Genomic DNA, 51779 nt, shown 5'->3' with positions numbered 1-51779 from the left:
CGTGGTTCTATAGCAACCACGAAAACCACGAATGTTTATACACAACAAACATTTCATGTTATACAGTACGTATATTAACTGTTCCCCAATGAGGATTTTTAAATCCCCCTTTTCGGTTAATTATATCATACAGCGTTAAGAGTTAAAATTTGCTTTGCTACATCTTTCTCCTGTAATCTCTCTCACATATTTTATGAATTTCATTCCTTGTCAAGCTTCATATCTTTCTTGGAAATCCATTCTAAGTTACCTGAATTCTAGTGTAAAACACCATTTAATGTTTTAGTCTTCTAACTCTGTTTGTACAGGTTCAATGTGGATTCCTAAATGGGAATTTGAATACATGTATCTATTTTCCAAAAATGTTCATTCGAAATTCACTTTTAACTTTGTTATATGCACCCCTTATAAATTATGATCAATTTGTAATTGATTTGCTCTATATCACTGCCAACTTTTTATTCTTTTCATGTTCTATAAGGTATTGTCTTTTAAGCCATGTTGTTATGTACAATGTTTAGAATTGCTGTCAAGAAAAAGCAAAGTGTGTTTGTGCATTTTAAAACATGCTTAATAATAATAAAGATAATTAAAATATCAAGTTCAGCTGTAGAGAACTGAAAGTAAAACTATGTGGATTTAGGTTTGTTAACTTTGGTTTGTGTTCAGTGTTGTGGTCACAATGGCTTCATCAGATACTTTATAACGTGAAATATCTGTGGTAACGCCTATTCATGGTACAACATTTTATACCAACTATATTTTGTTGACAAACATTTCAATGGTCTGATGGTATGTTTGAGTTGGTGAAATTGTTTATATTTTTGCTTACCAAAACATACAATACAATGGCAACCATGGAAACTGAGAAAGTAAATACACAGCCAAAGTTTCATGTTAAACCTACACAATTACCAGGCATAATAGCATCCTTAAGCTTGACACCGAGTGGTGTGTTTTGTCTTTTGTACTTTTGTTTTAGGCAGCCTACTGTTTTAGTAAGCCTCTAGGTATAAACAGAAAACACCGTTTGAATAATACCCAGGATCTGAAAGAATTATTTGCGACTATTATATGTTGTACCCCTCATGTAGTTTGGGAGGGTGGATATTTGGTAAGTACGTTGGTCCACCCGTAGTCAAAAGCTTATGTTCAAGATATCTCTGGGTGCTGGAGGTGAATAACTGTGTAAGCCCCTGTTCTCTTTATATTTTTTTAACTTTAAACTGCAATAATGAAATATTTTAAACTGGTGAAATAAAATGGCAATTTTTAAAACTGTTTCTCGAGAGTCTTTTAGCAGAGTTAGTTTTGTCATCGGCTTATCAGGTGTTTTTAATTCCACTGATTTTGGCTAGAAGTTGTCCACAAAAAGAAGTTTGCAAATTATTTTAATCTTCTTTCCCCTCGGATTACTGCTGGATAATACTAGTGGGATCTGCTAGAAAAAACTTCCCGATAACATATCAGGTCCATAGCAATTCCTGCTTTACCAGCTGCTGTTTTGAAATCTTTTATACCTTATACTTTTTCTTTTATATTTTAGATACTACACAATTTGTAAGAATAAAATGCTAGCTGAGGAACATAGTCACCTGTGCATTAAAGTACATGATTGACAGTTTGTCTTTAGAGCTATTACCATATAAAATGCTTATGATTTCTATAATGGAAGGACATTCATAATAATTACACGAAATAACAAAGTATGATTATTAATATTTTAAAATGAAAATAAAGAGTTGATTCATAATTTAATTTTAATTATCCGACATTTGAAATGACATGGGAAATGATTTATTTTTGGAATGAAATAGGAGAAAATTTGTGACTTAAATGAGCATATTAAGTGATTTTTATTGTTGTACACTTTAATCATTGTGTACCTGATCTAGGGAGGCTCACAAAATGGCTACCTGATCCAAGGAGTGTTCACAAGATGGCTACCTGATCTAGGGAGTGTTCACGAGATGGCTACCTTATCTAGGGAGTGCTCACGAGATGGTACCTGATCTAGGGAGTCTCACAAAATGGCTACCTGATCCAAGGAGTGTTCATAAGTTGGCTACCTTATCTAGGGAGTGTTCACACGATGGCTACCTGATCTAGGAAGTGCTCACGAGATAGCAACCTGATCTAGGGAGTGTTTACGAGATGGCTACCTGATCTGGGGAGTGCTCACGAGATAGCAACCTGATCTAGGGAGTGTTCACACGATGGCTACCTGATCTAGGAAGTGCTCACGAGATAGCTATCTGATCTAGGGAGTGCTCACGAGATAGCTACCTGATCTAGGGAGGCTCACAAAATGGCTACCTGATCTAGGGAGTGTTCACAAGATGGCTACCTGATCTAGGGAGTGCTCACGAGATGGCTACCTGATCTAGGGAGTGCTCACGAGATGGTACCTGATCTAGGGAGGGTTCACGAGATGGATACCTGATCTAGGGAGTGCTCACGAGATAGCTATCTGATCTAGGGAGAGCTCACGAGATAGCTACCTGATCTAGGGAGGCTCACAAAATGGCTACCTGATCTAGGGAGTGTGCACGAGATGGCTACCTGATCTAGGGAGTGCTCACGAGATGGTACCTGATCTAGGGAGTGTTAACGAGATGGCTACCTGATCTAGGGAGTGCTCACGAGATGGGACCTGATCTAGGGAGTGTTCACGAGATGGCTACTTGATCTAGGGAGTGCTCACGAGATGGCTACCTGATTTAGGGAGTGCTCACGAGATGGCTTCCTGATCTAGGGAGGGCTCACGAGATGGCTACCTGATCTAGGGAGTGTTCACGAGATGGCTACTTGATCTAGGGAGTGCTCACGAGATGGCTACCTGATTTAGGGAGTGCTCACGAGATGGCTTCCTGATCTAGGGAGTGCTCCCGAGATGGCTACCTGATCTAGGGAGTGCTCACGAGATGGTACCTGATCTAGGGAGTGTTAACGAGATGGCTACCTGATCTAGGGAGTGCTCACGAGATGGGACCTGATCTAGGGAGTGTTCACGAGATGGCTACTTGATCTAGGGAGTGCTCACGAGATGGCTACCTGATTTAGGGAGTGCTCACGAGATGGCTTCCTGATCTAGGGAGGGCTCACGAGATGGCTACCTGATCTAGGGAGTGTTCACGAGATGGCTACTTGATCTAGGGAGTGCTCACGAGATGGCTACCTGATTTAGGGAGTGCTCACGAGATGGCTTCCTGATCTAGGGAGTGCTCCCGAGATGGCTACCTGATCTAGGGAGTGCTCACGAGATGGTACCTGATCTAGGGAGTGTTCACGAGATGTCTACCTGATCTAGGGAGTGCTCACGAGATAGCTACCTGATCTAGGGAGGCTCACAAAATGGCTACCTGATCTAGGGAGGGGTCACAAGATGGCTACCTGATCTAGGGAGTGCTCACGAGATGGTACCTGATCTAGGGAGCGTTCACGAGATGGCTACCTGATCTAGGGAGTGCTCACGAGATGGTACCTGATCTAGGGAGCGTTCACGAGATGGCTACCTGATCTAGGGAGTGTTCACGAGATAGCTATCTGATCTAGGGAGTGCTCACGAGATGGCTAGCTATCTGCCTTTATCAGCTTCATTGTCTCAATTGGCATCAAAGTGATGATCAATAAAAAGCTAGCTGAGGTGGTAAATAAATAGATGAGAAATTGAAGACTGCATCAATATAAAGTAATTATGAAAATGGTCAAATGAATCATGAACATATTGGTAAGGTGGTTAAAATATTTTATTTATGACAAATGGTATATTATGGTAATAATTCAATGATAAGTTTTGAGTTCCCTAACCATTTTGGTGTTTCTATCTTAAATATGAAAATTGACACCTACTTATTATACTTATGACTTATAATGATTTTTATATTATAATCAGATTATACTGTAATACATGTCAACAGAAATATTTAGATGTTGTTGATTTTACATGGGGTTGTTTACACTGCTATCGACACAGGAATGTTTACAGACATTTTGTACCAATGTACCTATATGGCATTATACAAACAGGTCTCTTCAATTCTGTTAACTTAGTTCAATCTTTTTATAAGTGCCAGCTAACGGTTTTAATATAACAGGTCCTGAATGTTTGTACAAATGAGAACAGGGTACTACAGTTTGAAGAACGGAATTTTATGAAGTTTTAATTGTACTGTACAAAAAATGTACAATGTTTGAAAACGGAACAATTACAAAAGTGATGAATAACAGAACTAAACATTGTGATTACCCAAGAAGTGTAGAGGCATGATAATTACAATTTAAGATGAAGTCGTACCTAGTTTGTACCATTGTAGTGTCCAGCAGTGATTTGTTCCCGTATACACATGGCATATGTTTTTGGTCAAATTTTTAGGTATTAGGGTTGGAGTTAGATTTAAAAAAAACTTGTGGCTTATATGACATATATATTACACACATGATTAACTCCCCCTGTTCCATTCAAATTGATGATACTTCTGTTTATTGGGGAATTTGAGTGGCATTAGCATAGAAATCATGCAATATAAATTAGTTTCTTTTTTCTTGATAAGGAAAATGGTTTAATTAAATTTGGAGATTTAGCCCGAATTAAGGTTTTTTTACAGAAGGAAATGTTTTAGATAATTGTTTTATGAAGAGCTAAACTTAGCTACCTGCGTGTTATTGTTGTTTAGTGATGTTTTTGATTGTCTAGTGATGTTTTTGATTGTTTAGTGAATGCAGCTGTCAACCTGATTTTCACCTGTAAATATAACCATAGAATAACCATACGCAACAGGTTTTCTATATGTGTGTACAATTGTGTCGCTGTACAGGACCGATTTTCCTGTCAATATACACTTGTATAGGGATCTTGTGTCCACCCCCGACCCTTGTGTATGTTCCTACCCTGGCCTTGTTCATGTATGTCCTGCAGTGTCACTACTGTCATGGTGAAAGTCTTGAGGAGGTGCAGTTTTTTGCTCCTCCAATTATTACATCCAACTTCCTTACAAATGAGTTGTCCATCAAGGGTCGGGTGGTGGTGGAGACAGGACCTTATAATATTGGGAGAGTTTATGTTCATATTTATATCATGGAAAAAGTCTTTTCATGTTTTATTGTAAAATATGTGAGCAGTTATTTATCACGTGTGGAAGAAACCATTGATTATATTATTATAAATAAATATATAAAATATATATATATATAAACAAGTCTTCACTTGTAGCGTAAGATTTTAAAGTTGCTGTACATAACGCACATACCAAAAGATGTTGATTTTTGTAAATAATATATATGTAAACTAGGATTGTCATAGTGTTTATAATGAAGTGTAGGGTCTATTGTGAGATATGTATGTATGTACGTATGTATGTAGCAACTCATTGTGATGGGCGGGCAGCCACGCTCCTCACTGTCAAACTGAAAAAAAAATGTTTCCCATGTCAAAAATAAATGACACTATGAATCAAATCAGATTTTTGTTTTGGTGTAGATGTGTTTAATGACTTGATAACGCATTTGAAAGGTACACAAGAATTGACGACACGTTTGAAAGGTTCCAAAAAATTAATGACGCATTTGAAAGGTACACAAGTTTTGATGACACATTTGAAAGCTTCACAAGAATATATGCATTGATAACCATGCAGCTGGTCTGCTTTTTTAAGGGAGATCACTCTATTTTCTGGGTTGGATAAACTCAAGTCATGAAGGTGTTGCTCGACTTCAATAAGTGCAACTGCTTGATTTTGACATAATTTTAATATATTTGATATAATCATGGAGGCTGGAACACAGACATGTCAGCAAGGGCCCCCCAATATATCTGACCATATACATCCCTCATATTTGCCTAGCAGAAGCCACTGATTATGTATTGGTAATAAAGCATGACATGTTTGTCTGAACAAAATCATACCAGAAGAACATTAATTTTAATCTAAGAGGTCTTGGCCAATCAGAAGTCATTTAGTTTTATGGGACCAGGTGAAGTCCCACTCTCTGTTGGTTTTATTCGCTCACCTGGCACTAAGTGGTGTGTTGTCCATAGCTGTCAACTTTTTCTTTGAACAACTTCAATAACTGGAGGACCTAGGGTCATGATATTTGGCCAGTAGGTGACGGGGACAAAGTGCTATAAAGTTCTTCACATGCATGACCTCCACCTACTTTCAAAGTCACAGGGGTCAACTATGAAAATATTTTTAAAACAACTTGTGAATGACCAGGAGGCCTAGAGTGATGATACTTGGCCAGTAGCATGCTGGGATAGAGTAAATAACCTTGACATACTTTTAAGGTCGCAGATTTATATATGTAAAAACTTGTAAACATCTTCTGAATAATCAAAAGGCCTTGGTTAATGATATCTGGCCAGACGGTACCCGAGACAGAGGGCTATAAAGTTTCCTCAAATAAATGAACTTGACCTACTTTCAAGGCCACAGTGGTCAAATATATAAAAAAAAAAAAATCAAAAAAAATCTGAATAACCATGAGGCCCATGTTGATGATATTGACCACTAAGTACCTGGGATGTGGTGCTATGGACTTTTCTAAAATAGATGACCTTGTCCTTCATTGAAGGTCACATGGTTCAAATGTGTTAAAACCTTTGAACAATCTCTTCTGAATAACTAAGACACATATGGTGATATCTGGCTTTTTCCAAGGTCACATGCATCAAAATATGTAAAACCTTTAAACAGCTTCTGCATAGATAGCAGAATAGCCAGAAGGCCCTGGGTGATGATATTTGATCAGTACCATGCTGGGATAGAGTAGTATAAAGTTTCCTCAATAACATGACTTTCACCTACTTTAAAGGTCACAAGGGTCAAATGTGTAAACATCTTTAAAACAACTTCTTCCTTATAACAACGAGTACCAGGGTGATGATAGTTGGCAAATAGCATGCTGGGATAAAGTAGTACAAAGTTTCATTAAAGAAATGACCTTGCCCTACTTGACCACACTTTGTATGAAATATCCTTGGACCAAGAGGTCTGGACAATAAATAAACAGGTCTGGCTACCAAAAGGTATAGAAAGTACAGACTAAGTGATCTCAATCATTTAGTCTGCAACATTCTTCAGCCAAGGAGACTCAATAGGTGGAAATATATGCAAGATTGCTTTTACTGAGAACATTTTCCCATGATTACTTAAATATCAAGCCGAGCGATACAGGCCCTTTTGTTTTTATATACAGAAACCTCCCCATAATTTCATTTAGGATTTAACTGTAGAACAGTTCGGTGGGACTGCTCCTGTTGACCAGGTAGCTCAAGTCAAAATGATAGTATAATAATCTTATTGCAGAATTTGCCAAATATCAACTCTGAGTGAAGGCTAGGGTAAGTAGTATACGAGACGATGTTTATCAATATCCGATTATTCCCTCATAAGGTAAAGATGTTGTGCAGAAAGCAATCAGGCACTCGGAATGAAGCAGTCTATTAAATATTCATGGAATTTCCTTAAACATCAAACCTGAGCATGAAACTAAGGTTATAAATACATCAAGCAAGGTTAATCAAACGTTTGATAATTCTGTCAATAAGATATTGCAAGGAAAGCATTCAGCCTTTCAGAACATAGCATCCTCATTAAATATACCCGGCAAGTGGAACTTACTTAATATCAACTTCAGTGAGAAACTTGGAAAAGTATACCTGGCAAGTTTGATCTTTCCTTCATTTGATAACAAGAGATCCCAGAGGGATCTTGGTGCCCTCCATTGTACCATCTTCATTAGTTCTATGTCAGTTCAATCTTTTCTCTTCTTTGTTTGTTTGTTTGTATGTTTATGTTTAACGGCCCATCGACGGCTGTGGTCTTTTAGGGCCATGGTGATTTTTTTTTTTAACAAACATGTGAGTAGCGAAGATAAAATCAGATAAAATGGTTCATTTTAAAAGCATTCGCATTGTATGTGTAGATAATAAAAAATAAAAAGGGGGTTAAAATAATAAAAGAGATAACGAATAGATTATATGGAATATGCGATATATATATAACGTCAAAAATGGTAAGGTGGGTTTAAAGACATCGGAGTCTATAAAATAGACCGATGTCTTTCAAATGCCTTCGAATCCACGGAACTGAAAAGTGTTTTCATATCCGGAACTCGAAAGTAGTTATCACGAATGTGTTTAAAATCGGAACATTCTATTAAAAAATGTTCCACTGTAAATGTAGTGTCACATGCGTGGCATGAAGGTATATCTTCTCGTTTTAAACGGTACGAATGAGTAGGATATGTGTGCCCAGTGCGGAGCCGAGCGAGGACAACTTCCTCTCTACGATCTTTCCGACTGGGAATAGATGTTTTAAGTTTCGGTTGTATCTTAAAAAGTTTGTTGGTGGTCTCCAGAGACCAGCGTTTCTGCCATTCATTTTGAATGGCTGTACGAATAGTAGGTTTAAAATCTGTGTATGGTAGTTTGATATTTGTTTGTTCGAGATTCAATGCATTTTTTGCTTCCCTGTCAGCAAATTCGTTGCCTTTTATTCCGACATGGCTCGGAATCCATAGTAAAGTTATTTTAGACTTTTTTAATATACGAGATATTCGATGAGCAAGGTTTTGTACGATTGTGTTTTTAGGATCTCGTAACTGTAAACTCTGTAGGACAGATAGAGAGTCTGAACAAATAATTGCCTTTTTAATGCGGTGTTCATCGATATGGTCGAGGGCCAAACCAATGGCGCATGCTTCAGCAGAAAAGATGGAGGCGCCGTCTGGTAGTCGGACTGAAGTGCAAGTATTGGCAGTACAGCAGGCTGCTGCCACTTTCTCACCTTCTTTGGAGCCATCGGTGTAAAGTTGTGTATGAGAAGGGTAATTCGAAATGCATTCCCGAAAGGAGGATTTGTGTTCTTCGGGCATAACACTTGATTTCCCTCGCTCATGTAATGTAAAGTTAAAATCGGGGGTTTGAATGGTCCACGGAGGAACATCAGATATGTTAAATTCAGCTATGTCCGTCAATTTTATGTTGAGTTCTTGCAGGAAATTCAAAATTCGGATACCAAATGTTGGCAGAAGTTTTTGGTTTTGCGTAAATATGTTTTGGTATTTGGGGTTGAATACTTGGTTGAAAGCAGGATTTTTAGGGTTTGATTTTAATTGAGTTGCAAATTGTAATGAAAGTTTTATTCTTCTGTCATAAAGGGATGGTTCATTTGCTTCCACGTACAGGCTTTTTACAGGTGTTGTTCGAAAAGCTCCCAGGGCAAGACGTAGCCCTTGGTTATGGATTGGATCTAGCATCTGAAGGTACGAACTGCGCGCTGACCCGTATACCATAGAACCATAATCCAGTTTTGTTCGAATAAGTGATCTGTATAGGCGCAAAAGCATTTCACGATCCGCTCCCCAATCAGTATGAGAAAGGACTCGTATAATGTTTAACGCCTTGGAACACTTATCCTTCAGATACTTTATATGTGGTATGAAAGAGAGTTTCGAATCAAAAATGAGGCCGAGAAATTTAGTCTGTTCAACAACAGGAATTCTAGTGCCATCGAGTGTTAGATTTGGGTCATTGTGTGCTTTTCGTTTTTGACAGAAATGCATGCACACAGTTTTGGATTTAGAGAATTAGAAGCCGTTTTCGTCTGCCCAATTTTGTAGTTTGTTTAAACTCTGTTGAAGTTGTCGTTCTATCGTGTGCATGTTCGTTCTTAGATTTGTAACAGATCAAGAAGTCATACACAAATAACGACCCTTCTGTTGTTTGACAAGACATTTGACTATATCATTGATTTTAAGACCAAACAGTCGGACTGATAGGATTCCACCCTGTGGGACTCCCATTTCCTGTTTAGACGTTTCAGAAAAAGTTGAACCAACACGGACTTTGAAGTGTCTATCTGATAGGTAATTAGATATAAAATTGGGAAGGTTTCCACGTACGCCAAGGTCGTGAAGATCTTTCATGATGCCATACTGCCATGTAGTATCATAGGCCTTCTCAAGATCGAAGAACACAGCGACAAGGTGTTCTTTCTTGGCGAAAGCCTCTCGAATGAACGTCTCTAATCTGATGAGATGGTCATTTGTCCCTCTTCTATTTCTAAAGCCACTTTGAAGAGGGGATATTATATCGTTGGCCTCAAGAAACCAAACCAGTCTAGTGTTTATCATTCGTTCCAAAGTTTTACATACACAACTAGTCAGAGAGATAGGACGATAGTTGTTTGGGTCAGTAGCATCTTTTCCCGGTTTTGGGATAGGTATAATTGTGGAGTTCTTCCACGAATCGGGAATCTTTCCGGAAGCGTAAACTTGGTTGAATATGTAAAGAAGGCATGTTAGTGAAGAGTCCGGTAAGTGCTTTAGAAATTGATATGGAATATCATCAGGACCTGAAGCAGTGTCCTGTGATTTTCTAAGCGAATCAACAAGTTCTGGTAGGGTAAATTGTTCATTATAACTTTCTTTGTTTGATGATTTGAAATTGAGCCGTTTCTTTTCTCTCTTTTTTTTCAAAGACTGGAATTTTTGGGAGTGGTTTAAAGGGGATGAGTTTTTAGCTATGTTTTTTGCAAATGCATCAGCAATTTCAGTTATAGACGAGAAAATTTTGTTTTTATTAATGAGGTGGGAGGATGTTGCCTTTTTCTTTTTCCCACTTATTTTCCGAATCATATCCCATACTTTTTTGGAGGACGTGTTTGATGATATCTTGGATACATATTCTCTCCAGCTGTTTCTTTTGTCAATTTTAATTGATCGCCGAGCCTTTGCCCGCCAAATTTTAAATTCACTGTAGTTTGAAGCAGTTGGGCAATTGAAGTAGCGTCTTAGAGCAGCTGCCCGATTACTGCGTGTTTCAAAAGATTCTTCAGATAAAAGGAACTTCGTAGGTTTTGGAGCGGATTTTGGAATTGTCTTTTGGGCAATTGAAGTGAGTGTTTCAGTAAAAGTTTTGATAGGGTCGTCGAGGTTAGTAAAATTGTCTATGGTTAGTTTTTCAATGCACATGTGTTGGAATTGGGCCCAATCTGCTTTGTGCATATTCCATCGAGGTAGAGGATCATCAAGAGGAGTCCCAATATTCTGAAGAAAAATTGGGAAGTGGTCACTCCCACAAAGATCATCATTTACCCTCCAGTCATAGTCAAGTAAAATGGATGGATGGCATAATGATAGATCAATGTGGGTACGAGAGCCTGTAGCAGGGTGTAAATAAGTAGGGGTATTGTTGTTAAAAAGGCACAAGTTGTTTTTATCTATAAATTCCTCAATACGTCTTCCTCTCTCGTCTGTGTTGGGAGAGCCCCACAGGCTATTATGACCATTAAAATCACCGAGGATTATGAATGGTGTTGGGAGCTGGGAGACGAGATTATTGAGTTGCTCACAAGTGAAAACAATACTCGGAGGGAGATAAATTGAACAGACGGTTATTTGTCTGTGTAATGTTGCACAGACAGCAACAGCCTGTAAATTTGTGTTTAACTTGATCATTCTGTGAGGAATATTTTTATGGACAGCTACCGCTGCGCCACCTGCTGCTCTGCTAACTACAGTTGGAATGTTAGTGTAGAGTGAGAAATTTCTAAGCGTGATTGGGTTTTTGAGCATGATTTCTTGTAGACAAAAAATGGCGGGTCTAAATTCTTTTGATAGATTCTGAAATTCTTCTATATTTGCCTTTAATCCGCGGATGTTCCATTGGATAATTGTATTATTTATCTTTTGCTATTTTGGCTGGATTTCGATGGAGTCGAAGCACGAAGCGCTGAGGCATTCGTCTCCATCTCATCATCGAAATCTAGTAGGACATTGAACCGGTTTGTCGGGTCCTCTGATCCTTTGCCAAAGGTGACATTCAGATCCGGTCCTTCAGATTTGCCCCTCGCTATTCTAATTTTTTTCCTAGGTCTGTTGGTAGGTGATGTTGCCTCTGGTCTCAGTTGGGATCGAGGAACAGATGTGAGTGAGCGAGATCGCTGCGAACGCACATGTGCCCTAGATGGGCCAACCTTTGAAGGGTTTTCTCCTGAAGTGGAAGGTGTTTTTGATGGTGGTGCTGGTTTTGATTGTGGTGCTGGTTTTGATTGTGGTGCAGGTTTTGATGAAGATGCTGGTTTTGATGAAGATGCTGGTTTTGATGGTGATGCTGCTTTTGACTGTTTGTTGTTTTTGGTTGGTTTTCGTATAGACGTGAAACGAGATGGGTCTCCCGTGAGGATTTTCAAGTTATCTTGGCCAGACATGTCTGGGACTTGTGAGCCCCAGGCAGGTATGTCTGCAGATACTTGAACTGAAGCATCCTTGACTGCGACACTGTCAACCGGCGACCGGACTTTCGTCACTTGTGCATATGAGGGAGCAGCCACGTCCGTGCTCTCCACTATCCTCCTAGCCTCGGGGAAGGAGACATTTCGGGTAAATTTGACCCGCAATATCTCTCTCTCGCGATTCCAGGCAGGACAGTCTCGAGACGAAGCAGCATGCTTTCCCTCACAATTAACACAACGCAGGTTGGCAATATCACAGTCGCTTTGGTCCTCATGACCTTCACGACCACAGTACTGGCAAACGGTCTTCCGCCTACATCTTTTTTCATGATGTCCGTACTTCTGGCAGTTACGGCATCTTAATGGATTAGGGATGTAGACGGAGACACTGCACCTTTGGTAACCAATCACTACGGCCGAAGGTAGTGATGGGGTAGCAAAGGTCAGTACAAATGTGTCTGTTGGAACCAACTTGTTGTTCTTCTTGGACAAAATCCGTCGCACCTCAGAGACTGGGATCTCCTCCTCCTGGAAGTACTCCAGTATGGCGGCATCAGCGTCATTACGCAGGGCGGGGCATCTGATTACCCCCTTGCTGCTGTTTAGTGATGGATGTGCTTTCACTATAACACTGATACCTCCAAAACTGGTGGTACCCAGTAGGTTAATCGCCTGTTGTTTGCGAAAAACTTCGATTAGGAGATCGCCAGATCCCAAAGGTTTGACGGACTTTACGTCCCCAGCTATTCCTTTTATACCCTTCCTCAACAGAAGAGGAGACAATGTTGCTGCAGTTTTTCCACTAGTGGTTGACGACATGATGATGAATTGTGGGAATGTGGTAGTTGTAGGGTGTTTTTCTGTGTTTTTTTCATTACCCATGTATGTTTATTAATTAGTTCACTGTCTGTGTCCCCGCCCGCCCCGGAGCCCAACAAGGGGACACTAATATCAGCGCGGATATCCAGCGCCAAAGTGTCAGGGATACACAAAGTAGTATACTCGTAAAAGTATACATAACGAGTATATATATTACCCGGAAGAGCATACTCTCGCGATTGACCCTAAGCCACCGCCTTCTTGGAAGTATGTAAACCAAGGGCTCGGCGTGACCAGCCGATTGGTGATAGAGGGCCCATATCACCTCTCGTCTACCCAGAGTCCGAAGCCAAAGCAGTATGTTGCAGAATATCGGATCATGTCTCCTTCCTATCAAGAGTTTGACAGTGATTCCGACTCTGCTCAGCTACCAGGATCTTCTTCCCCCAGGAATACGAGATGCAACCCACGGCAAACAGGTTGGCTCAAATTGGAGCTACTGTGAAAGCCTTCTGCTACGATGACGCCCAGCGCGCCACAATCATACCCCCGAAATGATCACATACGCACTGAGCACCAACGTACCCAGCCTCGGGACGTGGACCCAGCTTTCTTGGAGGCCCAAATTGGAGCTACTGTGAAAGCCTTCTGCTACGATGACGCCCAGCGCGCCACAATCATACCCCCGAAATGATCACATACGCACTAAGCACCAACGTACCCAGCCTCGGGACGTGGACCCAGCTTTCTTGGAGGCCTCTTCTTTGAATTTGATCGATTCATGAGTAAATGCACCTTGAGGTAACTTTTGATCAAAACTAAATACTGCTGTGTATCAAAGATAGTCTTCAAAGCGAGTTTGTCATTTCACATATTTACTACAAGTAATTAAAGTGAAAGAAATAGAACAAGTTATTACAATATGAGAATGAGAAAACTACTCCTGCAGCAATCTTGTATGACCACTCTCAAAATAAAACATGCACAACTCGGGATCAAGGGGAACATACTTATAAAATTTGAGAAAGATCCCTCAAGTGCTTCCTGAGAAATAGCAATAAAAAACCCTCATTGTCAAAATCCAAGATTGCTGCCTGTCGGGCATTTTGTTTGTATCTGATCAGTCTCAAAATTAAAGATGAACAACAGACCAAGGGGAACCTATACGTTCATATAAAATTTGAGAAAGATCCCCAAGTACTTCATGAGAAATAGCGAGAACAAGAATTGTTTTAGGACAGACCACTGACCACAGGTAATTTGAATAGCCCACAATCAGATGAAGGTGGGCTAAAAATCCAATAATTTTTCATTAGATACTGCATAGGAAGTAATCAACCTCTATCGCAACAAAGATTTTCATAAAAAGGGGCATAACTCTCTGTATAAAGGAAAAAAATATCAGTGCAGAACTTCATATTTGGACAGTTTCATTGAAATCGTAAATGAACTATTGAATACTTCCTGAAAATAAGTTAGACAGAGGAATTTCTACAGAGCACATATCTTGATGCATGAATCAAATAAATAGAAAACTGAAGGTTAATTGTTTTAAGAAATCTTTATTGCTGATCCATCCAATATAGGAAGGTTCAAGTTGCATGTATACATAACTGGCATATAGCCATGTATTCGTAACATTTGTTGTTCTACCGTTGGAATTGATGATAAATTAAAAATGATGTATTTGTAATTAATTTGTAAAGAAAATATCCCATTTATTTAAAAAACAAGGAGTATGATTCAAGGAGATTTGGGAACTTGCATTTATCTTGAAATTATACACTATTTTTGTTTAACATACCAGCATAGATTTGGGTATAAAGCACAGAGACAATTATTCTGAAGAATTTCATCATGTATTCACTACCACAATGTGATGTTTTTGACGATTCATCCCTATAAAACAAGCACATAACATAAAGTGGCTGACTTTTGATCATTTTGTGTGACCCTGACCCCAGGGGTATAGAAATGAGTATGAAATGCTGTTCTTGATACAATGTACATCTAAAAATTATTCATCCTTTCAAAGTTATTCTCATGACAATCATATACAATGTCTTTTTGTTATCTTTGACCTTGTTTTAATACCTATAAATATTTTTGAAAAATATTACACAATGAAGAAAGTTTTGCCCAAACAAGCGCTACATTTCACCACTTGTCATTTGAGCTCTTGTTGAGACCATGACCTTGGGACTATGGATAATGACTGTTATATGTGCACAGAATGAGAAGAAACAAAAACCCGATAGTTATGGTCTGGACATCATTGGTAACAATAGTGAGACAGACTTTTGACCTTCTGGCGTGACCTTGACCCAGAGTAGTTATACACCAGACTGTCTAATTGTGATATATGCATGTATAAAGTAAAATATAGTTTGCTCCTAATATTTCTAGAAACTGCAAAAAACATCAGACAAATTCTGTGACATGCTGAGAATCACACATTTCAGTTCAAATAATTGTTTTTGAATACATGTACAAGCAAATATACAGAAAGATGGTACAATGTAAATGTTACCCATTTATCAAATTTTACTATGGACCAAAAATCTCTAACATTTCCAGAGTTAACTCCCTTTTTCAGCCTTGATTTAATCTTGTATCTTGTATTCTTATTCAAATCACACTACCAAATTAAACAAACTCGACTTGCTGATTTTGGTAAATATTTTTTCATTCCAAGAACTATCATTCTTTATCAGCCTTTACCGTACTTAAAATTATTTTGTAATCTTACTTCAAACTCACATCATATCATTAATTATTATTCTATAAATTACAAACACAAAAGATGCAACAGGTACATGATACGCCCCACATATCATCGTTAGACTGATAGCATAATGCACATCATGGTATGTCGTAGTGATCATGAAGGTTAGATTGCTAGTGCATGTGCACTCAAAAAGTGCAGGCTATGGTGTTGAGAAATATGCAGTGAATTGAATGAAACTGTTGAAACTTTTAATAATCAACTAGCTGTGACCATGAGCTGAAATGTATGATCTTCAACTGATCTTTGGTGTCAGGAATAATTAGTTATAATTGTGTGAAATATCTTGAAATTGTGTGAAATATTATGAAATTGTATGAAATATTATGAAATTTTGATGAAAGTTTTTGTCAGGAACCTGCTGACAAGCCAAGTATGTAATTATCGAACATCATGTTAAAGTTCTGTAGCCGTTACCTTAATCCCAAACAAATAACTGTGACTGGTGTCGAGAACACTTGTGAGAAGTTTTATGAAATTGTTGAAAAACTGTAGTCTGGAACCTGTGGACAAGCTAACTACTGATGACCAGGACGACTCCTAGGAATGCTTTGCCTAAGGTGGGCATATAGAAATGTTTACACTACCACAAATTTTCTCTAAAATGACTTGTCTTGCTGCTGTCATATACTGACTACTTGTACTGTTAGACCCGATTTTATATTTCATTGTCATACATATTGAACACAACGTCGTGTCAAGATATAACATGGAGATCGAATGACAAAACAACTGATGCAATATCAAATATAAAATAATCTGATGTGATACCGGTAAATGTGAGGTAAAAATTCTAAAATATCTGGTTATGCTTTTGGTACAGGATACACTTTTTTTCTGTATTTACATTTGTACAGATGATATGTACATGTGACTATCTACAGCTATGTACAGACAGATACTCAACAATGGTATATACACTCTCATACTGTTTAGCTTTTTTATTTCACACCGTTTCAAATTACGCTTTACTCCAGGCATAGATAAAATATGTGAATTCTGAACTGCCGTAAACTATTAATCAATGTGAACAATTAAGATTACATGTCATGAGTGGTTAAGTTCGAAAGAAAAACTGCAAATTTAGACTCCATTAAAATAAAGCACTGTTTTGCTAACACTCTGAAATAGACAAAAAGTTGCTGTAACCGACATATGCTCCCTCAATAAGCTCTTGGTTTTGCGCAAATAACTCTGGAATTTTCCCCCCTTTAGATTCCAGAAACAAAACATTATCACAGAAATAAGTTTATTTATAACCACCTTGACCTTATTTTATCACCTTGGAACCTGAAGTCAATAGATATTCATCTTCCAAAGGGGCAATATCCATATAAATTTGGTTAAGATGTGATGTTCTGTCCAGAAACTAACAAATTCCCAAAATATTACATCTATTTATAGACTGACCTTTACCTTTGACCTAATGGCCAATAAATCAATAGACTTCATTCACTCTAAAACTTTGTTTACATAAGATGAGTTGTGGAGTGATTGGAAATGTGGTCCCTGAAGAGTGACCTTGATGATGGAGGAATTCAATTATTCTGAGTGACCCTAACCAATGTCAGTGATCATTTTTAAATTGGTATGGAAAAAGAGTTTGGATAAATGAAATGTAGCTATATGGTCATATCACATGCTAACCCTGCCTTTCTTAGGACAATCGATTCTACAGAGAACAAATTGCATGTACATTACAGTACACATGCACCCAATCTTTCTTTGGACAAGTCTCCTTTTATGAAGAACTACCACTCGGCACATCCCTTTCATACATCTCTTTCGGTTACTCGGGGAAAAAAAATCATCTGAAGGTACTTCCATCTTTTAGAATATAAAATCCACCTTCTTATGGCAAATGTTCCTGTAGGGAACTGCATCCCTTTTTTTACACTAAAAATCCCTACAGTAAGTTCTTATCATATTACCCCCCCCCCCCTCCTTCTTTCCCCATAGCTTTCTATTTTGTGGGTACCAGTTAATACACAATAATATATTCAACACTTTCATAAAATTAAAGTTCCATTGCTTATGTCAGTAACATATAAGGTATGTTACCCGACAGTAGTTGTTTTATACCAACTGCTGTCAAATAAACGCAAAATATATATATATAAAAATAAATTCTGTAATTACGATCAGTAAACAAAAACAGAAATTTCAGATTTAAATGAAAACAATCAGATTACATCACTCTCACATACCAAACTGATGTACAAAGTATTCCATCAGATTATGTCCAAACACATTTAAGACATCAAACCACAATTGTAAATATCAGTGAGTGACAACAGAAAGTAGCTTTAGAGTTACTCTAGCCCGAGATGCTTCTGGCCTTGACACCAAATGTTTGACAGATAGATGTCTGGTGTGGGTTCTCTGGCCCAGACACTAGACTTTGACATTTTGACAGATAGATGTCAGGTGTGGGTTCTCTGGCCCAGACACTAGACTTAGACATTTTGACAGATAGATGTCTGGTGTGGGTTCTCTGGCCCAGACACTAGACTTTGACATTTTGACAGATAGATGTCAGGTGTGGGTTCTCTGGCCCAGACACTAGACTTAGTCATTTTGACAGATAGATGTCTGGTGTGGGTTCTCTGGCCCAGACACTAGGCTTTGACATTTTGACAGATAGATGTCAGGGGTGGGTTCTCTGGCCCAGACACTAGACTTAGACATTTTGACAGATAGATGTCTGGAGTGGGTTCTCTGCCCCAGACACTAGACTTAGACATTTTGACAGATATCTATGTCTAAGTCTGGTGTCAGGGCCAGAGGAATCTCGGGCTAGAGTAACTCCTGCTGTATGATTTAGACTATCTATAAATGTTTCACCCCCATCCATTTAATTCAAAAGTGATCATAATGATGTCAATTGACCTTCATACATGCAACATGCCTAGTCTACAACACCTATGCATCTTATGGAGTATGACAAAAATAGTCTTAAACAATAACATACGAGTACCTCAGGGTTATGAAAGAGACCATATTGAAATTCAACTTTTCATGTTCTTATATTAATGCCTTTAATATGTCAACACAGAATTCAGTTTGAACTTAAACAGTGAAAATTTTGACTCAAGTCTGAATCTTTTTCATGACCCTGTGGCTTGTTTTATCCCTTAACTTATACAACCTGAACAGCATGTATGAATCGAAATGAAATAATGATGTATGAATCGAAATGAAATAATGATGTATTGAATGGAGAGCTGCCTAGTGAAATATCTCAATGCCATGATGTAGTGGTTTAACAAGAGTAAATTTGCATACTTGACAAAATATGATGTCCGTAATACACTTTCTCAACTTAGGAACTGTCCAGATATAAATATCGGGGATGTTTTGTATACCAGGAAATTTTTGCCAGTTCAAATAGGTTCCAAGTCTTCATTTTACCCTTCATATCATATTTGCTAAATACCAGGTATGTGATACTTTTTACTAACATTCATACACGATACATTTGTCCTATTATATATTTATAGTGAAAGCGACATATTACTCTGTAGCAAACATTTCCCAATATACATAACAGGTCTTGTAGGTTGTGGGCACAAGACCCTACTTCCTCTAACATGTCCCATATTTATTTCTGGACATCATCCTTAAAGCATGGTGAACACATTCTAGTTTGGAGGTACATGTTAGATTTCCTGGCAAGAAATTGCTTACAAACACACCAAGAATCCTGTTCCAAAACAAATCACTGATAACGGCGAATGTTACACAAACAGATCTAGAGCAGACAAGATATATTTTAGCAATCTACACCTGTACAGTAAAAGTGAACTTTTTTTGCGGTGTGGAAATGCTTGCGTTTCATATTGAGGGCAAAAATATCCAGTGACAAGAATATATTCATTTAAGAAAATTTGAATATGCAAGTTTCAGAATCATTGGCAATGGAAACATTTCCACATGCAAAAATGTCTACTTTTGCAATATAATCATTTAAAAAAAAACAATTTGACAAACACCGTGTACATCTGTAATGTCTGGATTATGATTTGTATAACTTTGTACTGATCTGTTTGATGGTGTTAATGTTTGGAGTGCGACTTGTGTCGATGTTTATTAGATCTGTGTGACTGTTTACTACTGTCACCACCAACACTACACTCCTGTGAAGAAGATGTCTTTGTACTTTTATTCCTGTGATGACCCGACTTTGTTTTCACTTTGTCAGCACTTCCTGTCTGTGATTTGGAGTCTGACAGAGCTGGTAAATCAAGAGAACTACCTCCTGCCGAGACTTTCTTGTTCTGTCGTGCAGTGTGCGGGGTTGAAGTAAAAAGACCCCCTCGACACTTCAGCGGACTTGAAGAGAGGACAATTTCAGTACCCATCTTGTTCTGTGGGCTGAAAACCTTCAGTTTCTGAGGACTACAGTAATTAAATTCAATCTCTTCATCCACACGTTTAACACCTGTTTCAGCAACCCCTCCTGTTCCTATCTTGTTAAATTTTCTCCTTTTTGGGGTATGATTTAACCCCATAACATCAGGTGGCAGGTCTGAACATTCTGCCACATCAGCCTTCCTTTTGTTTGGGGTTAGTCCTCTCTGCTGGTGCCTGTGTCGCCTTGGGGAACCAAATGTTCTTGGACTGGAGTGCCCAGCTACAATGTTGAAGCTCGTGTTCAACTTAGCATCACTTGGCTTTGACCTGTTGAGCTGGTGGTCAATGTAATTATCAAATGTCTCATCCCAGGACGAGTCAGTGTGTTTCCCTGGTGATGTGAATGTACAGTTAACATAGTCAATGTAATCCTTCTCCTCTTCCTCAACCCCCTCATCGTGTTCCAGTTCCCATTCATGATCCGAGTTTTCCTCCAACTCCACCTCCGTAGTTTCTACATACGACATTTCACTGCCAAGAAGACTTCTGCCCGTTGCATGTTCTGGCTGAAATCCTTCGAACGGCACGTCATCCCCATCACTCTGCAGTATTTTAGCCATGCTGCGATCACTCAGCAATGTCCAGCTCTTGTTCAATTTCACCGTTTTAGCCTTGGGCGACATTTGAACAGCTGTAGTTTGCCATTTCAAATTAGAACGATCAACTTTTTTAGAATGTCCTTTATCATTCTTTTCTTTACAAGACCCAACACCAGAATCCCGTTGGCTGATTTTCCTTTTTCTATGCTTTGCTGAATTGCTAGTCAATTTTTTACTGTGTTCAGCACCACCAGACTGTTTTTCTTTCTTTGAATATAGTTCACACTCTTCATGTTCTATGATAGTGAGGTCACTTATTTCGAGTTTCTTGATTGCTATAAATCTATCATCAGTATCATCAGCTGGCCCGTGGAGTTTATCTAAAGGAATGTAATCTATAGACGGGACAGAGTATTCCTCTTTACCCCCGGTAATGTTACCATCCAGCTCCAGTTTTTGTCTAGCACTGTGTCGTCGCTTGCTGGACTGCTGGTCTTTTTCTGTAGAAACTTCTCGTCTATGCTCAGATACATTTTCTCTGGTAGTTTTGCCCTTGTTTGAATCTTTTTCACGCGTTAAATGTGAATCAGTGACGTCACTCTGTGGAGTCTCTATATATAATTTCGTAGTAGTAGCTGGATCAGGGAGCTTGAGTTTCTGAAGCTTTTTGGAATTTGACGATTTTACTTCCGAAGAATGTTTCTGAGATGGCCTCCAATTTCGATTTTTCTTTTTTGATCGTGATGTTTCACCACTGTACCCACTTCTGGGACTGCTAAAAACATTCTGACCTTGTTTGAGTGGAGAAAGATTTCTTATGTCATAAGGATCGTACACTACTGACTTCCTCACTCTGGAATTTGATGATTTTCTGTGGTGTTTATCATGAGATTTCCTGCTTTTGTTATATTTTGGAGATCTATTGAACAATGGGGAAGGACTCCTTGCAAAATTGTCACTTTTATGGTGTAGTGTTGGCGACAAAAGTTTTCCAGTTGAAGACATCTCCTTGCTGTCATTATGTAGTGGTCTGTGCCGCTGTTTCCCATCAGGATGTGGGTTTGTTATTATACTGCCCTTTGACCGATTCTCATTTCTACCATCTATCAGACCAGAAGTTGGTATTCCTGATGAAATTCGGACAAGATTCACAGAAGATTTTTTCTTACCATTTCGACAAGTTGATTCAGCACTTGTTGTTGTTTCAGTTTGCACTTTAGCATTTCCCCCCTGAACACCTGGCGAGTTAATTGAGGTAGAACTCCCCACATTTGTATTTGATTTGACATTCTGTCTCTGATGACTATCATTTGGAGCAGATTTACTTGACCTGACTGGAGAAACTGTCACTGTGATCCTCTTGCGCGGTGTGCCGTCAAGTCTAGACGCAATACTGCTGCTACTGTGAGGACTTCCCATACTATTTGACCGATTCTTCTGTGCCTCTTGACGCATCTGGGACCTTTTCTTCACCATCTCCATACAGTTAACGTAAAACCCTGCATCCATAGCTTCAGGCACATATGCTGAACTTGTGTTTAGATTGATGTTAGTGGCAGTTGACTTTCCCTCTGAATTTTCTATTTGCACTTTTGTGGATGATTGAATTATTCGATGCTGTTTATTGTCCATGTTTTCTGTGAGTGATGATTTCATGTTTTTACATTTTAAGTTTTCTTTTGCATCAGCACTACTGTCTTTCTTTGAAACAACTTTTCCAGAATAAGTTTCTTCGACTTTTTCCTGAGGATTCCTTAAAGCTGGTGAACAATGAATATCCTGTGTACTATCTGGTTTCAGAGGACTTGACAAGGTGGGTTGTGAGTCCTTTGCAGGATGCGATTCTCTGCTTCGTAGGTGTTTCCTTGGTGACACAGGTTCAGGATGCGATTCTCTACTTCGTAGGCGTTTCCTTGGTGACACGGGTTCACTGTCAACAAATGTCTCCACTTCATTAAGATATTTTTCGGATCTTGTTTTAGAAGAATGACTTCTAACTCGCTTTACCACAAAATCATTTTCATCATTCGATTCAAGCCACTGGTGTTTTTCATCATTATAATTTATAACCTTTTTCCGAGTTCTTGGTGAATTCAGCAATTGTACAGGTCTTTCTTCACAAGGTTTTCCTGTACACAGCTTATCTGACGTCCTTGAAATGTTTGATTCTGTAGATACTCCTTGACTTGTGGAATCAATTTTTACCCTACCTCGACAATTTGTACGTATATTTCTGTCCTTCACTGGTGAACGTGTTTGAGTTTTAGTAGTGACAGAATCTTTAACTTCACTTGCATCAAGCACATCCTTACCCTGACATTTTGTATTTTTAACCGGTGACCGACTCCTAGTTTTACTTATGGTTGAGTTTAAAATTTGATTGGCATCAAGCTCTGCCTTACTCCGGCATTTTGTATTTTTAATCGGTGATTCAGTCCTTGTTCTAGTAGTGACTGAATCAATTATGATTTGACTGGAGTGAAGCTTGGCCTTGCCCTGACATTTTGTATTTTTAACCGGTGAACAACTCCTAGTTCTGGTTTCCGTGGAGTCCAAGACTTGATTGGGGTCATGTTCGTCCTTACCCCGACATTTTGTATCTTTAACCGGTGACTGTCTCCTAGTTCTAGTTGAGGTTGAGTCTAAGACTTGACTGGGGTCAAGCTCATCTTGACTGCTTGCACCTCTGTTCTTACTTTCAACCTCAACTACTGTCTTTACTAACAGTCTGCAGGCTCTCCCTTTCCTCGGAGAAGAACAAATGTCTGGACACTTTACATTGGATCCTGTATGCGGACTAAGAGAAATAACTGGTGATTCAACAAGAGCGAGAGATTTCTTGGAAATTGTCATTGAAGAATTATCACCATCAACTTCATCAAAATTGTCTTGGATGTCCTCCAAATTTTCCCACACTCGTTTCTCTTTTCTTAAAGATGTTCCTGTAGGTTGTTGAGACTGTTGACCTTGCTTTGATCGTGACCTTGATTCACGCAGCACTCTTATCCGATCACCTGCTAGGGGAATCTCTCCTTTGGTTTCACAATCAGGCTGTTTGTTGTTCTTATCTTTACATATATGGTTGTCTAGCGACAGATTTCCTGCGGGTATATTTTCCTTGGCTACACTAGGATTGTTCAGCACCCTCACACACGAAGCTTTATCTGGTTTGTTGGACCCACTTTGAGAATCTTCGTCAGCAGATAGCGACTGGCGACATGCCCAGGAGACTCGACTAGGTGACATGTTTGGATAAACACCAAGACAATTTCTCGTCCTCACAGGCACGACATGGTTCTTCATGTCCAATCCGTCACTTGTATAGCTTCGTTTTTCAGGAGAACGGTCCACATTCTTTTGATCTATCACTGCATTCAATGTTTCAGAATCTTTGGTGGGGGTTAAGGATACTTTTGGACCGACACTGTTTGATTTACTGCCTTCCTTAAGTTCACATACTTTTTTCTCCTCAACTGCTGTAACAGATGTATCTTCTTTAGACTGATTACTGTTATTTCCTTCCACTTTGTCAGATTGATCGTCAAGTATTTTTGAGTTACTACCACTTGTTTTAGACACAAAATGAGTTTGTTTGTCCAACACTTTTATTTCTGGCTTCGAGTCCTTTGTTTTTTTCCTCTTTTCCCTGTGTTCTTTAGACCTCTGTTTATTGGAGTCCGTTGGAACAGCTGTTTGTTTGCCCTTTCTGGGGCTCTTTAGTTGTTGTGGTGGCTTATTACCGTTAGCTGCTGCCTTTGCTGCTGCCTTTCCTGGCGTTATCAGTAAAACTTCTTCATCTGACTCACTGAAACATACAAACAATCATTATTTTTCATTTGACTTACCAGAATATACAAACTTAACATGTTATCTTACTAATACTGAAACCTTCAAATAACCATTTCATTTAATCTGACTCATGGAAATATACCAACAACCATATCTGCTCAAACAGCAGCAAAATACTGATTTTAATGAAAACAACTTTCACAAGAGTTTAAATATCAGTTAACAGACACAAATGAATTGTATTACAGAAATAAGTTACGAACAACCACAAAATATGAACAAATTAGTTTGTAAATGTAAATATGTACAAGAATTGTTTAATGTTATATAATTGAGAACCTATGTTATATCTATATGAGCAGAACTTGTTCATTAGATTATTGTGATTTATGCAGACACATAGATGTCTAAACTAACATGATTCTATGCAGATATAAATTCATCTCACCAATTACACACATAGTGTTGGTAGATTTCAAACAAATATGAGTATTCTCTTTGAAGTGTCTGCAACATATCTATTCTCATGTAGCTAAACTTATGTAAAATAAGTGTTGTTGTTTGATAATTATAGTGACTCTTTTGTCTTGCTTTACAGCTGTATTGTCATCTTAGGCACAGGCTGCTGTAAAAACAGTAGCAGTGACTTTGACATTGGCACCCTGAAATACTACCTCATTCAATGTCATCACAGGTAGTTTGTCAATTCTAGGGCTGCAATGATACGCATTCCTCAAGATACCAAACGAATCGCGGTACAATGCTTTCGATATGATACATATCACGATGCAAATATCTGCCTTAAAGGTCAACTTCATAATGATTGAGTGCAGGATTTGTCATAGACTTCTATAGTAAATACTATCAAAATATATTTTTGTATAATTTCTAGTACTTTTGGGCATGACTGCACAGTGGACCACATCTTTATTGAAGGATCAAAAAAATTTAAGTTTACTTTTGAGGAGTTTGATAAAAATTAATTGATAATTTAAGTACTTTGTGTATCACAATACAGGCAAACAAAACAATTTGATACAATACATTAGAAAGTATCGTGATACCAAACAATACGGTATATCGTTACAGCCCTTGTAAATTCATTTGACTTTTCATGTTTTCTTTCTATATATCCACTGTAAGAAGTTTGATTAAAGCTTGATTAATGTTTGTTAAGAATGGAGATGGTTAGATCAATGACGAAGGCTAATAGCCCCTTCAAACACCAACTCATCTGTGGTGTTCTTATAACTGGTCATTGCACATTTAGAATATTTATTTATAGAGACGTTGAGATGTACCTTTTATTAGTATCTGTTGTGCGATGGTTGGTACAGTGCTTCAGCAGCACCCTCTGTAGGAAGCGGGCGGTACTAGGGCCCGTCCGAATCAGGTGGTCCAGGGTTTCATAATTCTTTTTTTCCCTGATGAAAGACTTGTGTTGGTCCTGGAATACATGCTGTGGAAACAAGGTAGAGAGCACTTCCACATTAATAAACTACAATCATCACAACATTGTTTTAAATATAATCAAACATGAAAAATATCAGCACACTTAAATATTGATAAAAGCTTCACAAATTGCATTGATTTTTATCACTTAAAGCGTCTGGAAATAAAAGCAAGTCTCCAATTTTGGAAATTATGCTTATTTTGAAGATAACCTCAAGAGTAAAAGATCATTAAGAAAAAGCTTTCATCTGCATTGAGCTTGACTTCTGTGGTAAGTTTGAGAATCAAATCTGTTACGTATTTTGACATATGCTCTGGAATTGCAATCAAATCATGTTTTGAAATCAGGACAGTTAGCATGCAGAAATGAAAGCCTATGCCCCGCATGTGAAAAACAAAAAATCCTTTCTACGAATGAACACTGGAATGGTAATGTTTCAGCATGTAAAATATTTATTTGTTGCATGCAGAGGCTTTCAAAAATTGAAGAGTGTTAGTCAATTTCCTTCAAAATGGCATTTTTTTTAACCAAATAGCGCACAAAAGACGATATTTACGCATTTTATTATAACTTAATGTCTTTCTTTGCAATTCCATATATCCTGAACCAGTTGTCGAATGAATTTGAATTTTCATAATTGCGCACTTCATTTATTCCAGATTACAAATATAATAACTAATTCCCTGATGAGGCCAGAAATGACCCTTAAAGTCCCTTGTCCTTTCTTGAAAGTTAACCCTTCAACACTGTAGAGCATAATGGACTCATCCATATCAATGTATTGTTGAGTCTATTAAAGTTACAGAGGGGTGAAAGGGTTAAAATTTAAAATTATCAAAAGGCATCCTCTACAGTGTGACTGACTATTTTGCAAGTTTGAAGAGAAAATCTGTGATAATCGTTTGGATTTTTTTTGTGTTTAGGCAAATGTAAAAGTTTTTATTTGCTCTGCCAACTTTGTTGAGCGATGCATAATAAAAGTCTCACCTCATTGGGGGGGAAAGGGCAGGCTAAACCCACGACTAGACTGATAATTTTTATTACCCTATTTAGTCATATTTCCAACTATTTAAATTAAACAGATACGAGTTCTATAACTTAAATCACCTTATCCAGATCATCGTATTTGACCTGACAACATTCACAGTATCCTCTCTTCCGTTCCTGGATCCTCTTCTGTTCCTTGCGCCTCTTCAGGTCCCCAGCAGTCATGATCTTCATTCCACTTAACCCACCACCCTGATTCTCAGAGGGACGGCTTTTCCTAGAAATATACAGTGTATTACATTATTTATCACCACAACAGCAAATCATTGATATGAATTCCAAAATTTGATAACGATTTGCAACAGTTTTATTGACTATAAATAGTGACAATGTTTTTCTTAAGATAAACATCCTGATTTGTCCATCTTCAAAAACACTAATTAAATCTTCTTGGTATAAAATGAAAGCACACAGGAAATGTGTATCCCAGAAGATTCAATGAACACCTCATGACTGCCCTTATTAAAAACTTCCGTCATTATATTATTACAAATTATATCAACAAAATTCACCCTACAATCCATGAAGTAACTGCAATCAGGTTTGTTTTATTTTTACAAAAGGTGTACAAAATGTAGCCAAAGTTTTTTTTTTCCATATACAAAATTTCTTGTTTCCCTTGATTAATGACATAATATGAGTCAATTCCTTCATTAATATCACACTCCAGTGTCTGTCCTTCCACCACCTGAACTGTTGAGTTACCTACCCTTGAGCCTCTGCTCTAGGAGTTTTGTTGCTGCCACTGTTCTGATCATCACCACCTATGCCTGCTGGACTAGCGGGCATATTGTTGTCCATCGGCTGTGCCAGTCCGATTCTGTCTCCTCGCTCTTCTCGGGATCTTTCACCCCGCCCCACTGTGGTCCCATCGAATGGACATGTCCCCTTTGGGGTATCCACATTGGCGAAGGGCCAGTTGCCAAGGTTACCATGAACAGGTCGGTATTGCCTAGTGTTTGATTCAAATTTCAGCATTGGTGATCGCAGTCTCTTAACTACAAATAAAACATAAAATATTACAATGCAAGATGGAAACAACTGATACAGGTAATCTCAGTGTTCAGTGTTGAATAAAAGTTATCTCATTAGGATGGTATATGACAAAAATTTATGAAGATGTGTCTTTGACTAGTCGGATAAAAAAAATAAAAATAAAAATGGTCTCTCCACTACCTATTCATGTTTTAATATCAACCTGACAACTACTTTCTATTCACTCTGTTACTTGCTTTTTTTTGTATTTACTTTCTTGACCCTCTTTTGTAGGTTATCCTCCTGTACTTACTTTTAGATCCCCTGGTATTAGCAGACTGATTACTCTGTAAACAGAAACAAGATCCAACAATTAACTTAACTCAAACAGCTATATCAACCAAGTGTTCCCTCGTAGAGCTATCCTAGGTATGGCGAGGGGATCAGGGACAGGCAGGCACTCATAATTGATATACTTATGTGTGTGTGTGGTAAATATTCGGTACAATTTTTATCAATTTGAATCAAGATGTGACCAGGCGCCTACAATAGGCTGGTATTAACTCTCCTACTTTTTCATACATAGCAGTCTGGACATCATCCCCATCACTGTTTCTGTGTTGTTACAAAAGATTTTTGAAAATGCGGGTTCAAGATATCACTTCATTTTACTGACCAAGAGGGACCAACTCTTATAAAAATTTTGCTGACTTTACTTAAGAACAAGAAATTGAATTTTTGTCAAGTCCAATGTTCTACATTATTCCTGTGATGAAAATGAGATAATTTTAAATATATGACACACAAACCTTTGAATCTTCGGCAGGTAATTTAGCAAGTTCCTTCAGAATCCATTTCAGGGCAGCTGCAATGTAAAAAGATGTAACTAACTCCACTGTTACGCTTAGTGAATAATTCTAAAAAGGCAAAAAAATGTGTTTCTGGTTTCCCTACTGACCAAGTCTTTTTGCCTGCCAAAAGTTTGTATTGGCATTTAGTGATGAGCACTGTTAAAAGTCAGAAGTCCTGGCCTATATAAGCATAGTGAAGTGATTTTTTATTTTTTTTTAAATTGCCTATCGACCCCAATTTTTTCCCAAGCAGAAACAGGAAACAGATTTTTTTTTTTGTCTAAGCTAAATTTGAGTTGGATAATGCTGCCATCTTCCTGAATAGGCCTGTATCTTCAGAATTCAGTGTGTAATTAATGATGTAACCATGATAAGGCTATTTGGAGCACTGGATGTTACAAAAGGTAGCAAGCAGGTGTCTTTATGATTCCTTATTTTATCTAACATTCTAAGAAAGAAAGCATCTATGAGTGAGTTTGTTACAGTGTTACCAGTGAAACATCAGGTTTTACGGTGAAAATAAAGACATTTTTAATGAAGATAGTTTTCTTCTGCGACAAAAAAATGCTTTCTGTTTATAAGTAGTTCCTGCCACACTAGACGACCAATCAGAGAGCAGAACTTATTGTGAATAATATCATTGTATTGTCCGATGTGATGCCACAATTGCTCAGATGTTTTGTTGCTGTGAGGTCACAATACAACACTCCTTGTCTAAACTTTTGTTTGGAGGAAGATGGACATATGTCTTTAGGCCAAATAAAAACATCCATGTGTATCCCATTTCCCAACCCTATTATTTCATGCCAACCCTAATTTGCTATGAATTTTATAAGTTTGGTCAGTGTCATAGTTTTATTTGAAGATGGTAGCTAAGTAGCCGTAGACAAATGTGGTTATGATACAGGTTGTGATCTGTAGATTATTGTGACTGTCTGTAGTTTAGGTGAGGTGGTCCAGTCTGTGATGTCAGTGTGCCTCCAGCTGATGCTGACCACCAGAGTCAAATTTAGCAGGATTTATGGCCAGTTTTTAACAGGATTTTAACAGCATCAACAATTTTAATGAATCAACATTTTTATTGTTACAGGATTTTGCTAAGGGACAGATAGTAAGGTAGTTCAGCTTGGGAGTTGATGGTGGAGAAGAGAGTTGGGATTGGGAATTGAGTTAAAAGAGTCTTGAGGAAGGAGGTTGAGTTAGGGATACCCAGTTGAGAGGTAAAGAGATATAGAGGAGAGCTAGAAAGTTAGAGTTATAAGTGAGAATTAGGAAGCTAGTAATAATAGTAGTTTTAGCTGTTGTTTGCAGATCTGTGCAGTTTTACATATTATAGTTGGAGATAACTAACTTTGAAGTGGAGAGATTGAGTTCATAATAGTGAAGACTTGTATATTTTATGACAGATTAAAAAACGTGTGTTGTAAATATAGTGTTAATATAAATTTACTTATTTTTGTTAACACTGGTGGTAGTACTACTGTCAATTACGGTTGGTTATTCCATAATCATTTAGGTGGGTCAAATAATAATTTACTTCAATGTGTTGTTGGAGCCTGCTCAACACAAAAACTGTGAATGCATTTGTGTATTTATTTTAAATTAATCAAAAAATATATTTGGTGCCTTTCATACTTTATTAAAACAATAACATATTTTTTAACATTCACAGAGGTAATCAGGAGATTTTCTTCACCAAAAATAAAATAAAATATTTTTCCTACCTTCCTCCTACCCATTTTTTTGGAGCCGAAACAGGAAACACACATATATTTTTATTTGGCCTCATAAAGAAAACAAACAGAATATTCTGAAGATTTTTGCTATATAACATAACATTTATATATAATTCGACTCATGGGTTGAATATTTTCTATATTATTCACTTACAGTTTTTTGCTCTCATGAAAAATAGAGAAATAGTCACACTACTTGTAGGCTGAAAATTAGGCATACATAAAATATACATATATATAAGTCCAATCGTTTTCTTCTTCAAGGTATCAAGAATATCCTTGATATATAAATGATAATAAATATATATACATTCTATAAAAGAAAGTAAAGTCAAGAAAACACTTGCTGACAATTGATGACTATGTACCAGAATCTTACAGGTGGGTTGAGATTTTTGTGTCATCATTTTTTTGTTCTATTTTCAAGTCAACTTACCTTCAACTGAAACTATCTTGACCTTCCACTTTTCAGCATTTTCTATAATAGTGCTAGTCTGTAAATAGATATATTCTGGTTGCATTTCAGCAGTCAAAATTAGAGGAATTTTCACCCTAAAATTCTTGTAATGCTTGTGGTCTTCAAATGACTATCAAATTGAGATATAACAGACATACTGAGTTTTCTGATTGTGTATATGATTATTAAATTTAAGAATATTTGAAGCAAAAAACGAACTTGGCCAACAAACATTCAATATAACAACTGGTTCATTACTATATGATGAATGAAAAACTGAAAACACTCATTATTTTTGAGAAAGCCAGGCTACAATATGACGTCATTAGCTTGATTGCAAAACACAACATCGGACATCTCAATGTCACAATCAGAAATGATACAAAAGTTTACACATGTTCAATGTTTTTAGGTCACAGAACAGTAGCATACCTTTTTCTGTAGTTGTGCTTTCTGCAGTATTGCTTTACCCCTGGTAACCTACCAAAACAAAAAAAATAGGTATAACATTTTGCTGCTGAATCACAAACATTCACAGAACTTATTGGTATTAATAGTATCTCTTTACCCTTTGGGGGTGAGATAGAGGAATCTCAACCTGAAAGTTGAGATTCCTCTATCTCGCCCACAAGGTGGTGAATGGTTCTTTTTATCTCACCTCGTTCTCCCATTGTGTATTATATACACAATGAAATGATAATGTTACATGCTAAATTTGGGGTTGACGTGACGTTGATGGATTGTTGACGTTAAGTCATTGTATTGTTGAAGTCCTACCATTGTTATGAATAGGGGAATCCCCGTCTCAACCCTAGGGTGAGACAAGGAAATCTCACAGCGGTAAAAGTGCGGATACACCTGTCCAGGGTAAGAGAAATTGTGTTCTCCCACATCAGACAAGGATATCTCACCTGAAACCAGTGATTTTTTAACCTAAATTTTACGAGATCCTGTAACAGCTAACGCCTTAGTCGGGATTATGTTACAGAATCATAGCAATTGGCTGAGATAATCTGATCTTGCTCAGTTACAGGTAACAATTTTTATTATTTTATCCATTAAAAGTGATTTTTTCACTAGTTTCAGAGTTCACTACTGTTGATACTCACAGACTGGGGTGCTTTAGTTTCAACTGCTCCTGGTGAAGGCGAAGGGCCACAGTTAAAGGGGCTTGGTATTGAAACCCCTGCAGGACTGTCGGCGGACTGAAGCTTGTCCTCATTTCTCTGTTTTGGTCTTGGATGACTTGTGATGAGGTAATTAATTTCTTTGACGAAAAACTTCTCAACAGACTGATGATAAAAAAGAAATAATTCAGATCATAAAGAAATAAACACAAGTACTCAGATATTAGACCAAGAGTAAAAGTCCTCGGTAAAATCACCATGTGGCATTCAAAATGGGTGTGGTTAGTGATTGTACATACACATGCACAAGCCTTGTCTGTTAATACACCTATATATAGCTATAACATAATCAAGATTGCCAACTCCATTATTCTCGGTTGTGTCATAACGTAAAGTTGCTGTTTGATTTTCTAAATTTGACAAACCAATTAGCATTGAAGTCACAAAAGTGGGTGAAAATGGCTAACTTCTCTCAGACTTTCCATCATGTATCACCAGACTGGACTCCGGTGCCCTACAGGATCAACTTTTGGGTATGTTCCATTGAACAAGTTAGTTACGTATCATTGTGACATTGTTCTGTTGCTGAACTTTGTTTTGTGGAGCTATCCACAAGGGATTTATATAATTAGCACAGCATCCCAAGACAGTGGCCAAGCAACTGCATTCTGGCTTGTTTTTGATGTTTAGTGAAGTACACCAATAATTATACAGCATGATATATGTAGTAAGAAATGATACATCAAATTGAAAATAATTTCCCTGGTGATCCAATTCACTTTCGGCATGATATTATGAAGAGCTGACAGATGATACTACACAGATGTAGTATCTTTGGTGCATGGTTGTGACTTAGCGTATACTCATAATATTAAAACATTAAAACATAACTACTTACGGAACCAAGTCTTTTTAAGTCAGCTTCCAATTTCTTTGTGAGACGAATATCTTTGATGTCAAGATAGATCAGTTTACCGGTCAATGGTAGCTTGGGTTGTTTCTGATCATTGTACTCCAGTTTTCTTTTTCCTCTGGGACAAGCACCTTCTGTTTAGACATAAAACATATTTTTATGATAATATACTGTGGCAGAGACATATACATACGTCTCTGACTGTGGTAAGCAATTATGGTACACCTTATCCACATGCACGTATACATTAATAAAATAACAGCCCATGAACCTACAATTTAATAAGATAACAGCGATATATTGACGAAAGTACACATGGTGACTTTGGATTGACCCGATCGCGACCGCCCCATTTTCAAGAATACATGTAAATACGAGACAACCAGTACGGTACTCTATTATTTGGCTTGTTCAAACCACTCACTGTTTTTGGTGTCTTTGCCGTTTGACGGTTTTTTCATTCTTCCTCTAGAAAGTCCCAGTCCTAAAAGTTTACGACGGCTTACCAAGTTTTAACATACACAACAATCGCATTATGAGCATGTTTAAATGAAAGTATATCCATTTTTGATGCATAAAATATCATTTATGTAAGCTCTTTTGGAATTAAAAGTAATCGAACAGCATTTTTAACGGAAATAATATGCCTTTTTGGAATTTAAAAGTTGATGTTGTTTTTCTTCTTCCGATCTTGCCGCCAAACATAGCCCCGCAGAATATTTTTACAACATATCTGATTGGCTGAAATCGGGAACGGCCTTCACCTTAAAGATAATATTTCCAATATGGCCGCGCCCATACACAACGTGTTTGTAGGCTCAGAAATTGGTCTGTTGAAAGGAGTCAGCGTTCAAAAATCTCAGTGGGAAAACATCAACTCAATAGAAACAGCTGAAAAAGAAAATGAAATAAGTGCAATTTGCTGGGGAAATGACGACCAGACTGAAATATGTTTTGGGTTGAAATGTCAAAAAGTGAAAACATATGACACCGACACTAAGGAGTTTTCAGAGGAAAGGGATTTTCACGTTGACGAAGGAAGGTTGAGGGGATTGTTAAGGATTGATAACAATTTTGTAACTGCAACTAGTACAGGAGTTGTCAGACTATGGAAAGATGCGGAGGATTTCACGGAAATACAAGCAGGGAAGGATTTGTATTGTATGACAAATAATCCTGTAACACCAAATGTGTTGGCAACTGGAGGAAAAGAAAATGAGCTGAAAATATGGAACCTTGAAGAACCTGAGAAACCGACATTCCTGGCTAAAAATGTTAAGAATGATTGGTTAAATCTACGAGTCCCAGTTTGGGTAATCCAAACTCGGTTCCTACCTGAGAGTGAGAAGTTGGTCACCACTACTGGTCATCACCAAATACGAGTTTACGACCCGAAAGCACAGCGGAGACCGGTATTAGACTTTACATACGATGAATATCCTATCACAGCCCTATCTACATGGGGCAGACAAGATAACAAGGTGATTGTCGGAAACACACAAGGACAAATGGCACTGATAGATCTTCGCAAGGGAGCCATGGTGCAACAATATAAAGGGATTGCCGGTGGAATCCGTTGTATTCAATGTCATGAAAGTTTACCACTTATGGCATCATGTGGTTTGGACAGATTTCTTCGTATACATGACTTGGAAACTCGTGAACTGTTGCACAAAATCTATCTAAAATCAAAATTAAATTGTCTTTTGTTTGGTAGGAAGTGGGAAAGAGAAGAGAAAAGGGAAACAAGGAGCAGAGGTAAATTTTCAAATGTAAAGGGGATTGAAAATCTGGAGGTGAAGGAAGAAATGGATGAGGAGGATGAAAACATGTGGGAACAGATGAAAGTAGTTCAAACGAAGACGAAAAGGAAAGGTGAAACGCAAGAAGAAAACATAAGTGACTTGAAAAAGAAGAAAACTCAACTGAAGCCACGTGTTGGAAAAACTGTGAAATAGTAAAAGAGAAACAAAAATGATAATGATAAATGTATGAAAATGGTTATCTCCATTTGAAGTCTTGTACTTGGTCAGTTAAGGATTAAAACAAGGACAGATTTTAAAAGAAGCAATAGTTTTTGTTTGTTACTCGTTTAATAGGATAACTCATCCCGGCCCTCTTTTAGCTGAACATGGATGGCTCTTGATTATAAGAGACACATTACCTTTATACCAGGCTTTTAGCCAGGATTTCAAATGTCCCTGTCCAAAACGTTACATGTTACCATCAGAGGACACGTGCACTGCAGTATGAAAAAACTGTATAAAACTGATTTACTGTCAGTTAAAAAAAAGTATGCTGATGAAAACCAACAATTTAAAAAAGTGTTTAACTGATGGATCCTATCAGTATAAGAAAAGTATACCACGGATTGACACCGACAGAATTCAATAAAACGTATTACAATTATGAACTCTGTAAAAAGTATAACAATGATGGACATTTTCAGTTTAAAAAGTATAACACTGATGGATGCTGTCGGTATTAACAAGAGATCCGGGAGGGAACTTTGTGCCCACAATCCTAAGAACTTCATTTTTTCCCTTTTCTTTGCTTATCTGACAGATCTATAGTCTAGTCAACAGTAAATGCATCTTGCGATAACTTTTCATTAAATCTCCCTACAGGTGGTTTTAAAGGTTTCTTTTTAAAGTAAGGTAATGGTTTATTTATTTAGAAGTACTAATAATATTTCTAGCTCACCTGGTATTAATAAGGTAATAGGATTGTGTCACCATTTCTCAGTAGAATTTCTTCAAATTTCTGCCACAAAAAAAATATAGGGTTTCAGAATCTTAAGGATTTTAAATAGAAATTTATGTAAAAAGGAGTGAATTTTGAAAAAAAAATGAAAGACACAATATCTTTACAAAATAATGTCAATAATAATGATACTGACATATATTAGTATTGCATTAATGTTTACCAATTTAATAAATGCTGAAATTGTGTAAAATTAATTCTCTATACACGATATAAAAATTGAAATTTTATAATAAAACCATATACACATAGTAATTGCAGGTAAGAGTTATCGTTCTTGAAAAACTTCACAGTAGTTAAATAGGTAGCCGGTTTCCTGAAGTAAAGAAAAAAATGGACACATGTGACTCATTGATAAAAAAAAACCTGAATTAATGCCTGGATTGCTTTGAAAGACTTTAATATTGAAAGAACACACTGTTCTGTCAATAATAAACATACAATTATTCATCAGTTTAATATTAAACATTAGAATTTGCGGAAATTGTGATACATTGGATTTTCAACTAGGGATGTACTTCCTGTTTCCGTTTATTAATACACTCCAATGACCTTAAGTGCCAGTTGAGCTTATGGGATGGTGTATTGTCCATTGTCCATCTATCAACTTTTTCTTTGAACAACTTCTTCTTAAGAACTGGAGGACCTAGGGCCATGCTATTTGGCCAGTAGGTACCTGGGACAAAATGCTATAAACTCTCCTCAAATAGATTACCTAGGCCTACTTTCAAGGTCATAGGGATTAAATATGTAAAAACCTTTAAGCAACTACTTCTGACTAACCAGGAGGCCAAGGGTAATACTATGTACTTGGCCAGAAGATACCTGACATAAAGTTTCTTAACATAAATGACCTTGACCTTCTTTAAAGATCACAAGGGTCAAATGTGTTTAAAACCTTTAAACATCTTTTGAATAACCAGGAGGCCCAGAGTAATGATATTTGGCCAGTAGTTCCCTTGGACAAACTGATAAAAAAAATAAAGTTTCCTCAAATAAATGACCTTGACCTACTTTTAAGGTCACATGCTTCAAAATTGTAAAAACTTTTTAACAACTTCTCAGAATAACCAGGAGGCCATGAGTACTGATAACTGGCCAATAGGTACCTGGTACAATGTGGTATAAAGTTTCCACAAATTTATGACCTTGACCTACTTTTTAGGTCACAAGGGTCAAAAGTGTTAAAAACCTTCAAACATTTCTTGAATAACCAGGAGGCCCACAGTACTGGGACAGAGTGATATAAAGTTTCCTCAAATAAATGACCTTTACCCACATTCAAGGTCACATGGGTCAAATATGTAAAACGTTGAAACATCTTCTTTAGAATAACCAGGTGGCCATGAGTTATGATACCTGGCCAATAGGTACCTTGGACAAAGTGATATAAAGTTTCCTGAAATAAATAACATAATAATAATAAATAATATACAGCATTTGATATAGCGCCCTATCTAGCTTACATAAGCCACTTTAAAGCACTTTACAGTATATATATATACAATTAATGCAATTAGCATATACATTTATCAATATAATTTTGAGGAATTCGCAGGAGCTGCCTTATCAGGCGCTAACTACTAGTCTTATGCCACCTGGCTGATATCTCCCTATTTGTGTATGCCTGGGTGTGTGCTGGAGATGTAGTGTGTTTTGTTTGTAGTGGGACCGTGCTTCCAACGGCATCATTCATAGTGCCACCTCACTTTAATGCTACAGCACAGATACCGCAACATCCACCCCAGACCAATATATACTCCACATGGGTTGTTAGAGTAGTGTGGGCAGGAGAAAAACACTTTCTCTGAATATCCATGGGTACGACGACTTCAGGGATCAAACCCCAACCGCCTGCGTGGAAGGCCGGAGTGTTAACTACTCGACCAATCAGCCCAAACAATGACCTACTTTCAAAGGGGTTAAATATGTAAAAACCTTTAAGCAACATTTTCTGACTAGCCAGGAGGCACAGGGTATTAATACTGGGTCAGAAGATACCTGACATAAAGTGATATGAAATTTCCTCAAATAAATGACCTTGATCACAAGGGTCAAATGTGTTTAAAACCTTTAAACATCTTTTGAATAACCAGGAGGCTCAGAGTAATGATATTTGGTCAGTAGTTTCCTGGAACAAAGTGATATCATTTTTAAAGTTTCCTCAAATAAATGACCTTGACCTACTTTCAAGGTCACAGGCTTCAAAATTGTAAATCTTTTAAAAAACTTCAGAATAACCAGGAGGCCATAAGTACTGATACCTGGCCAATAGGTACCTGGGACAATGTGATATAAAGTTTCCTCAAATAAATTACCTTGACATACTTTTGAGGTCACAAGGGCAAAAAGTGTTAAAAACCTTCAAACATTTCTTAAATAACCGGGAGGCCCAAAGTACTGATACCTAGCCAGTAGATACCTGGGACAGAGTGATGTAAAGTTTCCTCAAATAAATGACATTGACCCACATTCAAGGTCACATGGGTCAAATATTAAAAAAATAATTTAAAACAATTTCTTTAGAATAAGCAGGTGGACATGAGTACTGATACCTGGCCAATAGGTACCTGGGAGAAAGTGATATAAAGTTTCCTCAAATAAATAACCACCTTCTTTTGAGATCACAAGAGTAAAAAGTGTTAAAGACCTTCGCACATCGTCTTTCAAATAACCAAAAGGCCTAGTGCAATGATATTTGGCAAGTAGGTACCTGGGACAGAGTGATATAAAGTTTCCTCAAATGACTGACCCACTTTCAAAGTCACAGGGGTCAAATATGTAAAAATATTTAAATAACTTCAGAATAACCAGGAGGCCCAGAGTAATGAGACTTGGCATATAGGTACCTGGGACAGAGTGATATAAAGTTTCCCAAAATAAATTACCTTGACTTACTTTCACGGACACAGTGGTCAAATATGTAAATATCTTTGAAGAACTTCTCTTGCAATACCAGGAGGTGATGATATTTGACCAGTAGCATGCTGGGATAGAGTAGTTTAAAGTTTCATTTAGTCTGGAACATTATTACATGTAAGGAGGCACGGTAGTCTAGTGGTAGGACGCCGGGCTCGTGACTGAAGGGTTGCAGGTTTGAGTCATGGCACAGCACTGTGTTGTATCTTTGAGCAAGATACTTTATTCCGCTTGTCTACTCAGCTGTAAACGAGTATATGGTTGGGCAATGCTAGAATTGTTGAATGCATTAGCTGTGAGCGCTAAAATGGCAACACTGGCTGTATGCTCCCAAGGGATTTGAGAAAGATATTGGCTGGTTGCAAAGGTCCTATATCCACGGATAATAACTCGTGAACCGCTTTGAGACGACCTATGAACTAGGTTGTGATTCTGGTTCTGGTCAGTAATCAGCAACGTCCTATTGGATATCACGCTGAAGTGGTATATATATTGATATTGATAAGCCAAGGAGACTCAATATATGGAAATATTTGCAAAAGTGCTTTTATTGAGAATATTTTCCCATGATTGCTCAAATATCGTGGTGAGCTATACAGGCTCTCTGGGCCTCTTGTTAGATAGGTCTCTGGGAGGTGTTAGAATTGTATTTCGTTATACATTTCTTCCTGTGGATTTCATATATATTAGTTACGTAGGTGTATTGGTTTTTATGTAGTGTTTCCGTAGCTCCGACTGTAATGTCATTACAGGGAAGGGTCGCTAATTGGAGGCTCAAAACGAAACATTACGCACCATACAAACAAAGGGAACCTTTATATGAAAATTTGAGAAAAATATGTCAAGTACTTCCTTGAGAAATAGTGATAACAAATTTGAACTATCAAAATCTAAGACGGCTGCTTGGTGGCCATCTTGTATTTTAAATCAGTCCTAGAATGAAAAATGCACACCTATGGACCAAAGGGATCTACGTATGAAATTTGAGAAAGATCTGTTGAGTACATATTGAAAAAAAGATAACAAGCTTGAACTGACACAATATAAGATAGCTGCCTGGTGGCAATGTTGGATTTCAGATCAGTTTTTGAATGACATAACTACAGACCAAGGAAAACCTACCTATGAAATTTGAGAAAGATTTTTCAAATACTCCTTGAGAAATAGAAATAACAAACCTGAACTCCCAAAAGCCCAGATGACTGCCTAGCAGCTATCTTCTTTTATTCAGTCAGTCCAAAAAATAGTACATTTACAACTAAAGGAACCAAGGGAAACCTACACATGAAATTTGAGACAGATCTTTCACGAACTTTTTGAGAAATGGCATATTACAGTCTTGAGCTCTACGAAATTAAGATGCATGCCTTGTGACCCCCTTTTTTCTGACCAGTCTTAAAATGAAACGGATAACTAAGGACCAAGGGAATGTACAAATAAAAATTGAGGAAGATCTGTCAAGTACTTTTTGAGAAATAGCGATAACAAACTTGAGCTCTTAAAATCCAAGATGGCTGCTTGGCGACCATCTTGCTTTTTCGATCAGTCCCAAAATGAAACATGCATAACTAGGAGCCAATCGGGAATCGTCGGCACTTTCCGTAAACGAGAAAATACTCGTATATATACTCGAAAATACGAGGTATTTTCTCGTTTACGGAAAGTGCCGACGGTTCCCGATTGAACTAGGAGCCAAAGGGAATACTCATGTGAAATTTGAGAAAGATCAGGTAGGTAAATCTTGAAAAGTAGTAAAACTGATAACAAGTATTGTTTAAGGGCGAGAGGGATAGTGGGCCAAAATATTAACTGTAGGACTGTGTCATTACAAAAGATATTACCCTAATGAACTCTGTCAGTTTAAAAAGTATTACGCTGATAGACACTGCTAATATTTAAACATTTTCCGTGGTTCAGAGAAAAGCGAAACAAAATTGTCCTATAGGTACGTTCTTCGGGTATTTCCTTAACATGTTTGTCCAATGGGCGTTGGGCACGTTGCTAGCACGTGCAAGGACAGGGGCGTGAACGTGGTCGGGTGAGAGGTTTGTCATTCTAGCCATGGACATCAAAGCTTACGAATTTTTGGAATTTGATAACTATAGGTTAGAAACCCCAACACATAGAGCCTTAAGCCTTAAAGGGTTGGTGCACCTCATGTATTTCCTTGGATGTTTTCAGGTTAGGTGGCTTGCTTGGCTCCTTAGTATTTATGTCATATGTTATAGGGGATATTTCATGAAAGATAAAATAGTAGGTATAAGTGATATATTATGGATCAGCACTAGTCGCTTGTAAATGTGTACAACTATACGATTAATGTAATATATTGAATAATTTATAATAAATGCCGGGTGTAGTCCTCTATTGTCCACACTGGTTAATTGCTACTGTCCACAATGGCTGATTGCTATTGTCCACACTGGTTGATTGCTACTGTCCACAATGGCTGATTGCTATTGTCCACACTGGTTGATTGCTATTGTCCACACTGGCTGATGGCAGTTTGTGTTGTGTTGTTTTCTCGATGATGAGTACGCCTATACAGAGGACAACAATATTTCCAGAACGGACACTGTCAATATAAAGAAAGCATTAAACTGTTGGAGATGGAATCTGTCAGTATTGAAAGTTTTACAATGTTGGACACATTTAAATGATAACACTGGCAGAGGCTGTCGGTACCGAAACGAACTACTACGCTGGAGACTGTTACTTTAAAGATGTATAAACCGAGTCTGTCAGTATAGAATGTTACGCTGATTGAAAAGTATTGTATTGACGGGCATACTCCGTCTTTGCGTATTGCAGAGGTATCTTCTCTTGAGAGCAGATATTGATTGGAAAGTCATTGATTTGTGTGAGAAAATTACGTCGTTTTCTCAAAAAATGATGTCGTTACTCTCACAAACAAATGACGTAACAATCAATACCTGCTCTCAAGAGAAGATAACTCTGCAATACGCAAAGACGGAATAATAGATTAGAAAGTATTACACACATGGACATTGCCCATATGGAAAAGTGGGTCAAATTTTATATTTTTCCTATGGGTTGCTACAACTTATATAACAACTCGCAGTAATCATATTTGGTACTTTTGGTCGGGTCTCAATCATATACATGTAGACTGATCACCTGATATGCTCATCTAACAGCAGTGCATAAACCCTAGGATATAAGTAATGCTATTGATTTTGTTCCATATAATTTAAATCACTGCACACGTTCAATTTAAAAAAAATCTTATTCACTTATTCTACGTATTTACTTACATGTATTTACTTTCCTTCATAAAAACCAAAACAAAACAAAACAAAAATGTTGACATGTTAATAACCCGGCTTACCTTTATGTTGACCCTGAAGGCCCTGCTCACGTCGTCACTGCCATGATGAGCCGTATATTAGTTTATTACTGGAGGTTCAGAAGTTCAGGCACCAACAACGATAGAATATTGCTGTCCCCGGAGTCATATCTACACCACATGTGACCCTTCTCTGTGATTAAGAAAGACTGGTGGGCAGCAGCTAATTGGATTTAACTTCCAAAATATTCTAGAGACGACCTTCGTATATATATATATATGTATTTGTAAACTAATGTTTTTTTTTCTCTCTCTGAGAAATTTATAAATTTGTAATTTAATACTTGTAGTATTTTATCAAATTTCATTTTATGATATAGAGGTTAAAGATAATCTTAATTCTTACCAATTTCCCCCCAGTTTTTAGATGATTGCACAATATCGAAAGTATAAATCTTGCAATTAACTTTTACTATCATACATTTTAGTGTAAACCTGGGACTTATATACTGGTTTTGTGCACCTCTACGTAAATAATACTTACTTTTGATCTTTTTTAAAGATTTCAACTGTTATGCATGAATGACGACAAATTTCACATTCAAGAAATATAGGTGAAATAAGGACAATACAGAGAACAGAGATGTACGAGTTACTTCCCTTGACTCTTTATTGGATACCGAATGTCTTGGTTTCTTTCAGGATTAGTGTACCGCCGAGGTACAATCTTCCTAGATATTCTATATTCAAGGAAGGTTTTATTTAGACAGAATAACTTATCTGTTTAATAATAAGCTACTTAGTCCGCATATCATTTGATAATTAATACTACATTTCATCTTAAGGTAGTTTTTTTTACCTGATTGAAATTCTTTTTAATTGAAGTTAAATTCTTTTTCACGTAATTTTTTTTTTTTTTTTTTTTTTTAATGCAGATGATATATTTACTTAAAGAAAAAAAAGTCACCTGACTTTGTTGGTTTATTCTTCACTAATGCAAGATAATAAAACTGGTGGTGCTTATACTCGGTAAATGAAGGCATACACTGTATCTTACAAGCACATCACTCTACTTAATATATAAACTACAATAAACTCTTGAGCTGTCAGAAATATGATTCAATACAAAAGAACAAAATGAACTGGCTGTGGAAGAATGCACAGACAATGGTAAACCAACGTATCGACAGTGGTAAACCATCGTATCGACAGTGGTAAACCAAAGTACTGACAGCGGTAAACCAACGTACCGACAGTGGTAAACCAACGTACTGACAGCGGTAAACCAACGTATCGACAGTGGTAAACCAACGTACTGACAGCGGTAAACCAACGTATCGACAGTGGTAAACCAACGTACCGACAGCTGTAAACCAACAAGCCGACAGCGGTAAACTAACGTACCGACAGCGGAAAACCAACGTACTGACAGAGGTAAACCAACACGCCGACAGTGGTAAACCAACGTACCGACAGTGGTAAATCAATGCACTGACAGCGGTAAACTAACGTACCGACAGCGGTAAACTAACGTACCGACAGCGGTAAACCAACGTACTGACAGCGGTAAACCAACCAGGCCAGGCGCGTAGCTACCATGGTAGCCAATAAGCCTGGGCTTGCACATGATTTTGACAAGTATAGGTTTTCATGACATTATTTTTTCTTGCTGATACTATAAAGTGGAGTTTAAGTTTTGAATATATAGTATACATATGTAATTCCTCAGATATGATACAGTGTTAATAGTTAGTACAAAAATGTATGAAGTTTAGAAATGTCCATTGCATTAATGGACAGTTCCAGGCGGAACTAAACAGCTCGATTGAGTAAATTGAGAAACTCACGCCTGGCGCAAACGACTCCGAGTATGGCACAGTGGACACAGACAATCAATGTGTTTTTTTTTTTATGAAAATATCAATTTGGGGCACGTTCGGCCCCTTTTGCCGGGGCACATTCGGCCACCCCGAATGCAACTGTTATTGTGCCAAGTGACGTCACTATTGATAACGTCACCCAATTGACCACAAAAATAATATTTTTACGTCGCAAAAATTAAGTATTTTTTTCTTTGTATTCACTGATTTGTTCTGGACTTATTTTCCAACAGAATTGAATGAAATTCCATACACTTATTAGTAAATTGTCTTCTCTATCCTTCATGCCATACTTGCCCTGGTAGGGGCCGGATTTACCTCAGGGCGGGGCTCGTCCGGCCCCCAACTCTCTCGACCTAAAAAGTCAAATAGTTCCCAAAATATGGTCTTGTTTACGATTTGGTTATTAGTTTATAAAAGACAACACATTTCTTTTCTAAATGACATATATAAATATGCATTTCAACAGTATAGTACATGCCTTCCATAACGTCTTGAAAACCCATGTCGGGGCTTACACATGGTAAAGGGGCTAGCTACGCGCCTCAACGTACCGACAGTGGTAAAGCAATGCACTGACAGCGGTAAACCAACGTATCGACAGTGATAAACCAACGTACCGACAGCGGTAAACCAACGCACCGACAATGGTCAATAAGGACAGGGGGAGATCAACAAGCAATGGTATCCGTGACAATAATCGTTTTTATTGCGACGAACTGTCTTTTCTATTGACATTCAATATCTTGATTTGACCAATATGATCTGCAATAACATTGGGACACCATGGGGGTTGTTCTTCATTCATCTATCCAGAATGCTCCCTACTGATATACACGTAGGCAAAATCCCTATGTACCACGTCAGTCATTTGTACAATTGGCTAACCTTCATAATGTAACAGCTCTGGAATATGAGGAGAACATTGCCAGTGACACTAGTTCAGCAGCGTCTAGCGTGGTCAGTAGTTGGATAGGCGACCGACCATACGTTACAATTCTATGAAGTAGTTCGTTCACATTTTATACATTTTGTAGCGGTACATTCACCCCTTCATGTCGATCAAAATGAAGTCCGCTGATATGCTTTTGATCAGAGGAAAATAAGTCAGTGGCTTACCTAGCTCTTGTTCGGAGAGGATTTGTTTAGGAGCGGGTCCAGGACAGGGCCTTAACTGGTAGGGGGCAATAAAGGAATTACAACAAGCAGTGTTTTTGTTTCGTTTTGTGTTTCCGTTTGAAAATTTGATTGGCTGCCTGTAAGTACGTGTTGCACCATTACCAGGGAAGATGGTGACATAGCGTCGTCCGTGTGGGACCCTGTCGTCCGTGTGGGACCTTGTCGTCCGTGTGAAATTCCATCTATAGATTTTTATTCTTTCTCTTAAATTCATTTTGCATAAAAATGTAAAACTAACAATTTAAAAAGTTTGCAAGTGATGCTAGGCTAGTTTTTTGTCTCCTTCAATTCACACGTAATAATTCAGGCAGTGTTAATATTAATCACGTGTCTCCTAATTAATACTGGTAAAATTGGTAGTCTTACAGTACGTGTTGCAGCAATAATTAAATAATGAGGACCACATTGTACCCCAGAGAGAGGCTATGATGTGTATTGCCTGTCCCAGCAATAGAGTAATATGATTTAAGGAGAACACTCACAACCCACAGGGACTAGATAATTGGGTACAGTAAAGCTATGTTTGGACTTAAGTAATGTGTTCTTGGTAATATTAGACGTTTTAGGGGTTTTAATCAACTTTCGATAAAAAAAAATCTACCCCAATGATGTTATAAACGTGAGGGGAAGAACGCTCTTGATGGGAAAAATCGACCAATTAATTTCCTCGCATCAAAAATCGAATTTCTTGTGGATGTACACAAGGTGCTTGATACCGTTGGAAAGGTGGATATCCACGTAGAGTGTATGCTCCTTTCGCAGATATGATATCCGCTTCCTCAAGAAACATGTTGATTTTTTTTCTCAGTCATACTGCCATTTTTTGCATATTAATGAGGTTGACCTCAACCTCGTGCGACGAACTTCATCTCGCTGCCAGGTGGAATATCTCGAATCATGGGAAGTTTCCCGAAAGAAAGCACGTGCCCTATACAGATTTGATTAGTTATGAGCATGCCGATTAAACGTCTGTATTGACGCTCACGGCAGGGATAAGGATTCTTAAGCTCGCGGATCTCCAAATGAACTAAAACATTGCTTAGTCTTTGCTTGTCCTTGTGTTGACATCCTGGTCATAGTCTCCGCTTGTCGTCGCATTGGTCACAGTCTCCGCTTGTCGTCGCCTTGGTCACAGTCTCTGCTTGTCGTCGCCTTGGTCACAGTCTCTGCATGTCGTCGTCTAGCTTGTTGCCCGGGTAAACAGAATATCTTATGCCCTCTAGTTGCCTTCCATTTATTGCGAATACAATCTTGATTGTAGGATTCATCCACTGGACCTGATCCTTCCTTTGGGGTTGACTAGACTGGCTACCAGCCCCTAAGTTTTTATGAAGAATTTCTCAGCTGCATTTTACTACTAGTTTATCTCCCCCTAGTTTAAAATTTAGAATTAGACATCCAAGTGATCAAAGTTTTTGAGTTCAACTTTTTCTTAATACTTCAATATTCTAGAGACGGTGGCCAGTCTAGGGTTGACCTATAGTGCTGGCTGTCTCCGAGGTTCCATGTTATCCTGGTACCTGTTGCTCAGAGTGCATTGTATTCGTCGATGTTTTCTTTGTTTGACTTCTCACACGAGTCAGCTGAGTGTCAAGGAGAAGACCATATATATAATAAGATAATTCTTGCTTCATCCCGTTTTCCACATTGAAAAAACCCGGTCAGTTGACTGTTGTGGTGTGACGCATCAACGTGTTTTTACAGGAGCAGTTTTGGGTGTGATTCAATAGAAGTAAAGGATCTTCTGGAGTGATTCATGATACAGATAGCCAAAAGCCTTCCCAAAGGTAAAGAAATGAAACCTGGAGCGGACGGTTCAAATCGAGTGCCAGTTCGAAGATTTGTCGGAAAACAACGATGTGGTCATGCACAATTGTCCTTTCTGAGATCTCCTTACAAGATACAAGATACAAAAAGATTTATTTAAAGTCGTACATGTTAAACAAAACATATCCTTTAAGGTATGCTGATTGATATACAATTTCTGTTTCTTTTCAGTATTTCGCATCACATGCTAATTGAGCAATTCCCATTCTTTAGTTTGTTGATAGGAGCTTAAAATAATATATTTTCATGAGATGTCTCCTATGTTGCTATGTAGGTCTTCTTTAGTGGTGTCAGTGAGCTTGAGTGGATCTAACCGGTTCAGGATTCACTGAAAGATATTTTTTCTAGAAAACCAAGAGAGATTAACGAGCTTACTGTGAAGTGTTTGCATTATATTAATATTGCTATTGTTGTGTCGGGTTATTAAGCATTACACATATCACATTTAACACATCACTACAGACATCTTTAATGGCGGGCTAAAGAGAGTTGTTACAGACATGCGCAGTAATAACCCGGAACCATGCGGTACCGTTAGGGTGTGACTACATTCAGGATAGAGACTATGTCTAAACATAACAAATATATATTAATATTAATTTTTCCTTGGATAAACAAGTCTTTTCTCCCCAGCTGAATCCAAAAATATCCTTGGTTAATTTGTACGTTTTCAAGATGATATATTATACTTTTGGTGTTTTTCTGAACGATAGAGTTATTTATTTCAAATAATCCCGGTTAAGTAGTGGAGCAAAAGCAAAACACTATTAGGCACGGGTGTGTGGAAACTTAACCTTCGTGTGTGGAAACTTTACCTTCGTGTGAAGAGTTAAGTGGTCAGCATCTCGGAAAACCTCTGTTCTGACTCCAAATCTACAGCCGAGAGTAGAATTTCCACACTCACCATACATGCATATGATAAACTGTGTAAATCTTACTGGTGATTATCAACAAAAATCCCCAAACAAAACACTACTTATACATGGGATACAAAGCGCCTTCGATCAATGTAATTAGATAAGACGCTGTAAACATAAGATTTTGTGTTGTATATCATTATTATTTAAAATTATCAACCTCATAAGGGACACGTGTTCCAACATACGTAGATGTATGGAAATACTTCTTTTTGACGTCATTTTACACTTTATCTGATATTTATTTGTACATAACAGACACGTTTTACGCCAAGCAGGGATTGTTTCGTCATACACCACCATCCTGACAGCCTCTATATTGACTGTAATCAGCCTTGAGGCGCTTCTTTACCAAACATATTATCAAAATATCAACTCTGTCATCTAGAATGAGTATTCATTCAGGCTAACCATATTTAAGTGGGTTACAACGTGTACGAACATTCAAAATTGAAAAAATTAAAATGAGATCATCGTCAGAGATAAATGAGACATAGCAGTACGTCCTACCGAGAGTCACGTGGATACAGCCTGCTGAGGGTTGCCTGTGTCTCTCCATGTTCTATTCGAATTTCTCTGTTGAAAATAAATCGGTGCCTTGGGAACAAACATGTTATGAAACACAGGCGGATATCTTAATGAATTTCGCACATTTACCTACGGTACTGTCTAAATTAATCAGATTTAATAACAGTGAACTAATGGTAATTGGCATTTTGAAATAACTGCTTATTTTCTCGGCACAGTAATCAAATGATGTTAATTGAAATATAAAAAAAAAACAATTCTAGAAGCCGATCAGTACCATGGACAAGGAGCTCTTAATCAAAAGCATTCAGTACGACTCACCCCAGATATTCCCGTACGATGAAGCTGTTTTAGCTCAACCGGGAACAAAGTGCTATGGTTCTTTATAAGTCTTTTTCTAAAGAAATATTAGGCTGCGAGTATTGCTATTTGGGATGTAACGTTTTAGAATGAAGCCCGGGAAAGTTTGCGGAGAAATGACCATTTGTTATTTTCAGGGTCACAAGGGTCAACTATGACAAATACAAAATTAATCAAACGATTTCGTCTAAAGAACCAAAGGGCCTAGGGTGATATTTGGGCAGATCTTCCTTGCATGGCAATATTGGTGGTGTTATTTATCAATAAAGAAAGGCCATACCCTGTCCGATTATCATAAAAGAATGTTAAACCTGACGGAGTCATAAATACATATAACATACATACATATGTCTGGGGATTTCGTGATGCCATACATATTACAACAGAATTTCGTTTGGATTCAAGTCTAATGCTAGCATCAGTTTGTTAAGACAAAAAGTGACGAGTTTGGTTCGAAAGGAGGTTTGTCGATAGGATTGGATCTTTCTCCTGTCATCTATGAGGAGGTCAAGCGGCGACATTTACTAGAGTATGATGAGGAATCTGACGGAGTGTTTATGGATGAGACCGGTTTCAAATGATATTGGTTTAGCAAACACACAGCTGGCGGGCTATTTCCTTACCGATAGACGTGCCAATATCATTCATATTATTTTTTTGTATCTGATTCAAGTCTCCATAGTCCGTAAGGTCTTGGCAGTGTTGAGTTACATAGCATAACTAAAAAGGCAGTGCTTTTGGTCTGATGTCAATTAAATATTCATATCTATGTGATTACTCCGAACTTTCCTCTAATTACGGGAGGGATAATTGTCAATACCCATCAAAGTCTTGTCATTTGTTATAGTGACCAGAGAGGTTGACAGGGATTGATCCAGTCCAGTCACCTACTCAAGGGGCTACTCGGTGTCCAATGTGATATCTCTTATGCTTGTTTTAAATATGTCTATTGTGAAATTTTGTTCATTGTGTGCTTTTTGTATGTTTGGTCCATCAGTGTTTTAAATGTGTCCATGTGACTTACGTGCGTCAATAATGATGTCCATCAATGCCAATGTCCTTCTGTGTATGTATATATCCATTGTGTCATGTTTGTCATTATCCAAACATTGGTTTCAAAACAAAGTAACAAGACATGTTGAATTGTATCAACTATATGATTGTTTATCATTTAAATAGGCAAGGACTATTATCTATTATTCCTCTCAAATAGCAAAGCTGCAGATTTGACATTTTATAACTAGTTTGGGTCGTTTGCAGAATCGAATGTATTTTTCTTCTTTTACTTCTTCTTTGGTCTGTAGAAAATGTTTACGAGATCAAAACTATTCTGTTGTACTAATCACTATTCTTGCTATTTTGTCCTTTGTATGACTATGGCAATCAAGCAATGCTTGGGGAAAATCGGCCTCTCTGTCTTAACTTAGCTTCATGCGCCTGTTGGCACGGGCTGGAAACATCATACAGCTGGACAATATTGAACAATTTATTATAAGAAGCATATGAGGATTTTTTTACTGAGTTTCCTTTGTCCTCAAAATATCATTCACTACCGCGCTGTTCCAAATTGTAATACTACCGAAAAACGACTACTGGTTTTTGTCAACATTCCATGATTAAGTACGGATTATATAAAATCATGTCCTAGGTTTTGCTTTTACATGTGAACTTGATATTCATCTTTTAAACGACAGAAACCATACTTCATCAATGTATAATATCTACCGTTTTCCCGTATGTTCCATTGAGTCTCATAAATAACAAATTGACGGCCAAAAACCTTTAACAACTGAATACAGAATGAGTGAAACAATAACGGCGAGATCAAGGTCTAATCCTAGAAGCGCTAATAAACAAATAGGTGTGAGCGATAACTCTAGTTACCAGGCTCTATCAGGTGTCGTCCATGGTGTCACCAATATCTGCTGTCAGTCATCAAGGGGGTAATACGGAGCAAAACCTGCTATACAACAGCGTCTGTAGTAAGAGGTCATCCATCATTTGCTGTGATAATATGACAGGTTCGTCATAATGATTAAGCACGTGCCGCCAGGTGTCGGCATTATTGACACATTTTGGAACATTGGGGATTACGATAATATACGGTTGTATTTCATTAGAACTTTTTATTTGGGGTAATGAACAATAGTATCCGACTATTCTGAACCAAAGACACTTAAAGATAGAGGTAAAAAACCCAGCAAGGTTGTGTCAGTAGGCTTTGCTAAACATGGGGAAAAAAGCAAGGTTGTGTCAGTAGGCTTTGCTGAACATGGGGAAAAGTATCAAGGTTGTGTCGGATCGGCATCGCTGAACATTTCTATCCATATACACTTTAGATACATTGTGTATTAATGTTAAATTGATATCACTGTACATATATTACACATTGTAAAACAAACGGTGTTCATGTCTTACATCTTAGTGCGATCTAATGGTTCTCGCTTCATTGAATTAGTCCTGTTCCACGTGGCATCCCTACTGACTACGAATGTCCACGGGACATGTGTTAAATACTTGAGTAATTACCACTGTATGATACTGTCACTATGTAACCCTAACACATCCAGATGAAATTCATGCCTGCTATTTCAGGACTTGGCTAAATTGTCACTCTTATTATGAATAGGTATGAATCACGATTCAGGCGGCGCAGAAATATTCCACGATAAACAAACGCACTTGGACCGAACTGTAGGCAGAACTAAAAAACGAGAATAAATAACAATATATCAAAAATAATATGTCCTTCTTTCACGCGTAAACTAAATTATAAAACGTATCTTAAAATCTGTATCTGGATTGACATTGTTTTAGAAAGAGATAGCGTAAACTAGCAATAGTCAGCATTTTAGTATCGGTCAGGCTCGTCTGGACCCCTCAATCTACACGTGTCGGATATTTCATAGGTCAGCCTCGGTTCAGATCTGCGCCTGTCGTTTTCTTTCAGGTTCAA

The 51779-nt window shown here is 37.7% G+C and overlaps 2 protein-coding genes across 2 annotated transcripts; one reads left to right on the top strand and one right to left on the bottom strand.

Moving 5' to 3' along the window:
• Positions 1-14600: 14600 nt before the first annotated feature.
• LOC110465088 lies at positions 14601-33834 on the bottom strand. Its single transcript, XM_021520667.1, has 11 exons — positions 33568-33834; positions 33129-33277; positions 32213-32395; positions 31536-31583; positions 31083-31140; positions 28869-28924; positions 28373-28406; positions 27794-28082; positions 27145-27301; positions 25886-26043; positions 14601-24600 (listed from the first exon to the last, which is right to left on the bottom strand). Exons 1-11 carry the CDS (start codon positions 33602-33604, stop codon positions 19899-19901), a joined length of 5871 nt encoding a protein of 1956 aa, XP_021376342.1. The 5' UTR covers positions 33605-33834; the 3' UTR covers positions 14601-19898.
• Positions 33835-33922: 88 nt separating this feature from the next.
• LOC110465091 (WD repeat-containing protein 74-like) lies at positions 33923-35210 on the top strand. The gene has a single exon (XM_021520670.1). It carries the CDS (start codon positions 33929-33931, stop codon positions 35099-35101), a length of 1173 nt encoding a protein of 390 aa, XP_021376345.1. The 5' UTR covers positions 33923-33928; the 3' UTR covers positions 35102-35210.
• Positions 35211-51779: the final 16569 nt, after the last annotated feature.

Source organism: Mizuhopecten yessoensis, unplaced genomic scaffold (genome assembly GCF_002113885.1).
Source record: "Mizuhopecten yessoensis strain PY_sf001 unplaced genomic scaffold, ASM211388v2 scaffold11053, whole genome shotgun sequence".
Classification (NCBI taxonomy): domain Eukaryota; kingdom Metazoa; phylum Mollusca; class Bivalvia; order Pectinida; family Pectinidae; genus Mizuhopecten; species Mizuhopecten yessoensis.
The sequence above is the reverse complement of the archived record's forward strand: the minus strand, read 5'-3'. Positions and strand labels throughout refer to the sequence as shown.

Excerpts from the sequence above, each read along its gene's own strand:
- LOC110465088 (XM_021520667.1), bottom strand. The coding sequence starts at position 33,604 with ATGAAAAAACCGTCAAACGGCAAAGACACCAAAAACA. Across the intron at positions 33,278-33,567 it reads CGGCAAAGACACCAAAAACA|AAGGTGCTTGTCCCAGAGGA; the intron begins GTGAGTGGTTTG and ends ATGTCTAAACAG. Across the intron at positions 27,302-27,793 it reads CCTAGAGCAGAGGCTCAAGG|GAAAAGCCGTCCCTCTGAGA; the intron begins GTAGGTAACTCA and ends GTATATTTCTAG.
- LOC110465091 (XM_021520670.1), top strand. The coding sequence starts at position 33,929 with ATGGCCGCGCCCATACACAACGTGTTTGTAGGCTCAGAAATTGGTCTG.